The following is a 70684-nucleotide window of genomic DNA, read 5'->3' on the forward strand; positions in this document are numbered from 1 at the left end:
AGAGGGTGGGTACAGAGGAGAAACCAGTGTGGGTAATGGGAAGGGAAGTTCCATTGCCAACAATGATCTGTGTGGAAGAAGAGTTGGGAGAGAGAGAGGAGATGTTACCGAAGCCTTGAGACATGTGAGAGGAGGCGCCGGTGTCAAAGAACCACTCGCCGGACTAAGGCTGATTCAATGACATGCTGTTCAGGGTGGCGAGGAGCTAGGGATCCATCGAAGATGAGGCGCTGGCGACGTGGGCTTGGGGCACTGGAGCAGAAGGACGCGCACCGAGCACGCCAGACGTGGTCGCAGGCGCGCGTGGTGCCTGGAACGGCCACGCGTGAACCATCCCCGTCCATGGATTGGTCGAGGGCCAGAAGCCCGGCGGTGGAGCCGGTGCGGAGGGAGCGCCTTTCTTCTTTTTCTTCTTCGCGCCGTGGGCGTTCGTGGAGTATCGGCCGCCGGTGTTGCATGTCGACGGTGCAGACGGTGGAGCCGGCGGGCGTCCAGGTGCACCTAGTTGAGCGGGCGTGCCCGGAGCGGCGTGGGTGACGAACGCGGCCGCGGCCTGGAGAATGGCGGGCGCGGTCGCCGTGGGAGTTACAGCAGATGTGCCGGCGTGTGTCGACTGGGCAACCAATGCCGCCACGGCTTGCATCTTCTCGGACTCGGCGATGCGCTGTTCTTCAAGATGCAGCATGGATCGGGTCTTGAGGAACGACGGCAGACGGCGGCGGAGGGTGATGTGCGGGATGGCGTGATGAAGACGAGGGTTGAGGCCGCGGACGATGTTGTAGATGAGATCCTTGTCGTTGACCGGAGCGCCGAGGCCGGCAAGCCGATCCGCCATGACCTTCATGCGAGAGCAGTAGTCAAGAACGGACAGGTCACCTTGGTAGAAGTTGCGGAATTCGGCGCCGAGGTAGACGGCTCGCGTGTCCTTGTTGTCGCGGAAGAGATTGTGGACGGCGCGCCAGAGGGAGGACGCGGTGTCGGTGTCCTCCGACACCATGGAGAGGAGCTCGGGCGAGATCCGGTTGTAGAACCAGGAAACGATAGCGCAATCGTTCGGGACCCAGTCGTTGTCGCCCTTCGCTCGGGAACCGTCGATGTGATCGCGGAGGCCATCCTGGCCAAAGATGGCGGAGAAGGATCGAGCCCAGGCGACGTAGTTCGACTCGTTGAAGTCGAGGACGATCGGCACGCGATTGAGGATGTTGATCCCGTGGACAACTGACGGAGCAGCCGGTTCGGTCTGGACGCGGAGAGTGTGAGGAGCTGAGACTCGGCGTCGGAGTTGCCGTCGGAGGCCAGAGAGGAGGAGGACGAGGAGCTCATGGCGGCGCCGGGGGATGAAGGAGGAGCAGCGGAAGTTTAGGATCGTAGATCGTCTGATACCATGTAAGCGATAGGCAGAGAGAAATTGGATAACTCAAGTTGTATTGCTCAGAGGCTTACGCCTATATACATGTACATCGCGGTAGTGTGACTGCCTAGCTAGCTACAATCAAGGAGAGCCATGGAACGTGGTGATCATGGTCGCTAACAGTGGGGTGGGCCTGGCTGCGGCGGTTGCCGTGGCCGCGGCCGCGGCCGCCTCGCCACCGGCACTCGCCGCGCTGTCCGAGCCGGCGAACGCGCTCTCGCTGCCCACCTGGGCCGTCCACGTCTCCAGCGTCGCCGAGTGGTACCGCTTCTATCTGCTACGGGCTAGCGATTGCTTCCGCGCCTGTAAGCTCTGAGAGCCTGAGACGGTGGTAGGAGGAGAAACAGTTACAAGGTTGATTGGCTTTACCTTCTGAAATATGATTGAAAACCAAGTTGAAGAAATACAGAGTTGCATCTCTCCTGTAAATGCCTGTGAAAATCACCCTAAATTCGGTTACAGCCTTAGATAAGCAGAATCCATTCACTCGATACAAAGAGATGCCACTCAGTACGCTACAGTTTCGAGCACTGAAGTTAGTACCATGATACCATCTCCACCACTGCAAACACTGTCCCCGCAAGCTCATCCGTTCATGGCATCAAACCAATCCTGCCAAAAAGGCATCAAAGTACCTGCTCTCCATCTCGAAGTGCCACTGGCATGTGGCCTCATGATGCTAAACTCTGAACCCAACATGAACGTCGCTGTTGCCGGACGAGGAACGCACGTGTATGTATGTATGCATATGCATGTATGTGTTCACGGATCATGGCGCATCTACCTAATGTGATCCATGATTCACATGCGCATTGGTGACCCAGGTTCACGCGGGGGCCAGTGTCAATGGCGAAAGCTGCAGCAACGATGGATGGTGCTTCTGTGTTCAGTGTTCTGTCAATGTGTGCAGGGAGGTCAAGCGTCGGAATGAAACCTCCACTCGGCCAAGATATGGATCAACTGAGTGGACGCAGGACGGGGACCGGGGGTGGGGGCACACGCGTCGAGCATCGGTGAGCGTCTGGGACGGCATCGGACGGTGCAGATCCAGAGCACAGGTGCTGTTGATCTTGAGGTGTCAAACGCAAATTCTTGCGCACCTCTTCCTTGGCTACCTTGTGTGTAATGAGTGCAACTTTGGCCAAAGCTGGGGGCAGTGGCCCAAAGTGTCTTCCCTGCTCCAAATTTTTTCTCGAGAGATTCTCGCTTACATGATGGTCCGTGACGCAGTAAACGGGGGCTGAATTGCTGCTGCTTGGTGACTGGTTTCTGGGTGAGAATGGCGTGGAATGAAGGGCATCTCTCAGGGAAACTATGGCCTCCCAAGTTGCCAGAAACTGTGGTGACCGACAGATCATTTTCAGTCCTGCTATAGAAATCAAATGGGAATTCCTTCACAGTAGACTCTGTTGGAACAGAACAGTGCAGCGAGAGTTCTGAATGCAGACGGCAACTCGCATGTTTGCAGAGAGGGGAGGGGAGGAGGTAAAAAGGCCCTGAGGCATCATTCTGGCGAAGAAACCGCACGAGCAAAAAGGATGAGATGCTCGAAAGCGAATTTGACCTCCACGTGCCTTGCTCGTTCTTGCACCGTCGAGTACTACCAAGAAAACTCTTACGGCCTGTTCCTTGGCTGGTTTCTATTGATAAGTCTGACTGATGCTGGTTTGTTATAAGAGAAAAACACTGTTGACTGGCTGATAAGCGTTGGCTAAAACCAATAAACGAACAGGATGTAAAGCTTCATCATGCAATGCAAGCACCCGGGCCAAGAAATCAATAATGCAAGCATAGCCATTTTGCTTGCTTTGACGTGCATATTTACCAAAAAAAAAAAAAGAAGTTACAGAGAGAGCACAATTATTCAGCCAATTCATTTTCAAATCTGGGAGCTTCCTGCAGAATCCAAATGATTCCCTTTATTTGTAGTCTTCTCCTCCCCAACCTACTACTGTCAAAAGATCGTGCTGTCTCGTCGACGTCGATCCATACTTTCTCATCGATCTCTCCACGCTCCTCTCCTCCTTTTTCCAATGGGTCATGCCATGCCATAGTCCATGCTCCATGATGGAGGAGGAGCTAGCTGCCTGCCTCCGGCTCTCTCGGCTCACATGCGTCGTCGCTCTGTTTTTATAAGCCCTACTTTTTCGCTCAATAAACAGTATTTTTCTCCCATAGCAAATCAATCAACAGTACTTATCAGCCAAGCGAACAGGGCGATACACCACCAAACAAAAACCTAAAGCTACCACCAAAGCCCCGAGAAGAGGCGAGGTGAGATGAGATGAGATCTATCTTTATATATAGCCTTAAAGCCCTTAAAACACACTTCATCTCGAAGTCACTGAGCTCCAAAGAATCTAGCTAGCAGCAGGCCTACGCCATCCACAGCAACATGTGCTCCGGCTCCTGGTCCTGGAGCAGCAGCAGCAAGAAGCACCCGTCTCTTGTTGTCGTCAACCTCAAGCGACAGCTGCAGAAGACGCCGCCGCCTCATGTCTTGGTTGCCATCAGGAGAAAGAGGTAACTAATTAACGTGCTATGTTCAAGTTTCTCAAGCTTCCTCTGCTCAAGCAGCAGCAGCAGCAGCAGCGACAGTTTCCTGCAATCACACCACACGTACGCAGGTTGAGGCTGAGGAGGTTGAGAGCCGGAGCAGAGGCCATGGAGATACTGAACCTGAAGCTCTACCTGGAGAACCGGTGCATCATCGCCGAGAATGAGAGGCTCCGGGAGAGGGCCAGCGCACTCCGCCGCGAGAACCTCGCGCTGCTCCAGAACCTGTCCAAGACGGCGGCCGTGCCAGAGGCAGGAGCGGGAGCTGCGTAAGATTGCTTCCTCTGCCTGCCTGCTGAAGATGAAGTAGCTAGCTTGCGTCCCCTTGTTGGTGCATGTGCTAGTTGTGTGGACAGGACAGTGGACTAGTTACCATCCATCTGCTTGGCTGCTCCGCCATGTCTGTGCTCATAAATCGCCAGGTTCCTGGAGCTCTCTTGGGTGCTCTGTGCCTTGGTGTTTGTACATTATAAGTGCGCGGATTAACTAGATTTTGTTGGCAACTACTAACTCTTTTGGTGAAATGGGCAAGGAAATGAAAGCAGCTTTGATCATAACTCCCTTTTGCTACAAAACAGAAAGAGGCAATGCAAAGATGATTTACTAAGCTTGATCAACTCTTTCAAATCAAAGAGTTAGATCAGGAATGAATCTTTCTTGCCTTTTCTCTCTGCTGAAAAGCTATATAGACTTCAGCATATCTAGGCATGATGAGGACCACAACCCCTGGATGCTTTCACCTATCTGCCCTTTTTCTTTGACAAAAGGCTAAGCAATGCAAGATCCATTGATACGTGCTTTTGTTTTGAAGTATTTGTGACAATATATATGCACAAGCACACAAGTGTATCCAAAGCCTGCACCAAACTTTCCCAGAGCCAGAGCCTACAAACCAACAGCAGATACCAGCCTCATTGGGTAGATTCTCTGCAACGCTGCGCTGGACAACAAGATCAATAGCAGGTTATGCTAAAACATAAACATCAACTACGACGAATCCATCTGAACTTCTAATAGAATGATTAATGAATAAGAATATAAGCTGCAGGATTTCACGCATCCGCATCTACAGAATATGTTGTACCCCACAAATTGGCCCCTTTAATTCTCAACACAAATGTGCCTAAAAATGATTTCAATAATTCTAGCAGAAAATTACAGAGACTAAAAGTTTGTACAACACAGAATCCACCCAGGCATTACCAACATCCAACCAATGAAACCAAATAACTTTGCAAGAAACCACAAAAGACGGATATCCAACTGCGGTTGTTCTAAAATCTAAGAAAAACGAATATCCGAGAACACAAGGTATCCCTTCATGAATCTGCAGTATGAATGACCTTCAAGCATGTGCATGCCCTCTGTGAAATCTCCTTAATGGTTCCACTGCTTCTGCTGAGCTTTGAACTGCTCTGATTCCTGTTGCTGCTGCTGAGCCTGCTGGGCCTCTGATGGCTGCTTCTGCTGTAGCTGCAGCAGCTGCTGTTCGAGAATCTGGCGGTTCATATGATGATGTGAACCGTTCGGCACATGAGGATCACTGGCCTCACCAGCAATTTGTTTCAGGCGCTGGACTTCAGCAGTCAGTGCTTCATTCAGAGCTGGATACAGAACAATGTACCAATGATAAAATCAGTAGTTGAATAGGCCAAAGAAACAAGATTGCAATGTAAATACCATAGAAAAAAATAAGGTCCATTGTTTTTTCGAATACACAGGAGATCTACATATCATTGCATTAGTAGAAGAATATAGTCATACAGCACCCACACACCCCAGTGTTATGAAACTACATATGCGCCTGTTAGTTGAAAAACAAAAACAACCCAACCTGTGGCAAAATAAGGTCCCTGTAGACTCACAAAAAATAAATAATAATGGCCATGAAGCCTGATAAAAAGCAGCGAGATTCTAACACATGGATTATGAAAACAGGTAAAACTAAAGTTTGCAGCACAAAACAGTAATATTGTAATTAGCCCTTGTTTAGTTGCTACCCAATTTCCAAAAAGTTGCTACAGTACCTGTCACATCGAATGTTTGCGGCCTATGCATGGAGCATTAAATGTAGACGAAAAGAAAAACTAATTGCACAGTTTGGTGGGAAATTACGAGACGAACGTTTTAAGCCTAATTAGTCAATGTTTGGACACTATTTGCCAAATAAAAACGAAGGTGCTACAGTAGACCCAAAATCCAAATTTCGCGAACTAAACAAGGCCTTATTTTGTTAGAACATGGTACTATTCATTCAATTATTTAAATTAATAAAGCATACATAAAAACTTATAATAGATCAATGGAAATTCCCTTGCCATGTCAAAGCAACTCCAAGCAACTCTTTATATCCTTCCTAATTATTAGGAATAGATATTTTTGATGAAAAAATACCCTCCAACTAATTCTTTAATTGGTTGTTCTTCCAAACGCTGAGACAAGTTTGTAAATGTTTCTTTCCAACTCTACAATGAAAAGGCAGAGCACCTGCTGTTCCCCGCTCAATTCTTTAATTGGATATCCAACAACTCTCTAAATGTTGATTTAAAGAGGGAGTTTAAGAAAGACTCTCGGGAATGCTCTCATTGAACTATACAGTCAATTAGAGAACGATGAGGTCAAGCAATAGCATGGAATGCCAGGTCTAAGTTGAAGACACTGGGAAATAAGGGCACTAAATAAGCTGAACATATGCCAAGTTGGCAATGCTGTTTCGGCATTGAAAAATTAAAAGAAATGCATTCAGAGTTATTCCAGTCTGCTCATAACACTAGGTTTAGGTTTACTCTATAACAATTTTCTTTTTGTTCGTATTCTCTACATTCCTCTTCTATGGACTCGCTACTCGCTATTATACATCTCACCCTCACCCCCTTCTCTGTGCACTTCAGAATGTAGAAATTGTCATAGATTTGGATGGATGCGAACAAACTTCATAGCCCAAGCCATGAATAAAAATAGAAAATACTTCCTCAATACTGATGCAAATGGTACATCTTTTTGAAAAAAAAAGAAGAAGCTTACTGTAACCCAGTGATGAACATATTTACCATCTTCTGAAGGATATAAAATATGTTTCAGGGAAACTGTAGAAGATTAGAAATCATATGAGTTGGGGAACTTATCATTTACAAATCATCATTTTTTTAGAAAAATGTATGCATCTAATGATCAACCAATAATCACTGTAATTTACATTTGACACGTAGAGAGAACGCACATATAAGCCCTTGTTTAGTTCCCACCCTAAAACCTTACAGCCTGTCACATCGAATGTTTGGACACATGCATGGAGTATTAAATATAGACTAAAAAAATAACTAATTGCACAGTTTGTGACTAATTTGCCGGACGAATCTTTTAAGCCTAATTAGCCCATAATTTGACAATAAAGTGCTACAGTAACACATGTGCTAATGGCGGATTAATTAGGCTTAATAAATTCATCTAACGGATTCTGTAATTTGTTTTTTATTAGTATTCGAACACCTCATGCGACACCCCATGTAACATCCGATGTGACATCTCAAAACTTTACACGCTGAATCTAAACAAGGCCTAAATCTAGGAAAACGTAAACTCCTGTTTCTTGAGTTTTTTAATAAGCAAAGTTACACATGCAAGTCCAAATATAAAAGAACATACTGCTCAGTGGAAAGCGAGATACTTGAGAGCTGTGTAGGTATTGCGTTAAGAGAAAACACAAGCCAACATATACTTACAACCCAAAGAAAAAAACAAGCTTTACAAGAAGACAGTATAGATCAGTCATCGATGGAACAGAAAAATGCTGATTGCAGAAAGGAGGTACAACAGTAAATGATTTTTTTTTTGGTGTTGGTGGGGGGGGGCATAAACATACCATCTTTCAGCTGTGCTTGCTGCTCCATTGCTTGCAGCCTGATCTTCATCTCATTGTTCATAGTTTTAAGTGCCTCACATTCCCTCTGCAAATAGATATTAAGCCAGTAAAGCAGTGCCAAAACTTGGGCCAAGAACAAAATGATCACCACATTCAGAGTCTCAGAGAACAAACCTGCGACGATGCTGCTTTCGAAGATAATGTACTAGTTTCCATCTGCAGCACACGAACCTTACGCTCAAGCTCACCCATGTACTTCACCTTGCGTTCCTTAGACTTTGCTGCCGAGATCCGATTAGCTAGAATCCTGCGAATTTTACCAGAAAAAATACTGGATTTCAGCAAACCAAACCACTATATGGAGGCTGGATCCTCTCATATGAACTCCAGAAATAAAATTTGAACCTCTTGACCCTCTTAGGATCAGCAAGTGCGATCTCAGCGAGGCGATCATTGGCCATGATCTTCTTCATCTCAGACTCGGTGAACTCTCCGTTGATAAGTTCAGAAGAAGCAGTCGCAACCGCACAGCCCGATGCTCCGGTTCCAGTGCGCGAGAGGCTGCCACCGGCGACTGCCACTGGAGACGGAGGCGGCAGTCTCAGAGAAACCTGGCCCGGGCCTCCAAAGTTGAGATTGCTCATGATGCTGTCCACCGACAGGCTGCGGCAATGGCGAGGATGGCTAGCGTTGCTGCTGTCTGCGTTGCCATTGCCACTAGCCGCCCAGCTCTCAGCCTCAGTCTCGCTGCTATCAGCGGGGCTCCAAACGCGTTGGCTGCTGCTTCGGTGGTCGTTCCTTTCGTTTTTGCTATCCCCGGACCCGGAGGAGCCGAGGTTCGGATCCCTGTACGAGCGGAATAGCTCCTCGAGTACGGAGGCATCCCTCGACCTGTACTCCCCAGCCACAGGAGTCATCGGAACCGGCAGCTGGTTCGGGCGCGAGAACCCGACGAGGAAATCGCTACGGGACCTCCGGTGCCCCGCCCCACGCGGCGGCAGGCCGGACGCGGACGGCACCTGCTGCTCGGAGCCGCCGGGCGACGGCGGGGAACGCGGGACCGCCGCCCCCGCCGCTGGACCAGTGGAGTACGGGAGCGGAGCTAGAGAGTCCACGGAGAAGAGCGGCGGCTTCGGGAGAGACCGAGCGAGATGCGATCCGGCGCCCGCCGCGGGCGCGAGCGTCGTCGGCAGGCTCTGGTAGTTGCTGAAGGCTGAGAAGCCGGAGCTGGACGCCAGGCGGGGCGCCATCGGTGGGAGGAAAACCGACGGCGCAAAGCGGCGTTGGTACTGGGAGGCGAGGTCCATGGGGATCTGGGGCTGTGTCTGTGGCGGGGTTTGGGGCTGACCGCTCGTCGGCGAGAGGAGGCGGCCGCGGCGAGCGGGATCGGCGCTCCGGTCCTCGTCCATGGTGGCGGAGAGATGGATGAAGGATGGGATTGAGCCGGAGCTAGGGTTTAGGAGGAGCGCGTCACGAGGGGGAAGGTGGGACTCGGGAATATACCGGCGGCGAGGTTTTGTGACGGCGAGAGCGAATGCGAACGCGAAGGCAGGTAGCGAGCAAAACGTGAGGGCGGGGGACGGTGCGGTGCGCGCAAAAGGAAAGGCGCGTCGACGAGAACGGAAAGTTTGCTGTTTGCCTTTGGCTTTTCGCACACTTGGGCTTTGGTGGGCTTTCCTTTCGAGCGCTTTCCGTGGCTGGGCGGCCGAATGAGAGACATGGGCTTCGCGATCACATGAACTCCATGGTAACTGAATGGCGTGGGCTTGAGCCTATAGGTGAAGCCCAAAAATGAGGCAGGCCTGCAGCAGCCTATTCAGCTCGTTGGCACTATACGCACGTTTACATACTCGTTCATCTTCGTCATATACTAATGGCCACTTTTTTTTTCTCGAAAATTTGCACATCATTATATTAAGATAGAATAGTTTAAGTAAACAAACGACACGCCTCATACGAGCGCCCTAGGAGGTCGACTAATGGCCACTTGATGTATAATATAATCCCATTTCCATATGGACTTCTGGAGTATACTGATAAATCATAGAAAATACAGAAATGGGTCAATTGGATGAAGATGCAGTTGCACGCTTAGAAGTTGTTCTTTGTTAGATTTTGTTCCTGTTGGTTCCTTCCAGTAGCTTGTGCTAGTGGAAGCTTAAAACTGGGTGTGTCTAGTTTCGTAGTTTCGTTACTGGTTGGTCGTGGTGTAAGCTGATAACCCCAGCGTTATCTGTTCTTTTCTTTTCAGATTGTGTCTGTTACTTGTACTTTGTGGCTTTATAAAAGCAGGGTTTTTCTCCGTAAAAACAAAAAAAAGATCAAGGCTCGGTGCAAGTTAGGAGTGCGGTAAAAAAAAGACTCGGTGTATGAGAATTTTTTTAGAAAGGACCGCAAAAGCTTTGCCGCGATTTCTATTAGACGAAGAAAGAAAAAAAAAGGCAAATGCCCGCCCAGTTTTTTGAGCGGAAACTGGGTCAAAAAACCATACAAATCAGGAGAGTGCACCACTCATCCTAGCAACTTTGGTACAACAACTGAACAACTATCACAACTTACCCCACTACTTCATCCCACTTGATCAAAACGACCCAACTAAACAACTCAACTATCAACTAACAAGGACCCAAGAAGACAACGTCCTGCTGAGCGACACCAAACAGCAAGGAACAATCGCGAAACTGGAATGCCCAGCCATGCCCCCAAGGAGGAACCGACGCTAAAAGCGCCGACATGGTAGCCCGCTAAGGAAGGTTTTCACCTGCAACATCCAGTACGGTAGGAGAAGAGGTAGGAAAGGACGCCTTCAAGAAGGGAACGACGTCCGCAAACGTCGTCGTCCACGCTTTCGCCCCCACCTCAAACCACCACCACACCGTCGCCGCCAGAGGCCCAACCCTACCAGAAAGCAGGGTGCGGCGCCTAGACGCCGCCCCAAGGGATGCCGACCAGGAGAAGCGTTGGGGAACCCGCCGGAGAGTCCCCCCACCGCAACCGGCAACGCCGGCCAGCAGCAGGCAGAACCGGCCAGCTCCACCATGAAAACCAGCCTGGGGAAGGGGAAAGGCAGATGGCTCAGAGAAGAGGGCCAGGATCAGAAGAAGCCCCAGTCGCCCGTCACACCAACGTCCCCACCCTCTACCGAGCCGGCCCCGCAACAACCACGCCGTGCAACACCTCCAGCAGCCTCCGCGCCGAACTACCGCCGTCACGCCCGACCCCCAGCCCTCTGTGGATCTCGGCCAAACCACATCACTGGCACCGGGCGAGGAAGACACAGGATGCCGCAATGGGAGCGCCAAGCACCAAGCGCCTGCAGCCCCAGGCACCGGCGTCGTTCCCAGCACCTAGGCTGGAGCCGCCGCGGCGGACGCATGGGCTCCCCGCCGGATCCAGCAAAGAACCACCGGATCCCGCCAGCAGGCCACTGGATCCGGCCCCGAGCCGCCGGATCGAGAGGCACCGGCCCCATGGCACCACCACCGTCGACAAGCTGCACAAGAGCAGCTCCGGCCCAAGGACCGCCAGGTCCAGCAACGGAGGCGGTGGATCTGCGGCCTCACCCTGGCTTGGCACCGCCAGCCGTGCCACCACGGCACTGCGGGCACGCCAACACCAGGCCGCCGCCAGCCAGCGCCACCATGGCGCCGCTGGAGCAAACCTAGCCAAGCCACGGCCGGCCACACCACCACGGCGTCGCTGACGAAGCCACACCACCACCGCCTCCGCACCCACGGCGCCGATGGCCAACCACCGCCTCCGCGCGCACTGTACCAATGGCTAGGGCCACATCGCAGCGTTGTACATCTGGACGGACACCAGCCCGACCGCCGCACCACCGCGCCTTCCCTTGCCACCTCCGGCGCCCTGCCCAAGCGCAGCCTGAGCAAGGGAGGGGACAGGAGGAGAGCACCCAGGCAGCCCCGACCGCCGACCACACGACCACAGTGTCCCCAGCCGCCGGAAGATGTGGGCAGGCGAGCTCGGCAGCCACCAGATCTGGCCACCGGCGACCGGATCCGGCCGACTAGCACGCGGATCCGCCCTCTCTGCCGCAAGAACGGCCACGCCAACCACCGTCGGATGGGGCCTCGACATTCGCAACAGCACCACTGGAGAGGGAAAAAGCGTAGGGGAAGAAGGGGGGAAGGGGAAGAAGGCCCCGCCGCCGCCGTCCTTGCGGCCGCGCGGACACCCGGTGGCGCGCTCAAGCGGCGGCGAGGCTGGCGGAGCGGTGAGGGAGGGGCTACGGCGGGGGCGATGGGGTTCCGCCCGAGCCGCCCCAGGGAGCGACATGAAGGGTTAGTCCTCGGTGTATGAGAATGAACCAATGAATGCACCTTTTTTGAGGACCTAAGTGACTAGATGACATATGAGGATCCTGAACCCAACAAGGCCTCAAATGCATAATTTATCACTTGAAAGATGTAGATCGTTTTGAGATGATTGGTTTCGACTAAAAAATCACCACCCCATTTGGATTATGAATGGAGGAGATATATAAGGCTTCTGCAAGATTTAACGTGTGGTCGGCTTCCACCTCCCTAATGTATGCATTATTATTATGGATCCATAAACATAGGTAGCATTGTCAGAAGAGGGAAAAAAATCAAGTGGAGACCAAAGGGTTGACCTTAATGCCTTGTTTGGTTAATCCCCTTCCAATCAGGCCTTGTTTGGTTAATCCTCTTCTCAAGTGGATTGAAGGGAAACGATAGGGATTTTAACTTGTAGGGGATTTAATCCTCTTCAAGCCCTTCCAATCTCCTCCAATCCCTACTACACCCAACAAGGCCCAAGTTAGAGAGCATTGTCCCACATGCAGTGGTTTAGTGAAGATGAAGGATAATAATGGGGAAAATGGTTGGATCCACCTCCCCGAGCCAATTGGTTCATGATGTTTGTTTCTTTGCCCTAGGTGCGTGTGCGTCATCTTCCACCAGCAGGTTATAGAGGTATAAACCATATGTAGGGGATGTTTAGATTTCGACTGCACGCTGCCACACCGCGGTTGTGGCGGTGCCAAAGAGTGGCATGGAAAATCACTGCCACAACTGTGACGAGAAAACACGCTGAAATGAACTGAAACATTTGTGGTGTGCCTAACATTAAATACCAACCAAACAGCTCCCTCCTTTTTCTGCGGTCACTAAAGCTGAGGCGTGGCGAGTTAAGGCTGGAAACCAAAGAGCCTCATAGCCCATATTATATTCATGCTCAAAGATGGCCTAAACCTCTGAATTTCCCTTGGGCCATCGGGCACCTTCCACCAGCAGGTTATAGTAGAGGTATAAACACAAACAGAACCAGCTTGAGCTTTCGTTAGCAAGATTAGTAGAGTTAGAACTTCTTTGCCGTGGAGCATATACGGAAACAAAGAAAGTCCCATTTGGAATATAAGAACAATCTCCATGCGGGACACTATAACGACCTATACGACTACACATCAAAATGCATGATATTTCTCATTTCGCTATCCAACAAGCTAATAACATCCCATACAGAACCTGAATGATCAAGATCTTGTGCACCTGATACAAAAACCTTAACAGCACCTTGGACCTCTATCCAGCTACAGCCAGGTGATTTCTTGATGCCATACTCAGCCATTGCTATTCGCACCCGCTCAGCCTGGTTCCACTGCCCAGTGGCGCAGAATAAGTTGGACAGCATGACATAACCCACGTCTCCCGCAGACTTGGTCGCCACCATGTCTTTCACTGCCTTCCTTGCAACACTGAAATTCAGGTGTTCCAAAGAGCATGTGCTAAGCAGAGCTTCACGTATGTCGCTGTTATGTGTCTGAATCATTTCTGAATAACGATCCAGCATCTCCATAGCCTTTGTAATGTTCCCTGATCTCGCATACATGTCAAGAATGCAAGACATATGCTCTGGCTTTGGCTGAATTCCATGAACAGACACCATCGACTCGAAGAAGGTTTCCCCATGCTCCAGAAGACCAGAGTGGCTACAGGCTGTGAGTAAGCCTGTAAATGTCACCTCATCGGGGCAGACCTCATGGGATTTCAAGCTGTCGTACACCACCAGTGCTTCGTTGGCCCATCCATTTATAGCAAATCCGAACAACATTGTGTTCCATGAGACCAGGTCCTTGTTGACAATGGCACTGAACACATTAGTACTACCCTCCAAATCCCCGCACTTGGCATACATGTCCATCAAGCTGTTGGACACGTACAAGTAGGATGCAAACCCACTTTGGAACACCCTACAGTGGACCATCCTTCCACTTGCTAGAGATGCCACAGTAGCACAAGCATGCAGCACAGCCCCAAATGTGAAGTCATCCGGATGGATGTGTTGGTGTGCCAACATCTCAACAAATAGCATGAGTGCTTCATCAGCACAGCCATTCCTTGCAAGTCCTCCGATCATTGCAGTCCATGAGATGACATTGGTCTCAGGTACACTTCTGAAGAGAGAAGTGGCTTTTTCTACACAGCCAAGCTTCATGTAAGCATCAATCAGTGAATTCCACGATACAATGGTCTGCACCTCCATGGACTCAAAAATCCGCACGGCATCATCAAGCAAACTGAATTTAGTATACAGGGAAATCAGGGAGTTACTGACCTCGGCCATTGCATTCCATCCACTCTGCACTACAATCTTGTGAATTGCAGAGCCAGCAGATGGGTTGGGCAGCTCGGTGCAAGCATCAACAAGAATGCAGACTGTTGCATCATCACAAGTCAGTCCAGCCATACGCATCTTGTTGAAGATAAGCAAGCACTGGTTAGCATTGCCGCTGCGTGAATATCCCATAAGCAATGTGTTCCAGGCGACATTATTTCTGTTGGGCATTTCATCAAACAGTTCCTGTGCGAGCCTCAAGTGGTCTGAGGCGACACAGGCATGCAGGAGCGAGCACCAGGACAGCGCATTGCGCTCGCGCATCTCCCGGAAGGCGCGCGCGGCGTCTTCGGCGCTGGCGCACTTGGCGTACATGGCGATGAGCGCGTTGCCCACTGGGAGCAGCGCCCGCAGGCCGACTCGGAGGAGGCGGGCGTGCAGCTGCGCTCCGGCGGTGGGGCTTCGGAGTGCCGCGGCCGCGGAGAGCGCAGCGGTGAGCGAGAATGCGTCGGGCGCGGGCGCGCGGGAGAAGAGCGCGAGCGCGTCGCGCGGCTGCCCGGCGCGCGCGTAGGCGGTGAGCATGGCGTTCCAGGCCACGGCGTCGCGCCGCGGCATGGCGTCGAACACGGCGAACGCGGAGGCCGCGTCGCCCGCGCGGCCGAGGGAAGCAATCCGGGAGGTGGCGGCGACGAGGCCGGCGAAGGGCCCGCCCCCCGCCGCCATGCTCTGCTACCCGTGCAGCCGCGCGACCAGCAGCATGTGGGCTTAGTAGGCTCATCAAAGTTTGAGTAGGCGAGAGAGAGAGAGTCTGGGGAGAAAGGTTAGCTGGTTTGCGTTGTGTGAGCTGCCGTTCAAAGTTTACGAAGTACTTCGCACAACAATTTCTTGAAACTTTATAGAAAACCATTTGACAGGAATATAGAATTTTAAAAGACCAACTTTTTAAACAGGATCAAACTGACCCTCACCAAGTGATGTTACCTCGCAAGTATCAAACTGTCTGAAGGAATGGAGAGGTGCTTTCTGCGTTACTAGCAAGCACACTGAATCACTGCAAGAAAATGGTTCTTGCGTATTCAATTCGAAAATCAAATAAAGAATCATACATACATTACATAATGTTAATACATCATGTTTCTTACAGTCATCACAGAATATATACACGGCATAATCCGTATACAAACAAATTGGTGGAAGAAGGCACAACTATTTCCAAATTGGTTATATCTTTGCTCCATATAAGCTATTGTTGGGCACGACAAGATTGTTGAACATGCCACTTCACGCAGATATTAGGCCATCAGGAAATGTGAAGCCCTCCTCCCCATTTGGAGGTAAAAGATTACGGCACCCGTAGAAGACAGCCGAGTGGAACCCTGAAGGGTTGTCTATAAACACAAAATGTCCACCCTGCAGCACGTGACCACTGAAGTTTAGTCCTTGAACCAGTATTGTAAAATTGTAATTCGTGACTACGCAACATTGCCAGCATGAAAAGTTTACCTGTGGCACCCTGATTATTTCACAAGGAACTTTCATGTCCTTCCGTGCTTGCTGAGCCCCTTGGTAGTTCATCCAATCTTCCTGCCCATATATGAAAGTAGTCGGCACTTTCCAATCGGATGCGCTGTTGCAAGTTAAAGGACAATAAAACATCATGATACATCAAGAGACTCCATTTATTCCAAATGAGATGATGATTTAACATTCAGAATGTTTGTTTGGACAACTTGTTGCGTCTAGAATTAACTGCCCCTTGAAGTGATAATTTAGTTTCCACATGAAAAATATTTTACAGATATCATGCAGGCCTCCTGGATATTATTTCCAAAATGATGGAATTCCATGACTTCAAGAGACTAATTGTTGTATTGTGAACGATCATATCAGAGAACAGTTAACCAAGTAGATAAGTATAAGAAGCTAACCACTGCAGAAGAGGTTTCCTTGCAAATGCCCCGAAGGAAAATATATATTTCAAGCACAACTCTCCACTAGCTTTGGCAGCTAAGGTATGGTAAATATAATCTTCACACATGACAAAACAACAATAAGGTTCAGTTGCAAGTATAATAAGAAATAACACATTTACTGCGTTAGTTATTAACCAAAAAAAAAATACCTGTCAACAATGTCGATTCTTGATCTGTTAGTATATCACCAGTTGAACGTGTACCAAACCTGGCACTGGTATATCTTTGTACTAGACCTGGACCCCAAGGACCCAATCCTCTGTTCGAGAAAAACAGATAAATATAAGGACAAAAAGTAGGAGCACCTACCAAAAAAAATGAAAAGAACATTGTTCTTTGTTTTTGCAACAAACGGCCTGTTCGCTGGTTGGTTTCTGGACTGGTTTGGGCTGGCTGGTGCTGGTTTATTGTGAGAGGAAAACACTGTTGGCTGGCTGGTTTGGACTGGCTGAAACCAACCAGCGAACAGGCTGAAAGCCTCACATATTTTTCCCATTGGAGCAATCGGGTGTGCTATCAAAATATATTTCAAAAATAAATGGCTATCACATATCAAATAAATGGGCTACCAACTCTTTCAAAAATAAGCGTGCTATCAAAATACATTTCATAGTGTACCTAACGAATCTTATTTGATATTGTATATGTTTATGCATTTTTCTACTTGGCCAAAGCTATAAAACTATAAAAGTTTAACTTAGGACAAAGCTAAAACGACTTACAATTTGGAATGGCGGGAAAAACAACAAATAGAGTCACATGAAATTTTAGTTTGTAATACGTAATGCTTCAAAAAAAAAGTGCAATAAGCTTAGATTACCTAATAACTCTTTGGGGAGTAAAATTGGACTCCCAAAGATGATTCACTAGCATGCCTTTCCATGTTGCTCGAAACTTGGTTAACCACTCAGAGCTATGCTCTGTTTCTGACGAGAAGCCAGCAGGACCAACCAAAATTAAGTGCTGAATGTGTTCAGGGTGCTGAAATATGACTGAGTTGTTAGTGATGATTGGCATAAATGTAGACACTGGATGTGGTAAATGTTTTAGGAACATACCTTTAGGGCATACTTTGCCGCAACATATCCTCCAAAGGAGTGACCAAGCAATATAAAATTACTGAGGTTCTTGGCCTTGCGCCATTCCTCAAAAGAATCTATGAACCATGCCTCAGTTTCTGTTTACAAACACACCCATAAGAGAGGCAAAAGATTTTAACTTGTTACTACACCACTCATAAGCATATGAGAAGAACTGAATTGATATATGAATTTGGTGGAACAAAACTATTTAGGCTTCATAAAATGGTTAAAACCACTAAGATTTCATAGAAAATAACGTATCAAAATACCATCAGAAAATTAGAGAACATGGCATGATAAATGATGCAGAAAGTTAAAAGCTAACGACAGTTGTGGGTTATCATTAACATGATAAAAGAACTAACATCATATCTAAACTTGTGCAGGTAAAGAATGAAGTATCAACCTTCGGTACTTTTACATGTGAAGTCAGGTCTGCTTGAACCACCCCAGCTGCAAAAGGAATGAGAAACGTCAATGCTATAGTGCCATCAAATGCATCAGAGGAAGATAAAATGAGAATGGATGACGCTAAACCATATGCCATGACATTTTAAAATTTAAGGAACAGATCATTTATAATTGAAATAAAGTCATTTTTTTTCTTGATTGCGATAAATCCACTATTAATTGAAGACCTATAGCGATCAGCCGATCAACAACAAAAATTATTCTGTGCCATTTTTGTCAAAACTTACCCAAGCTGATCAATGGCAATCACCCTAAAACGGCTTGCAAGGGCATCAAAGTTTCGAAAGAAGAACCCCTGTGAAGCTCCATAGCCATGGATCATAACCAGGGTGGGAGCGTTCTCCTTGGCATCAAATGTTACAGTATTAATGAACCTTGGTTCATCACTTGCTGACCTAAACCATCTTACTTTTGACCCAGGTGGAGCAGAGCCAATGTTGACATGTTCCTGGACATAACCAGTTCTGTAAAGACAAAATCAAAGGTGTGTCATGTACAACAGAATACAAAAGAGAGACATAATATCTAGAATGAAATGATAAAGGCCCATTCATCAACAAAGATAGAAGCCACAAATAAATACAACATTAAACATCCATGCAATGCAACAATAATTAGCAGACAACAAAACATATCGACTAGCAGTGCCATAGGGGTAGTATGGTATTTTATAACTTCTTACACAAGTTGAAAATGAACCAATATATTATACTAAGACATGCTATGTGGTTCCTACCTCACTCTTTCAGGCAGCTTGCAACATTTCAGTATAATCAGAAGCAACCGTGTGCTTACAATCAAACACTAGGTTCAGATGAATGACAGTACTTAAGCAACAATGTTATGTTTTTTTAAGAAAACTTACAGGTATGATTTCGAGTCCCCAACATTTCAGTTAGTACAACTCATAAACTGTTTGCTCGATAACCTTTGCAGCTTTGCATTTAGCTAGCAGTTAATTGCAGCACTAATAGCAGATTGCAGTGAAACTGCAGCAATAGCCCAGCCAGACTTCATGACAGGGCAAAGGCACGCGATTTTCCTACAGTCCCAAAATCTTAGCTTCGTGATCAACATTCAAAGGGACCTTAATCTTAGCCGAGCTAGATCACAGATGAACCAACAACCAATCGCCAAATTAGCACCAGCGCAAATGCAGTGTATTTCCAAGCTAAGCGACCGTGCAGCTGTTCTGGTCAAGAGCCTGAAATTTGTACCAATTGACACGCAATTTGACAAAGAATACTCTTTGATAAATTGGAAGGCGAAAGTGACTAGCTGTTCCGGCAAATCGAACAAGAAAACTAGCTGTACGACACCAGTGAAATGAAAATCCTGAAGTATCAATCAATCCACATAGCATACTACTGATACTCGCTAAAAATGGAGAAGGGCGAGGTCGTACTTGACTATCGAGAGGAGTCGCTTCTCCGCGGCGATGATGCGGTCCGTGGAGGTGGGGATCCACCGGAGCGCGCTCGGCCACACCCGCGCCCACCTCGACCCCGCTTGCGCCGGCGCCGCCGGCGCCTCCGCCGAGGCCCGTCTCATCTCCTCGGCTGCCATCCTGGTCGTCCTGGCGACGGCAGCGAGGCGCGTACGCGGCCAGACGTCACGCGCGTTTCCCCCACACTTCCTCCTCGACTGATGCTCTGCAGTCTGGAGACGTCGGGTCTGCTCGTGCTGGGTGCGACCCCGCCCGTGTCGTGCCGAGCGCCCGAGCCGTTCGGTAGCGTAATCGGGTAGTTTTTGCCGTGTTTTTAAAGGGAAGAAAGGAAACAGAAACACGGGCGCTGGTTCGGCGTTCGCCTCCGCGAGCCGCCGACCGCGCCGCGCATCTGCAGCGGCAAGCCTAATAGTCTACTGCTCCCTCCGTCAACGTAATTCTCGCTTTTCGAGAACTCAAGCTATTCAAACATTAATTGAATTTATATAAAAATACTAATATTTATAAAATAAATATAGCTAGATGAGTTATAGAATATATTTTTATAATATATTTATTTAGAGCCATAATTATTAATATTATTTACTATAAGCTAAAGTTTGACCTATATGCTTACCCGGAGGGAGTACTACGTCAGGGCGTGCGTGGTACGCCACATGCCGCGTGGGGTCCGGGATTGGAGTGCAAGCCAGGGGACGGGAGCAGCGACTCCGCGAGGCCGGTCGTCCCGTCGGGCCTTTGACCTGCTCCGGCTTCTGGAAAGTCAGGTGGGTTTTGAGGTCAGAATCGGCGCCGATGCCGATATCGGTAGAAACGTGCGAGTCACCTATGGTGGTGCCTCGGGTACGGGATGGCTTGCGCGAGAGATCACGGCAGGTATGCCCGAGCGGCCGGTCGCGCTTTCAGATCCACTAGAATATTATTTAGCGTGCATCATATCTTCTATAATCATGCTTAAAACTATAGCCCTCACCTCTGCTATCTCTGATTTCCAGCTATATTAAACCATGCAATGTAATTGTATTATAAAGCTTCAGCCAAGAGACGACAAAGGTCATTTTGAGATGTTTACCAGACAACATTCGTTGGCTTGATTCATGTAGAGGTGCAGTGTAAAAAAATGTAAAACTGTATCAGCACTCGTGTTGATTCAGCAGCACTTAGATTCAAGGATGCAAATAGTAGTATGTTGAAATGTCAACTGACCCATTTAACTTGTAACTTGCAGATAGCATGTTGAAATATGAAATGATATTTTTCATGGTTGGTTAAATAAAGTGATTGTGTGAGCTATTAATTTGTTCCTTTAGTTCTTGTGTAAGTTGTCTGTGTTATTTGTACGAGTTCGAAGGACCGAACTATGAATCCACCATGTACTGTGGTTTGTGAGCTATCGGCTTGTTCGGGAGGCCGTAAACGATCGTGGATGCTGGCTGGTTTGGTGTGAGAGAAAAACACTGTTCCCGGCTGGAAATTTACGATCGTTTACGAGCAAGCAAACGATCGTGGATTATTGTCCTAGTGCACTGTATGTAAGTGAGAGCGACAGATTTGATATTTAAGTGTAAATTTATTATTTCAAATTACTATGATTTATTATTTGATCTCTTAAATATACGTTATGGGCATCTGAATCTATTAGTATCTCCAAGAGACTTTCTAAATCTCATTATCTAAATCATTATTTAGAGAGTCATTTACATAAAAATCATTTTTATATTTTTTCACTCTCCAACAGTTTTTCTATATCTCATGTGCACTCTAAAGAGCTATTCTCGTCTTCTATTTTTGCTAGCGAAAAATCCGAAAGAGAAGATGGCTATATTTGGATAACCATTAAGAGCATCTCCAAAAGTATCCTAAATTTTTTTCCTAAAAACTCCATGTTTTCCAACTCCAAAAATATATTAGGAGAAAAAAAAGGTCGTCTTCAATCGTACCTAATATTTCACTTCTAAAAAATTAAAATTTCATCATCTTCTTTCCTGAGAATAAGCCCTTTGTCGATCGTCACCTTGCTACTACTTAATCGGGTGATGGATCAACATCGCCATGACCACTGAGCATCTCTTCGAACTTGGATCATCCATTGATGGCCATCGTCATTGATCAGTTGGTGACAGGAGCTGCCTTGACGAGGACAGAGGCAGAAGAAGACAAGGACGGGTGGTGATGGTGCTTCAGCACCCTCTCGACGAGCATGTTGAGGAAGTTCATGTGCTGCACACAGTGGCCAAGCGCTGTGAGCAAGTTCCGTGTGCCCATCCTGTTGGCCTTCTCCTCCTATGCCCCGTCCGCCATGAGGTTCACCGCCCAGTCTAGCAGTGCCGCCTTGGGCGTCGTCAGCCGCCGTAGAGCCGTGCGCAGTCATCCTCCGTCTCGCACCGTGTCACCTCCTTCGCCAGCAGCGCGTCCAGCAGCCCGCCCGGGAGCTCCTTGACAAGGACATCACTGTTTTGGATGTATCCGCTGATCCTTCAACCATCATGCAAGGTCCAATGATCCGGGCTTGAATGCGTCAACTCAATTTAGAGGTGAGCTCGTTCTTAAGCGATCCTTTTCATACTTTTGAGAATAGACTATTACCTAATGATGTTATCTTGCTTAGGAACATTAGATAGGGTTATGAGGAACTTAGAGAAAGAGGTGGAGGCATTGATGACCAGCAAGGACGTTCAACAGAAACTGGAGGCCCGGTCCAACATGATTTCGAGTCTGTCTCGGCCTCCAAGACCAGTTTGCCTTAAACTGGTCACCCAGGACGCATCCGAACTCCGTTTTCGACGATCCACATATGGTTAGAAAGCTAATTTGATAAGGAAGCCAATCCAAGTGGTCTCACATCAAAATACCTTTAGAATCAATGGGAATCATCGAAATAAGTTAGCATCCAGAATCTGCTGGGGTGTTGCGACACCGTCTTTTGGTCCGTTGGACCGTGTATCGTGTTTGGGCCACTAGGGGGTGCATCCAGAGTAGACGACGACCCTAAGACCTTTATAATCATATGCCACCGCCGTTATTAGGTTTTGGGTTTTGCTTAAATTAATCTATCAAGAACAGTTTCGCCGTTCATCGGTTTGTGAGACCCCAACTTTATGAGATTAATCAATCATTTGTAATTTGGTTGCTTTCTTTCTTGTTCTTGCTTGTGTTCTTCGTTGCGTAGGCAGGGATTAGCCTTCTTGGCGAGGTCAACCGGATCAGTGTCTCAGTTGATAACCAGAGGAGTTGTGGTGCTAAGATTGCAGGGTTCGATCTAAAGCCGGATCGGTGTGTTATTCTCCGCCACAACGATAGTTATCACTACCTGACGGAAGATCGGGATCCCCGTTTCCATTAAGTGATAATTAGAGCTAAGGTATACCGTCAGGTTCATATTTATCCCCTAGTTTTGAGTGTTTCACATTCGTCCCATAGTCCAGTGCTATATATTTTTTCTGTTCTAGAATCTTCCGCGCCATAGCCTTTGTATATTTCAGTTTCAGAGTTCGTCGTGTTGAGTTTGTATTCTGGTCAAGGTCTTGTTGCTGTTTAGGTCGTGTTAGAGTCCAGTTCATGTGTTTTCCCCCATTGTTTCCATCAAATTCTTGCTGCCGTGACCAATTTTGTGCGCGTTGTTCTCGTTTTGTTCTCTAATTCGGAGTCCGTTCTTAAAACTGATTTAGTTTTTGCATACGAACTCGGATTTCAACGTTCCATATATCAAAATCGATCAGAAAAAAATTTCGGATCCGTCCATCCCCCAACTAGTCGAGGTCAGAAAATTTTAATTTGGTCAAAAACTGGTCATAAGATCCTCTTTTCGTGGTCACAAGCTTTTTGTCAATTTCGAGCATGTTTTCTAAAATTTCCACGGGCCACGTCTTTCACTTGTTTAAGCTCATATTTTCTGTGATTACTTCTTTTGTGCTCCTAAGTGAAGAAAAAATATCAAAAAAATAAAAAGAAAAAGTCAAAATTTCTCAAAAAACAACGACAACAAAAAAATAGAAAAAAAGAGGGACAAAAGAGGAGCAATATCTAGAGGAGCACATAGAGAAGGCCAAGGTGAGATGTGTTAGCGTGTGCTGTCTGGTTTTTTGTTTGTGTTGCTCTTGCTATCTGCCATACTTGTTTTTCACACCCCTATCACCTTGCTATCCATCATATTTATTTGTCACACACCTGGCACTTAGAACATTTTAGACCAACAACAAAAATAAGTACTTTGGACTATAATTCAGCATTACTTTTTATTACTGACTTGTGTGCCAAATATATATATTATTCTTTGTGTGCCTTCCAAGCTTCACAAACTCTTCAGATCAGTATAGAAAAAGGGCCTTGCAATCTCGGTACCACTGCCTCACAGGTATCACGATCCAGCCGCCGGTTGTGTCGCCCACTGCTTGTGTTAATAAGAACTTTGTAAGAGCTTGGTAAGACACTTCCACTTGCTGTGAAAAGTGACACCACTGCAACCACGTAGTCATTTGGTAGGGATAACTTTCACTGTTTGTTTCTGTTTTTGTGTTTACAATGGCAGGAGACAATCAGACTTGAGATAACAGTTTCAAGGATTTTAACGAGTGTATCAGCCAAGAGCAACTGCAAGCTGCTATAGATAATTCCCAAAAAAGGATGAATGAGGCCATTAGTAAGGCCATCACTGACGCACTCATTGAACTCAACATTGGCAACAACATGAAGAGATTAGACAAACGAATTTCCACGTTATCTGACAAGGTTACTGAGTTGAAAACCTTGGTGGCGATCAACAATGATGTCTTCAGTAGCAACATCGATGGTCTCTTGCTAGAAGACACGGTGCATGATGCCACTGGAAACATAAATCGAGCAGCCTTCCGACAAGCAAGATTACGACGATGTCTTCACCGTAACACGACAGGTATGGGTGGTGTCGACCACCATCAAGGTAATAATCACCTTATGCCCGATGATCCTTATGCTAAGATTAAGTTCACAATACCATCTTTTTCGGGTCATTATGATGCTGAGGGATATCTTGATTGGGAGATGATGGTAGAACAAAAGTTTAGTGCCCACCTTGTGCCTGAGCATCATAGAGTTCGACAAGCTACTAGTGAGTTTAAGGACTTTGCCATTATTTGGTGAAATGGGATAGCTGCACATGATGCTTTACTTGGTACGTGGGAAGAACTCAACATAGCTATGCATGATCGTTTTGTTCCTCCTTATCATAGAGACTTGTGTAAGAAATTGATGCGTTTAGAAAAAGGAGAGAAATATGTACAGGATTACTATGGTGAGCTCCAAAAGGGATTGATGCATTGTAGTGTTGTGGAGGAGAACGAAGATTCCATTTGTCATTTTTATTTGGGTTTGAGGCGCGAGATTCAGGACATTGTTGATTATAAAGAATTTAACATTGTCAACCAGTTGTTTCAGTTTGCTATGCTTGTAGAAAAGGAATTGCAGGGGTGTGAACAATAGAGCAAGGGCAAGGTCAGCACCACATACACGCCACGCTCGACACCATCTTCGGGGCTAACCAAGCCAACCACTTTTCGGGCACCTCCACCAGCGAGCAAGCGACCAGCAGCCTCTGGAGTTACCGCTACACCAAAGGCACCTCCCGCACGACCTTTAGATTCAGGTAAAAATTCTTTGTAGATGCCTACCAAGAGTGCCTCATCCGTTGCATCGACGGGACGCACTTCGGACATTTAGTGCCACCGCTGCCATGGCATTGGCCACGTGTAGAAGGACTGCCCAAGTTAGCGGGCATACATTGCTATAGAAGATGGTTACATCAGCACCTCTGACATTGAGGATGGAGAAGACCAAGATATAGATCAGGAGGATGGCAAAGTCCTTGGTGACGAGGCCACGACATCCTATAGGAGCATCATTGTACAGCGGGTGCTTAGCTCACAAGTACAGAACCTGAGAAGCTACAACGCCATAACTTATTCCAGATTTTTTTCGTCATTAGCAACCGTCGAGGACGTGTCATTATTGATAGAGGTAGCTACAATAATTTGGTGAGTTCTGATTTGATCAAGAAGCTTGGCTTGACCACACGCCCGCACCCACGTCCATACCATATTCAGTGGCTAAATGATTCTGGACAAGCAAAGGTAACACAAACTTGTAGAGTTTTATTTTTCATTGGTTCTTATGCTGATTCTGTTGATTATGATGTGGTACCTATGCAAGTATGTTCACTCTTATTGGGTCATCCTTGGGAACATGATAATGATGCTACACACCGTGGTAGAAGTAATAAATACACATTTGTGCATAAAGGAAAGAAAATTATTTTGGTACCTTTGACCCCTGCTCAAATTGTACAAGCTGATAGAGAACGCGCTACTAGTTTGAATGATGTTCAATCTAAAAATCATCAAGTTACTAATTCTATTCTCCCACCTAAAAAGGATAAGTCTATATCTATTTCTAAGGCTGAGAGGATTAAATTGAAGGGTGGTGTTATGCTTACAATAAAATATGACTTTGCTGAAATTTCTGATGATGATATTTGATATGTTTTGGTATGCAAACAAGCTATGTTTTTGCTTGATGATATTGTTAGCTCGGCGCCTCCTGCTGTCACTAACCTTTTGTAGAAGTATGAAGATATTTTTCCAGCTGAGATATCCTCGGGGCTGCCACCTATGAGAGGGATAGAGCATCAAATCGATTTGATTCTGGGAGCAACCTTGCTCAACTGTGCTGCCTATCGAACCAATCTCGAGGAGACTAAGGAAATTCAGCGGCAAATCCAAGACCTTTTGGACAACGGGTATATACATGAAAGCCTTAGTCCTTGTACCATTCCTATACTTTTGGTTCCTAAGAAAGATGGAACTTGGTGTATGTGTGTTGATTGTAGAGCCATCAATAATATTACTATTCGGTATCGTCATCCTATTTCTAGGCTAGACGACATGCTTGATGAGTTGTGTTGTTCTATAATTTTCACCAAGATTGACTTGCGAAGTGGCTACCATCAAATTAGAATGAAACTTAGAGATGAATGGAAAACTATGTTTAAAACCAAATTTAGGTTGTATGAGTGGTTAGTAATACCTTTTGGTTTGACTAATGTTTTGAGAGCTTTTATTGATCATTTTGTGGTAGTTTACTTTGATGATATATTGATTTACAACAAGTCTTTTGATGAACATATGGATCACTTACGTGCTATTTTTAATGCTTTACGTGATGCACATTTATTTGGTAACCTTGAGAAGTGCATCTTTTGCACGGATCGAGTTTCTTTTTCTTGGCTATGTTGTAACTCCATAGAGAATTGAGGTGGATGAGATGAAAATTGAAGCCATAAAAAGCTGACCGGTTTCCCAAACCGTCACACAGGTGAGGAGTTTTTTTTGGTCTTGTAGGATTCTATCACCGCTTCGTTAAAGATTTCAGCACTATTGCTATTCCATTGCATAAGTTGACGAAGAAAGGGGTGGTGTTTCATTGGGGAAAGGCACATGAGGAGTCCTTTGACACTTTGAAGAACAAGCTCACACATGCACCATTGCTGCAACCTCCAAATTTTGGTAAGACTTTTGGGCTAGAATATGATGCTAGTGGAGTTGGTATTGGGGGTGTTTTGATGTAAGATGGTAAACCCATTGCTTACTTTAGTGAAAAATTGCATGGTCCTATTCTGAATTACTCCACGTATGATAAGGAATTGTATGTACTTGTCCGTTCTTTAGAGATGTGCCATCATTATTTGTGGCCTAAAGAATTTGTTATTCGTTCTGATCATAAATCACTTAAGTATCTTCGCTATCAATATAATCTAAATCATAGGCATGCTAAATGGGTTGAATTTATTGAATCTTTTCCTTACGTTATCAAACAGAAGAAAGGGAATGATAATGTGATTGCTGATGCTTTGTCTAGACGATATACATTACTGTCCCAACTTGATTGTCGGATTTTTGGGTTTGAATCAGTAAAACAACAATATGCGTTTAATTCTGATTTTAAGGACGTGTTTCTAAATTATAGAGAAGGACGTACGTAGAATAAGTTTATGATCAATGATGAGTTTTTGTTTAGAGCTAACCGCCTATGCATTCCAGTTAGCTCTGTTCGTCTTTTGTTGTTGCAGGAGGCATATGGAGGCGGATTGATAGAATATTTTAGAGCCAAGAAGACAGAGGAGGTGCTGTCCACACATTTCTTTTGGCCTAGGATGAGGCGAGATGTAGAACGGTACGTGGCTTGGTGCACCACATGTCAAAAAGCTAAGTCACGGTTGAACCCACATAGTTTGTATGTGCCTCTTCCTATTCCTTCTGCTCCTTGAGCTGATATATCTATGATTTTTGTGTTGGGTTTGCCAAGGACTAAAAGAGGGAGGGATAGTATTTTTATGGTGGTTGATCGTTTTTCTAAGATGGCACATTTTATTCCTTGTCATAAGAGAGACGATGTTATTCATATTGCTGACCTTTTCTTTCTAGAAATCATTCGCTTGCATGGTATGCCTTCTACTATTATTTTAGATCGTGACGCAAAATTCTCGAGTCATTTTTAGTGCACTTTGTGGAATAAATTAGGGACCAAGCTGCTGTTTTCTACAATATGACATCCCCAAACTGATGGGCAAACTGAGGTTGTGAATCGAACATTGTCCACCATATTGAGAGCAATTTTGAAGCACAATTTGAAGATGTGAGAAGAATGTTTACCGCATGTGGAGTTTACATATAACAAGGCGGAATATTTCACCACCAAGGTAAGTCCTTTTTAGATAGTGTATGGTTTTAACCCTCGTGCTCCTATTGACCTTTTGCCTTTACCTACCACTGAAAGAACACATAGTGATGCTAGAGAGCGTGTTGATTTCATTCGTAAGTTGTATAAGACAATTAAAGCAAATATTGAAAGAATAAATGAGAAGTACAGAATTGCTGGTAGTAAAGATAGAAAAGAAATTAAACTTGAACTGGGTGATTTGGTTTGGTTACATTTGAGAAAAGATAGATTTCCTGAGCTGTGTAAGTCTAAATTAATGCCAAAAATAGCTGGTCCTTATAAGATAATTAAGAAAATAAATGATAATGCCTATAAACTTGAGTTGCCACATGAGTTCGGGGTTAGTCCCATCTTTAAGATTGTAGATTTGAAGCCTTATTTGGGAGAGGAAGATGAGCTTGAGTCGAGGACGACTCAGTTTCAAGAGGGGGAGGATGATGAGGACATCACTCCTTCAGATGTACCCGCTGATCTTTCAACCGTCATGCAAGGTCTAATGTCCCAGGCTCGAATGCGTCAACTCAATTTAGAGGTAAGCTCATTCTTAAGCGATCATTTTCATACTTTTGAGAATAGACTTCCTAATGATGTTATCTTGCTTAGGAACATTGGAGAGGGTCATGAGGAACTTAGAGGAAGAGGTGGAGGCATTGATGACCAGCAAGGACGTTCAATAGAAACTAGAGGCCCGGTCCAACATGATTTCGAGTCTGCCTCGGCCTCTAGAACCAGTTTGCCTTAAACTGATCATCCAGGACGCATCCAGACTCCATTTTCGACGATCCACATATGGTTTGAAAGCTAATTTGATAAGGAAGCCAATCCAAGTGATCTTACATCAAAATACCTTTAGAATCAACAGGAATCGTCAAAACAAGTCAGCGTCTAGAATCTGCCAGGGTGCTACGACACCGTCTTTTGGTCTGTTGGACCGTGTATCGTGTTTGGGCCCATTAGAGGCCATGTCCAGGGTAGGCGATGACCCTAAGACCTTTATAATCATATGTCACCACCATCATTAGGTTTTAGGTTTTGCTTAGATTAATCTGTCAAGAACAGTTTCGCCGTTAATCGGTTTGTGAGACCATAACTTCGTGAGATTAATCAATCATCTGCAATTTGGTTGCTTTCTTTCTTGTTCTTGCTTGTGTTCTTCGTTGCGTAGGCAGGGATTAGCCTTCTTGGTGAGGTCAACTAGATCCGTGTCTCGGTTGATAACTAGAGGAGTTGTGGTGCTAAGATTGCAGGGTTCGATCTTTCGATCTGAAGTCGGATCGGTGCGTCATTCTCCGCCACAACGATAGTTATCACTACCTGACGGAAGATCAGGATCCCTGTTTCCATTACTCCTAGAACCACGCCTGCTCCCAGAACTATGGTATGGTACCACAAACCTTGATTAGGCATGCGATGCAGTGCACATCAATGCCGTGAGGCACAACATCGGAATTGTCGCGGGGACTAGCATGAGGAGGATACCGCGTAACTTTACACGTCGGCGGCTTATTTTCCCCAAGTCCTAAAAGATTAGGAGGTGGTATTAGGAGTTGTTGGAGATGATGTTTTTTCCAATCTTACTAAAAATCCTAGATTAGGAATATGTTTTGGGAACTCTTGGAGATACTCTAAGAGAAGTTGTTGGAGGACAGTTTTCACCAAAATCTCTATTCGTAGTATTTAGGAAGGACTTGGAGAGTCTCTTGGAGATGCTCTAACCTGTCAGGCAGGTGCTTGGTGAAAGGATCAAGATGTCCAAGAGAGGAGGTAAATTGAGCTAATTCTAAATTTCTTTCAATAATTAAGCTCTACACTTAGCCTATTTCACCTCCTTGTGCCTAGAAGTGTTTCTATTATTCTATCGCACAAAAGTTTTATACCCTAAGTTCTAATCCTACTCTAGCATGACAATTCTAAGAATATAAAGACATAAATTAAATTGCTCAAATATAAATGCTCAAAATAAATAGAAGGAGAGGAACACGACAATATTTTTTGAGGTATCAGAGAGTCGCCACTCCCCACTAGTCCTTGTTAGAGCACCCGCGCAAGGGTGTAGCTTCTCCTTGATCCACGTAAGGATCAAGTGCTCTCTATGGGCTAATTCTTTGACACTCTGTCACGGTGAATCACCTACAACCGCTCGCACCATGACTTGGGTCATCCACAAGCTCCGTCAGATGATCACTAAGTTTCTAATCGCCATCGAGCCATCTAGGTGATGGCGATCACCAAGAGTAACAAGCACAAACTCTCACTTGCCCAAGACAAGCTTAATGAGAAAGGTGGATGCACACTTGCTACTCCTTATGCACTAATGAGGTCCTTAATCTTAGATTATCAAATCTCAATCACCCCACTAGCCTCTTGCTCTCCCTTGCACTCCAAAGACGTTTCTCAACTGAACAAATAGGAAAGAGAGCTAAGTTGGACAAGTAGGAGAAGTATATATACTCCCTACTTTAAAATATAATCATTATTGTCCAACTCAGCAGTTTTCGGGGTGACCGGATGCACCGGTCGAAGTGACCGGACGTGTCCGGTCAGTAGCCAACGGTTACGTGGCGTCAGCCTATTAGGGAAGGCCATTGGAGTGACCTGACGCTGGCCAGCGTCCGATCAACATCCACCCTGACAGCGAGGCCCTACTGCTATAGATACGACTAGAGGCGCGTCCGGTTCAAATCACTATGCATCGTTTGGTCACTCCTCAACTTTTGTTGTGTGCGCTGATCGCTGACCAAGCGCAGCACCTGTGAGTCTGGTCATCACTAAAACAACGTCCGGTCAATATTTAACCCTCTATTCTGTTAACACTAGATTTTGGTCGATTCTGGAAGATGACAGGTAGACCCACATGCGGGAAGAAGGGTGTTCGGCAAACAACGCAAGCGGTCGGCTAAATGCTTGTGTGGTCGGTTATTCTGGAAGGCGGTAACTCCATTCGGGAAAACAGAAGATGGTAGGCAAGACCGATCGGAAAGATGAGAGTTGTATTAATAAAGGAATCTATAAGTTTAGAGTAAGGAATCGTAAGTTTCCAAGTTTGTTTAGAAGTTCCTTTGTAAATCGTAGTCCTTTAGGACTCACATTTTGTCTAGGGTATAAATATTGACCCTCGACCATTGTAATAAGGGTACACAACCAAATCAATACAACCGGCCCCGTGCCAACTTTCGAGTCCTCTTGTCGTGTCGTCGAGTTCTTCGAGAGGAATCATCGATCCGTCGACCTCCGTAAGTTCCGACAACCTTGTTATCATGTTTAGTATCATGCGGTGGATTTAGACATGGTGCAAGTAGTCTTGTTTGTTTTCAATGGTCGTGCGGCGGATCTTTGTTTGACAATCAAGAAGTCTTTGCTTATGCTTCGTTTATGAGTAGATACCATGCGGCAGGCGTTTACTCATATGCTTAGTGAAAGCGAGATAGTTATCGGCTCTATATTAGATATGGCAAATCTAAATAGATTCATTAAGTTATCCAGTGTTGCATGTTTTAAACCTCTTATATATTTGTAATACACTTCTGCCCAATCTAGATTGATATTGTTCGGCCTTCTTTCTCTTGTGGTTTTATTCATGCTTCAACGATCATTGTTTATTTTTATATTACCCTTGCAAAATAGATAACATGCTCATAGTGGCTGAATTGTCTTAATCTAGATTGTCACATGTTGCGGGTTCATGCATGTTAATCACGTTTAAACTTTAACAAAACTAGGTGTCGTGCGGCAGATGCAGGTTTTAGTTTAGTTTAATCGCTTTTATTTGTACGTTCCTTCTTCATGGATCCCAATTCGGCTGGATTGCCGAGCTTGGTTATGCATTAACTCATAATTAATTTCACTTGTTCAAACATGTCTTCCCATGCACATGCATTCGGCAATTAGGTCTTTATGTGCATTTACCCTACGATTAGCTGAATGGTTTATGAACTTGTTGGCAGACAGCTCTCTATAGCCGTATGTCGTTGTAAGTGGCTTCAGGGCCGTATATGTGGAACTGTCCGGTATTACCCGGCATGTTCCGGTTTGACATTTAATTGTTTTATCCCTTGTTAGTTTTTTCAGGTCAAACTGACTGGCACGCTTCCGGATCACGAAACACCCGGGAACCCGATTGAAGCCACGCTTTTCGGCTTGCTGTGTGTGAGGCACAGTACGTCACATTTTGTGTCAACACACTTTTTGGCACGCCCGGTGGGACAATCTGTTAGTTCAAGATGGCATCTGAGATCAACAATGATCATGTTCTAGATGTAAGCATGGCAGAATTGCCAGATAATTACAAGGATTTAGTGCTTCAAGCATGTGAGCAATACCAACGGAAGTGTTTGATGTCTTTTTCCAAAAACAAGAGCAATAAAGTGTTTCAAAAGTAGTCAATGCCAAGGGTTCTTCTTCCGCATCAAACTGATTACACTGAAGAGGAAGATGCTCAGAAGATGGCAGCCCTGGTCTATAAAGCCATGGGAGAAACCATGACAAACCATCACACAGCTTTTCTGAATACCTTTCGGGCGATCATGATCAGTACTTTTGGTCCAATGGTTGATAAATACTTCGAAGAAAATGTTGGACCACTCAGTGGGCCGACGCTTTTCAATGTTCCAAAGCATCAAGAGAAGCCTGTTGGGAAAGAAGTAGCGTCACCTTCAAATATAGGTGGATTGACTCATACTGAAAAGCAATCACATCCCACCTATGGCCAGATGACATTTGGTACCATAGGGGAAGTGCCACCTTCAGCTTATAGAGTTTCTCTAATATCAAACAGATTGCAAAAGAATATGTATGGTGATGGGTATCAAGAATTTACTGATTACAGTGCTATCAATGCTGTGCCAAATCCAGGGTATAGAAGTGTTTCAGGATTGCCTTCTGGAGTGCAAGTACAAGGAAATCAGGATCCAAGCATTGATGTTTTGATGCACAGGATGACTGATATGATGCAAAATCAGTTCGGCTTGAAGCCAAAGAATCAATCCTATTCATACAAGTCTCCTTATCCAGAATGGTACAACAGAGTGGCGTTACCTCTAAGGGTGAAGCCTCCAACAGATTTAACTAAGTTTTCTGGTCAAGATGATACTAGTACCATAGAGCACGTCAGTCGATACTTAATGCAGCTTGGAGAAGCTGCTTCAGATGAAGCTTGGAGGATTCGATATTTTCCTTTGTCTCTTACAGGACCAGCTTTCACATGGTTCACGTCTCTACCAGCTCATTCCATTGGTACGTGGGCAGAACTAGAGCAGAAGTTTTATTCATATTTCTATACGGGTACTAATGAGAAGAAGTTGGTAGATCTCATGAGTCTGAGGATGAGAACAAATGAGACACCATTGGAGTATCTTCGCAGGTTTAGGGAGACCAAGAATATGTGTTATTCTCTAAATTTACCAGATGATCAACTACCTGGAATAGCTATAGCAGGAATGTTGCCGAATATCAGGGAGAAGTTGTTCGGTTTAGAGTTTGATGATCTTGGTCAACTTGCACAGCGTTTAGCAGCTATGAGTAATCAAGCCCAAGGATTCAGGAGAGATAATCGCTTTCAGAAGAACAGTGCCACTAATGAGGTGTATCAAGGCTTTCTGGATGAAGCGACTGAATATATTGATGAAGATGAGATAGCTGCAGCTGAGTTGAATTGGGCAAAGGAACCCACTCAAGTTAGTCAACGCTGGTTGAAACAACAAAAGGGAACCTATGATTTTGATGTTACTAAGGCAGACAGACTTTTTGCATTGTTGATAAAGGAAGGACGCATCAAGCTACCAGAAGGACATCCTATGCTACGTCCTGAAGGAGTGAAGGACAAAAAGTATTGTGGTTTTCATAACACTAATTCTCATTCTATTAATGATTGCCGAGTGTTCAGAATACGAATCCAGAAAGCTATCCAAGAGGGACATTTGAGGTTTGATGGTAAGATGAAAATTGATGATCAACCTTTTCCACAAAATATGATTTCTTTCTCTGTGAATATGGTCTCTGCCAATGATCTCAAGGGTAAGGGCAAGGTGAAGGTGTTGACTTCTAATAGAGCAAAGGAGAGTGGTGCTGTTGACCCGGATCGGCAAGTCACCAGTAGAGAGCTGCAACAACGAGTTCGGTTTCAGAATAGCCGAACCGAGAAAGGTCAAACTTCCAAACCCAGAGTTACATCATGTATTTTGCTAAACAAGTGGCAGAGGGAACAAGAGAAGGAATACTGTAAGAAGCAATGGTTTATGCAAGAATGCCGGAGGTATGAGGAAGAAGTATACCGAAGGGAGCAAGAAGAATACATGACAGAACAGGAGCAGTCTCATTGGGGTTGTTCATTCTTTAGGCATTGTTGGAATGAAGGTTTGAGGTTGCCTGCAAGAAATAATTGTCCGGAGTGTAGTGTTCAGTACTCCGAGTATAGGCAATCTCGAGTCAACCGCCGTCCCGTCTATGAAAGACTTGGAACGAAGGTTCCTGAAGATGATCGGCGCTTAAAGATAAGTGGCTTTGAGAATCAGCAAAGGAAAAGAGTTGCAGGTTCGGGTTGGATTCATAATAGAGTGCATGATGAGGAAGCTGACTTCTATAAATACGTATGGCAAAAAGGACAGTGGTGTCCTCCAGGCCTGAGGAAAAGTCAGAAAAGAAGAGTGCAACGGTTGAGGAATAGGGAGCTGGAATTGGAAGTTGCCGAAACAAAGCAAATATGGCGTCCTAAAAAGAAGCCTGATGGATGTGGTCCTTCGGCTAGTGCTTGCATGGCTTTCTTCCTCCCATCAGAGTTTATAGCTCCCGAAAGCCAAGATGTCCAAGAAGAGGTGTACTCTGATTTTGATGAAAGTGAATGTCAGGATTTGATGGCTCAGCTTGTATTAACACAGCAGGCTGTTTTTGATAAACCAATCAAGAATTGTCACTTGAGACCACTCTATTTAAAGGGATATGTCAATGGCAAGCCTTTAACTAAGATGTTTGTCGATGGAGGGGCTGCTATCAATATCATGCCTTATACTACCTTCAGGAAACTTGGGATGACTAATGAAGAATTGTTGAAAACTGACATGGTGCTCAGAGACTTTGCTGGCAATCCTTCCGATACCCAAGGTGCTATTCATGTCGAGTTGACCATTGGATCGAAAACTCTGATTACTACCTTTTTTGTCATTGATGGCAAGGGGGCATATAGTCTACTCTTGGGCAGAGATTGGATCCATGCTAATTGCTGCATTCCTTCAACCATGCATCAAATTCTCATTCAATGGATTGGAGATGATGTTGAAATTGTACATGCTGATGATTCAGTAAGTGTTGCTGCCACAGAGTCTACCTATTGGGAATATGAAGGCGTTGATTGTTTCTCTGGAAAAGTGTGGAAAGAAGGTCCTGTGAATGTTTTCAGCGAGGACCAACAGCCGATCCAAGCAGTCGGCTCTCATAGTAATTTTTAATGGGAAATCCTATCGATGGCAACAAAGGAAAGTTGGGACGTGGTTTTATGTCGGCTGATAAATTGGAAGAAATTGATGTTGGTGATGATTCTAAGCCAAGGCCGATGTATATTAGTGCGAAGTTAGACCCAGAATATAAATCAAAGTTGATAAACCTGTTGAAAGAGTTTAAAGATTGTTTTGCTTGGGATTATACGGAAATGCCTGGATTGGATCGTTCCATTGTTGAGCATCGATTACCCATTAAACCTGGATTTCGTCCATACAAACAACCTCCACGGAAGATATACAAAGAGGAGGTATTGGCCGATGTAAAGAAGGAAGTTGAAAGATTAATAGAAGCAAACTTCATTCGGCCATGCAAGTATGCAGAGTGGATTTCGAATATAGTACCGGTGTACAAGAAAAATGGAAAATGAGAGTTTGTATAGATTTCAGAAATCTTAATAAGGCAACTCCCATGGATGGTTACCCAATGCCAGTTGCCGATTTGCTGGTAGATGCAGCAGCAGGTTATGAGGTCATTAGTTTTATGGATGGTAATGCTGGCTATAACCAAATTTTTATGGCAATAGAAGATATTTCGAAAACAGCTTTCAGATGTCCTGGTCATATTGGTTTGTTCGAGTGGATAGTCATGACGTTTGGGTTAAAGAATGCCGGTGCAACTTATCAAAGAGCTATGAATTATATTTTTCACGAGCTGATCGGCAAGATTGTAGAAATCTACATCGATGATGTAGTAGTCAAGTCTAGAAATCATGAAAGACATTTAGCCGATTTAAGAAAGACTCTGGAGTACACAAGAAAGCATGGCTTGAAGATGAATCCAAACAAATGTGCCTTTGGAGTTTTGGCTGGTGAGTTTTTAGGATTTTTAGTTCATAAAGGAGGAATTGAAGTTGGTAATAAGAGCATGGAAGCAATAGACAAAGTTGTGCCGCCAACTAATCTCACAGAATTGCAATCATTGTTAGGCAAAATCAACTTTGTAAGAAGATTCATATCCAATCTATCAGAAAGAGTTTTACCCTTTTCCCCTTTATTGAAGCTCAAGAAAGATCAAAAATTTGTATGGGGTGACATACAACAAAAGGCTTTTGATGAGATCAAACAATATATGAAAGCACCACCTGTGCTGGTACCTCCACAACTTGACAAGCCTTTTAAGTTGTATGTGGCGGCCGATAGCCTAACGATAGGATCGGCCCTTATGCAAGAGTTTGAAGGAAAAGAAAGAGTCATAGCTTATCTTAGCCGAAAGTTGTTAGACCCGGAAACAAGGTATTCGGCTGCAGAAAAACTTTGCTTATGTGTATATTACTCATGTACCAAATCTCGGCACTATTTGTTGAATTCCGAATGCGTGGTGGTTTCTAGTTTTGATGTAATCAAACATATGTTATCAATGCCGATTTTGAATGGAAGAATTGGCAAATGGATTTTAGCGTTGTCGGAATTTAATTTAAGATATGAATCGGCAAAGGCGGTGAAGGGTCAAATTATTGCCGATTTTATTACCCAACATCGGGATCTTTCTGTTGAGGTGGTAAGCATTGTGCCTTGGGCTTTGTTCTTCGATGGATCATCTTGTAACAAAGGTGGTGGTGCTGGTATTCTCTTGATTTCCCCACAAGGAAAAACTTTTGAATACGCGGTTCCTATTGAATTTCATGTTACTAATAATCAGGCAGAGTATGAAGCATTGATTAGAGGGCTTCGGCTTCTTATAGAAGTAAAGGCCGCTGCTGTCGAAATCTTTGGGGATTCTGAGTTGGTGATTAATCAATTGAATGGTCAGTATGAATGCAAGAACAATGTGTTAAGAGAATATTATGAGGAGTGTAGAGAACTTTTGAAGAATTTTCTGGTAGTAACCTTGCATCATGTCCCTAGAGAGTGCAATGAAGAAGCAAATAAGTTAGCTCAAGCTGCTTCTGGATATCGAGAGAGTCGGGAAGTTTTTGCTATAGAAGAAGGTGTTTTAAATACTGATCAAGTAAATGGTGATTGGAGATACGAAGTTACCAATTATTTGAAAGATCCATCTCAAAAGGTTTCCTGAAAACTCAGGTATAAAGCTATCAGATTTGTATTTCTTGATGATCAGTTATATTACAAGTCCATCGATGGAGTATTGCTCAAATGTTTAAGTCAAGAAGAGGCCAAGAAAGTGATGTATGAGGTTCACGAAGGATTGTGTGGTGCACATCAGTCAGCTTATCGGATGAAGTGGATAATTAGGAGAACTGGTTATTTTTGGCCAACTATGTTGGAAGATTGTTTTGAATATTATAAAGGGTGTCACAATTATAAGAAATTCGGCAATATTCAAAAAGTTCCAGCGTCTGCTATGAATCCTATAATCAAGCCTTGGCCGTTCAGAGGATGGGGTATAGATTTAATTGGTCAGATCAATCCTCCTTCTAGTAAGGGACACAAATTTGTACTCTTGGCCAAGGATTATTTCACCAAGTGGGTGGAAGCTATCCCTTTGAAAAAGGTAACGTCAGAGAATATGATCAGTTTTGTTAAGGAGCATATAGTTCACAGATTCGGGATTCCTCAGACTATAACAACTGATCAAGGAACTCAGTTTACTTCTTCAGAATTCTGTGACTTTGCCAAAAGTATGGGGATTAAGTTGTATAATTCTTCTCCTTATTATGCACAAGCTAATGGTCAGGCAGAAGCATCAAATAAGATTATGATTAAAATCATTCAGAAGAAGATTGATGAAAAACCAAGGAGATGGCACTTGGTTCTTACTGAAGCAGTGTGGGCTTACCGAATGGCTTGTCATGGATCCACTCAGACGTCTCCCTATGAACTGGTTTATGGGCATCATGCCGTACTACCATGGGAATTACGGTCAGATTCAAGGCGAGTTGTGTTACAGAAAGAATTGGCAGAAGAGGACTATAAGAATCTGATGATGGATGAATTGGAAGATTTACATTTGATTCGTCTCAAGGCATTAGAAAATATTGAGAAAAATAAAATGCACGTTGCCAAATATTATAACAAAAGGGTTAGGCTGAAGCAATTCGCAGAAGGAGATTTGGTTTGGAAAACTATATTGCCAGTTGGGACAAAGGATAGAGCGTTCGGCAAATGGTCTCCAAATTAGGAAGGTCCTTTCCGAATAGTAGAATGTGTACCTGGCAATGCATACATATTGAAGACTTTATTTGGGGAGGAGTTTACCAGAGCTATCAATGGAAGATTTCTTAAGAAATACTACCCCAGTGTTGAGGTTGGTTCATGAATGTAAATCAGAAAAACCGACAAAGAGAAAATCACCTTGAGCCTAAAGATCGGATACAAGACTGAGAATAGCCGATATCATTCATATCGCCTTTAGCCTAAAAATCAGATACAAGACTGAGAATAGCCGATATCATTCATATCGCCTTTAGCACAAAATAGCCGATGCAGTTTGCATCGCCTCTAGCACAAAAATGTTTATCTGAAACTGGGTTGTTTTCAGCATTTTTTCTGACAGTCGCAAGTGGAATTTTACCGAAAAGAATCAAAGAAGTAAATATTATTCCAAAGGACGAGATTATTTGTAAAGTTTATCCTAATACAAACTACTCCTCAAATAACTTGTTGAGGACGGATTGGGGATTTGTGATTTCGGCAAGGGCAGCAGCATGATCGTCGTAGGCCTCCAGACGCTCATCGATGTCGTCGACTTCGTCCGGGCGTCCTCCAATGAAGCCAACTGGCTGGGAGGAGTAGTCCTCGTTGGTTTGGGAGGTCATTGCCGCCAGCCCGAGAGAAGCACCGAGGTGCACACCTTGGATGACGGCCTGATCAATGCGGCCGTCCACAGCATCAAGGCGTGCCTCGGATGTCTCCCCCTGAGCATTCACCTTGTCGGCAATCTTGTTCGCCGCCGTCTTCAAGCGGTCATTCTCCGCGGAAAGAGCTGGGCATGAAAGAAGAAGTGGGTCGGCAAGCAAAGGAAGTCAGGATGATAAAACTAAATGAAGATATCAATCCGGTGATGGCGTCATAGAATTGTTTCCGCTGATCCTCCCATTCGGCTTGATCAATGCCGAACTTCTTGGAGACGTCGCCTAGCTCCTCCCGGGCTTCATCCCTCTCCTGGCGAAACTTGAGCGCCTCCTCGTGGGAGTATGGATGGTGTGCATCTGCTGGCTCTGCCGAACCCCAAGGGTTGGAATGGTAAGAGCTTGAGGAGCTGGAAGACCTGGAGGAGCCGGATGATGGAGTTCCCGGTTGAGCTGCCAACACTGGAGGAAGGAGATGGTATTGGCTGGAGCTGATGACTCTTATCCTGATGAATGAGGAAGGAGAAATCGGAATTAATAGATGAACGAGGAAATTGCAAAGGGGGCAAAGAACCGAATCATACCCACAACGCCGGCAGCGCGATGCTCTGCTTCCTTCAGCCTCTCCGTCGGCAGGACGCTTGCCACGGTTGCCACTGTTCGTCATTTGCTTTGATGGAGGTTAGGGTTTCCTTCTGGAATGAATCGAACGAAGGAAGTGGAAGAGACGGATGTGAGAACGCTGAGGCAAAGATAGTGATGAAGGCCAATGGAAAGGTCTATTTATAAGCCGAAGCAAAAGATTGTGGCGAATTCCACGGGGTTGTGGGACGAGAATCCCGAACGGCGGAGTAGGTTTGTTCCCTTTCGGCTGGGCCGTTACTGGACTGGGCCAGGCCTGAGTTAAGTCGAACGTCGCTTGAATATCTCCATGATTTATTGGAGCCAACATTATTCGGCTATACCCTCACAGTATTTGGATTGGATTCGTTCGGCTATCGAAAGAATGGAGACAATCGGCTACATTCTAATCGAGTAATTTAAGGGAAAATGGCCGATTGCTTTTTTCTGAACGAATGAAAATAAGTGAACATAAAGTTGTTTAATCAAGGAAAAAAGGGTATCACACTTAAAGTTTATTACAAGCCTAATGTCTACTGGTTCAGAAGATGATTGATTGCTTCTATGGCCTCAGTCCTGATTCGGCTAACATTATCTAGCACTTTTTGATCTTCATCTTCAGAACTCTGGATGCTGGATAACTTATTCTTGGTCTGCTGGTCTTCTTTGATGGTCGAAGCTATCTTTAGTGAAGTTGCTTCTATGTTCTTCGGCAGATTGGCTATATGGGCCCTGTGAGACTGAATTTTGGCATTCAGTTCGGCTAGTTGAGCTTCTAGTCTGATTTTTTCATCCTCCATGGATTTCAGTTCAGGCTCCAAGGTTGCCAAGGAATTTCTCGTAGTCTGGATATGAGAGTGAAGATCTTTAATCTCCAGCTTTTTCAAAGATCTATCCTTCTGCAGAGCAGCCCTCGAAGATATGTTCTTGGTTGCCCTTCTCACCATAGCAAAGTGATCATCAAGATGGGCTGCAGATTCTAGGGGAGCCTTGAGAGCAGAAGGGATATCTTGATCAATGAGTTCAAGGAGGTCTTTTATCTGGTCTGCATCCTGAACCAGACTAATGGTATTCTTATTCAGCAGAATAATCACTTCTTTTAGCCGAGCCTGATTCTCCAGTGATAAAGTTTGATGAGAAGTGATCTCTTCACCTTTCTCAATAATGTAGTCCTCAATAGAGAAGGAGTAACTGGTGGTCGGTTTAGTGATGTTCTTCTAGACAAAGAGGAAGAAAGAAGGTGTTAGCCGATTGGGTAATTTTGCTAAAATATAGTATGAGACAAGGCATTACCTGTTGGGCTGATTGGTCATCAGGATGGGTTATACCCTGGCTTGCTGGAGGACTTGATTGAAGGTTCAGAAGAGACGGGTCTGGAGATTGATCAGGAGAAGTTTCCCTTGCCAGTTCATCTAAGATCTCATCTATTCTCAGTAAAGTAAATGATAATGAGCATAAGGGATAGATGTTGTTAAAGAGAAAGGAGAGGAGAATTGGTTGAACAATGTTACCTATAGTCTCATCAGGTTTATGAGCCTTTGAACCTTCAGCTTCATGGGTCTCTGAAATTTCGCTATCATGGATTTCTTCATCTTCAGTAGAAACTTCAGGGGTTGGTTCTGCAGGCGCTGAGGTATTACCCAGTATGGGAATTTCGACTTGTGGCTGCAATGGAAGAAATGAATGTAGAGGTAGTCAGGCTTACTGCTAAATGAGATGGTTGACCTGATAAGAAAACAAAAGGTTCATGCCTTAAGGGATAATCTGGCTTTCTTGGTCCTTGGTTTCTTGGGTAAGAGAAAACTTTCAGGTGTTTTCCTTTTGCTTTTTCCTCAGGAAGATGCAGCAGCTGAAGTAGCAGGAGTTCTCATGAGTGCCTTTAGAGGTGCTGAATCCAAAGTTGCAAAAGTTTTCATGAATTCCTTTAAGTTTGGAGCATCAAACCCCAGAGCAGGTTTGGGACCAGCCGGATAATACTGAATTGCTTTGGCAGGGGGAGTAAACTCAAGATCCTGTGCATGACCAGATGTTAAAATAAGAAGTGGATTCAAGAACAAGAAATGATGGGCATAATGAAATTACCTCACTGTCAGAAGCAAAATCGGGTTGCAAGTTTTTGCATAAAGAATGAACTGATATATTGAAGATATGAGCATGCCATTCTTGCCACCAAGAGACAAAGAGGGGATGAGCAGCATCTATTAGCCCAAATGGAGATGGTTCGTATATTGGTAATTCCCATCCTAATTCAAAGACCTTCTTGGCTTCCATTCCTTCTGTTATTACTTCCCTTGATTTTATGATTGTTGAGAAGAAGAATTTTGGAGGCAGTTGGCCGCATCCTAATTGTCTGGCCACCATGTTTGGATAATAGAATTCATAGGTGGATTGTACTAATCTCCCATGATGAAATTCAGCTGGCAAAGTGCAAGGTTTGATAAAGGAGTTGAAAATCTCTGTGGATTCTTGGCCTGAACAACCAATTTCATAGCTAAACTTGCAGGGCAAAGTCAGATCTTCATTTTCTCTGTAAGGAAACCAGAGCACATTGCCGAATCCTTTGAAAAATAGCTTGAAGAGATGACCAATGTCTATATCAATGCTTATAGATGCTGCTGCTTCCCCATAAGTCTGACAAGCCTTAACCTTTGCTGTGCTGCCTTTAGCATAGTTAACTGAGGGGAAACTTAGGTTGAAGAGGCTCACAGGGGTTATCTGATGCATATATAGTTGGAGCCACATTTGAATTAGCCACCAGGGACCATTCACACAAGAAATTTCTCCACCTTGGCGCATCTGAAGGGTGATCTGATGCATCATATGATAAGCAGACCCTAAAAGATATTTGCCTAATGGGATCTGGGTGCCTACAGCTAAGTCTTCAGCCATAACCATGTGATTCAGGGTTGGTTCATTGGATTTTCCACAGAAGATGAATCTGCATAGCCACATATTCATGAAGGCTTTCAACTCTTTGTCAGAAACGGTGCCAGATGCATTCATATAGTTCTAGATATGTTTGACCCATCCACATCCAGAACTAACGGCTCGTTGATTACTCTTGCTCTTGTACTTATAAGGATATACTGGCAATGACACATTCAAACCAGTCATCATGAATACGTCGGCTAGAGTGATGGTCATAATACCATGACCAAAGATAAAGGCATTGGTAGCGTCAGACCAAAAATGAGAAGCTGCTATCAGAAGGGAATCATTCCTGGGTGTCTCTGCTAAAGATAACTCTAGACAATGACTGATGTCCTGACTTTCCCAGTGGCTGCTGCTCTTCTCCAACATTCTCCTGTACCAGTTGCGCCATCCGGTGATTGGGGGAAATGGCCAATTCTTGAACGTGTTTGGCCATCGGTTTGGTGAGGTAATCCCAGACTTGAAAGGAATTCTTTGGGTTTCCTTCTCAATGATTTCAGAAGGGTCAGGATTTCCCATTGGGCTGAGGAAATAGGAGTCGGGGTTGGCAGCATAAGGGGTCAAAATCTGACTCTTGTACTCCTTTAGAAGATGATTGAAATCAGAAGGGAGTAAATCAAAAGAGGAGCGGAAAGATGAGATGAAAGTTGCCGAATATAAATAAAGTTTACCTCTGGAATTTCATCCTGGGTCGCCATTGAAGATTTGAAGGAGGTCCGAGGTTGCGCTGAAAGCTTGAATTTTTGGGCAGCGGCTGCGGTTTTGAACGGTGATGACTTAGGAGGATGAAAGAGCTTGTGGTCAATTTCAGAATAAAACAACTTTTATCCCGAAATTGAGGGGGCATGTGTTAACACTGGATTTTGGTCGATTCTGGAAGATGACAGGTAGACCCACATGCGGGAAGAAGGGTGTTCGGCAAACAACGCAAGCGGTCGGCTAAATGCTTGTGCGGTCGGTTATTCTGGAAGGCGGTAACTCCATTCGGGAAAACAGAAGATGGCAGGCAAGACCGATCGGAAAGATGAGAGTTGTATTAATAAAGGAATCTATAAGTTTAGAGTAAGGAATCGTAAGTTTCCAAGTTTGTTTAGAAGTTCCTTTGTAAATCGTAGTCCTTTAGGACTCACATTTTGTCTAGGGTATAAATATTGACCCTCGACCATTGTAATAAGGGTACACAACCAAATCAATACAACCGGCCCCGTGCCAACTTTCGAGTCCTCTTGTCGTGTCGTCGAGTTCTTTGAGAGGAATCATCGATCCGTCGACCTCCGTAAGTTCCGACAACCTTGTTATCATGTTTAGTATCATGCGGTGGATTTAGACATGGTGCAAGTAGTCTTGTTTGTTTTCAATGGTCGTGCGGCGGATCTTTGTTTGACAATCAAGAAGTCTTTGCTTATGCTTCGTTTATGAGTAGATACCGTGCGGCAGGCGTTTACTCATATGCTTAGTGAAAGCGAGATAGTTATCGGCTCTATATTAGATATGACAAATCTAAATAGATTCATTAAGTTATCCAGTGTTGCATGTTTTAAACCTCTTATATATTTGTAACACACTTCTGCCCAATCTAGATTGATATTGTTCGGCCTTCTTTCTCTTGTGGTTTTATTCGTGCTTCAACGATCATTGTTTATTTTTATATTACCCTTGCAAAATAGATAACATGCTCATAGTGGCTGAATTATCTTAATCTAGATTGTCACATGTTGCGGGTTCATGCATGTTAATCACGTTTAAACTTTAACGAAACTAGGTGTCGTGCGGCAGATGCAGGTTTTAGTTTAGTTTAATCGCTTTTATTTGTACGTTCCTTCTTCATGGATCCCAATTCAGCTGGATTGCCGAGCTTGGTTATGCATTAACTCATAATTAATTTCACTTGTTCAAACATGTCTTCCCATGCACATGCATTCGGCAATTAGGTCTTTATGTGCATTTACCCTACGATTAGCTGAATGGTTTATGAACTTGTTGGCAGACAGCTCTCTATAGCCGTATGTCGTTGTAAGTGGCTTCAGGGCCGTATATGTGGAACTGTCCGGTATTACCCGGCATGTTCCGGTTTGACATTTAATTATTTTATCCCTTGTTAGTTTTTTCAGGTCAAACTGACTGGCACGCTTCCGGATCACAAAACACCCGGGAACCCGATTGAAGCCACGCTTTTCGGCTTGCTGTGTGTGAGGCACAGTACGTCACATTTTGTGTCAACATATTCACTTCCAATTCAAAATCCTTTGTGAATGAGGTTGACTCCAATTGATCTTTGAGCTATTCCTGAGCTACCTAGTACTAAGTTTGACAAGTGTGCATCACACCTAACCCATTAGACTCATTTAGGTCAAGCTACTAGTTCATACCCTCCTAATAGTACAGTCAAATGAAAAACAAAGTCCTAAACTACTCTAAGTGTCTCTCCAACGTCAAATGATACTTAGAACTAGTCCGTCCTTAACCTTGTTGTCCATCCTTTGAAAACTAAAACGATTTCCATCGATAGAGGTATGAAAATTATAATTGTCAAAACAATCACCATTACCTTGACCTAACTCAAGTTGCCTCTGCAAAACACACGTTAGTCATAGTAATCTCATATCGTCGTTAATCACCGAAACCCAACTAGGGGGCTAGATGCTTTCACTCGGTACGAAATCTTACTTGTATGCTCGTGGGTAAGTAAAACCTAAGATCATAGATATACTCACAGTCAAGTAAATATTTTATCCGTCCAATCCGCGATCATCTCTAGCAATCACAAATGAAATATATCTTTTAGCAAATTTACCTTCTCGATGAAAAATACTTCGGCTTATCATGACAAGTACCACCTCTATCCTAAAAAGGATGCAACTATAGGTTGCGTGCCGATTAAAGTGTTTCACGTTTGACTAAGTTTTTAGTAAATAATATTCATATTTACAACTCTAAATGAATTTATTATGAAAATACATTTTGTAATTAATCTAATAATATTCATTTGATGTTATAAATATTTTTATTTTTATTTATAATTGATCCAGTTTGATATACTAAAACATGGTATGGTTTTAGAATTGCATTCTTTTGGAACAGAGGAGTATTTCTTTTAACAAATGGGTAAAGTACATTTTTCAACTTCCAACTTGCATTAAAGTTTAATTTTCAACCAACAACTATGAAACTGGGTAACCGACACCATCCAACTATCAAAACCGAACAAATTTGGTCCTCAGACGGTTTCAAATGCGGTTTTCTATTTTTCTAATAATAATAAAAATCCAGTTCAATCTCTAAAAATTCATAATTAATTTATTTCAAATTATAAAAATATAAAACTAGTTCACGTTTTCTTCTAAAAATGCTATATATGTAGACACTATATTTAAAATTCTTCAGATCTTACTTGTTTTAAATAAATAACAAACATGACGACCAGCAATAAAGCAATAGGAACATAAATAAACCAATTCCAAATACTTATATATAGACTATAAACAAGTAGAGAATATTTTTTTAAAAAAGTACTAGTTTTGTCTAAAATAAATGCCGCCTCTCGAGTTGTTTTCTAACAAAAGCAAGGCTTGGCACCTAGTTTCATATTTTTATAATTTAAAATAAATTAATTATGCAACTTTTAGAGATTAAACTAGATTTTATTATCTTCTATAACTAAAAAGAACAAAGTGTGGATATTTTTTGGTGCGATATTTATTTTGGTTCGTCTGTCAGCCCACATCTGCGATCCCATGACATCTCCCGTATGCTGCTTGATTGAATATTGCCTGCCATGTGATAGAGAAATCATGGTAAAGTAGAAAGTAGAAAATTATTATGCTATTCATATACACATTGCATGTTTGCATGCATCAGCATATATGGCAACGAGTAAAAGGAAAGAGAATTAACACAGAAGGAAAGAGAATTAAGACAAAAGGAACCTCTTTATATTTCTGAGATCCTTGCCAAATCTACCTATATTTAATTACTTCATCCCTTTGCATTTGCAAAAGGGACAACTTTTTCCTCCTTTCATTTGGTTTCACGCTCACGTGTTCCATCATCCTCGCTTGCTGTTTCTCGCTAAAATTGACCTTGGGTCTATTCATTTTAATCATTTCCCATATCCCCGTTCCCCAATCCATGGTTCATCGCGATAGTAGACACCAGACACTATTTCTTGCGTGAACCATAGTTGATGTCATTTGTCTTTTATGGCTCAGCCTACCAATCCCAAGAGAATGTCCCTACCTCTTTCTGACTGGAGATCCGGCCTGCTAGAGGATCTCATCGAGCCCATCGGGCAGCGTCTCACGTTAGGCCACGACGTGGTGTCCTTCCGATCCGCTTGCTCCCCATAACACGCCGTCGTCCTATTCGCGACCTTCGGATCGCTCCTGCTACGCTCCCGTTTGACCCTGACTCGGACCGCGTCGGCTTCTACTGCGTCCCAGAGAAGAAGGTTTTGTCCAAGACGCTGCTCGACGTGCGCGGCAAGGTGGCGTGCGGCTCCTCGTGTGGGTGGCTGGCGCTCATGGACGAGGCGGCGTCCGTGACGCTGCTGAATCCATTCGTCGGTGCCCGTGCCCCCCACGTTGAGCTCCCGCCAGTAGGCGAATACGTCGCGGTGACGTCTTCATCGGAACACGTGTCTAGGGTCCACGGTCGGTGGGTCCTCCATCCCACCAACGGCTATGAGGACGCGGATGCCGCAGGTAGAGCCATCAAGCTAGAAGACATGAGAGACGTGTTCTTCCATAAGATCGTGTTCTCGGCGCCGCCTGACGTCGCCGGCCGCGAGTGCGTGGCCATAGCCATGCTTGGGTGCTCCACGGAGGTCGTGTTCTGCCGGGTTGGAGTCGACAACGCATGGACGCTGCTCGACACCAAACTAGAGTTCTCCGTGGAATCCATCGTCCACTGCCAAGATAAGTTCTTGGCGATCGACTGCACTGGAGAAATCTCCGTCTGCAGCAGTAACGTCGTCGGCGCTACTCCAACCGTGACGCTGCTGCCATCACTGTCGCCACCTACGGGGCTCTGCCACCGCAGCTACCTAGAATCAAACGGTAAGCTGCACATTGTGGGTGTCATGGTGAGCACGTTTCACGAGACACAAAGCTTCACCTATAGCAGCGCGATCTACAAGTGCAACCTCCACGACTGTACGCCGGAGTGTTCTAGGGTGAGGGACATCGGTGATCAGACAATGTTCGTGTCTAAACATTTCAATAAAAGCTTCAGTGGAACAAGTGTATCCAAGTATAAGGACAACAAAATCTACATGTTTGAGCCATTGTATGGGGATCCATACGACTTGATCCATCGAGTGGAGATCGTTGATATTGCTATCGGCGCATCTGAAGTGAAGCCCGTTCAGGAAAAGATGCAGGGTTTCGTGGCTCTAGGTTGGATTCGACCCAATCTCTGGAAGGATCATTGCAAGACATCAATCATCTCATAGCTTCGGACAATATCGCAAAACTACTAAAAACTGTAACCGTGCCCTCACCTCAAACATTGTCCAGATAAATGGATTACAATGAAAGAAATGGATATCCGAGATTTATTCCTGCCAATATAAAATATTATCTTGGCCGCATCACGAAAATGTCTATAAAGTAGAGTTTGTGAGCCTGCAACGCCGCGCACTCCGTGACTGTGTTAAATTCATAAACTTTGCTTTTTGGATTAAATGTTACTTTAACGTTGGTATTTAATTTTTACAGTATTGTTATCTTATCGTGCTATCCATGTGTTTTTAGTATAAATTATTAGTTATTTCGTAGCGACGCACGAGCACGTTATTAAAAAAAATAGAAAACCGTTAGCGTAGGACTAAATTTATTTGGTTTTGACGGTCAGGAACATATCTGTTATTTGGTTTTGACGGTCGGAACATATCTGTTACCCGGTTTCATGAAGGTCTGCGAGTCGGAGGTCGAAGGGTGTGCTCTACCCTTAACAAATTCACCCTGCCGGACCACGATGCAGTCGGCCAGTCCCCAGTCCCCACTTCTAGCGCTCTGTCCCTCTTTTGCGGCAACTGGGCGGCCGCCGACGCCAACGCCCTACGCCAGGTGCCCAGGTCTTCGTCGGTCCGTTCCGAGGCCTTCGTCGCGTCCTTCGCTGGCGACGAGCACCCACGGCCACGAGGTATGTGTACCTTTTCTCTTGCGTTCCTGTAGGGAACCGGACACCCTAACCCTAACTTAAGCTCTTTACCTATTTGTAATCGGATCTGATCTCATTTCAATTGTATACTAACTTCGATTTTTTTTTGCAAAAAATATTGGGTATACATGTGTAAATCCATGTCCTTTACTGGGTCCGCCCCTGCTGCCGTTCCAATTGATCCATCCATTGTTCGATTAGGTTCGTCATCTTCGTCTTTTAGCGCGCTAGGTGGAGAATAATATTTAGTTGGCACCACTGGGCTTCTTGGAATATTGGTTCCCAGTTAAGGTACGGTTGCGACTTCATTTGAAAAGACATGGGGATTCAACTGAACACCCATTCCACGCCCTGGAAGCGCAATGGATTGGCGACCGAGGAACATTTCTAATGTTGTGTTCAGGACATGAGCATGATGATTAACATTCTGCAAGATCGTTCTTTCTTGTTTTTTGCTCTGTATTCCGGAGCCTCAATTCTACTGCCTTCTATTGACTTATTGAGGTACACACATGTGCCTGCGGCGAGCTCAGAAAGAGTGTTTAGGCATGCCTTTTTCAGTTTGGTTTGTAGATTATGTCACTAATGAAGATCTTAGCTTGCTCGGTCTCGGTATATTCGACTCATGCCTATGCATATCCAAGTGACCATGCATATATAAAACTGCTACATTAGATCTCACTGTATGCATTTGGCTCTACTACAATGATGCTAACAGCTTTGTGAACAGTGACTGGACCAATGTTTCACTACCTAAGGGCTGACTATTATATGCATATTGGTTATACGGTTATACCACAATGATGCTAGCAGCTTCGTAAACAATGACTGGGCCAGTGTTCCATTACCTACAGGCTGCCCATATTCAGTTCTTTATTTACACAATACCATGCTTAGTGCTCCAGGACTAGAGCTCTGAATGTAAGGGTTTCTGGTGGCTCTCTGGATGCACACTTGTAGTGTAGGAGTATATATATCTTTCAACCAAAGACAAAAAAAATCTAGAGTAGGTCTGATTTCAAATTTCTGCTGGAAGGAATTGATAAAGAAACACTTGCAGAACTGAAGAATAGAGAAACATGTCGTCTGGTGGTGTGAAAGATTTTTACCGGCAGAAAAAGAAAGGAGGTGTGACCAAGGCAGCATCATCTTCGAAGAAGAAGACACAGCAGTACACTGGTGGGGCCTCTGTTGGCGCCCCAGATACTGCTCAGACATCAGCTCTAGTTTCTCATGGCTCCTGGGATCTCAAAGGTACTCTTGCTACTTGCCGAGGGTCATAGGATGATATGAGTAATCCTCTTTAATTTCTGTGCTCCTCACTTTGTGGGGAAGTGTAGAAGTTCTTTTTTTTTTATATAATTATACTCATATATTAGTGCTATCTCAAGTTTTTTTTTTTCCATTTTGATACCCTAAGCCTGTTGCTTGTGGCAATGTTGCTGCAGATGATTTTGGTGATCAAGAAGAGCAGCTGCGACAGTTTGACATGGACATGAAGTTTGGCCCATGCATTGGTGTTACTCGGCTTCAGCGCTGGGAGCGAGCCTCTGCCATGGGCCTCCAGCCACCAGCTCATCTCCGGGACCTCTTACTGCATGCGCCATCAACAAAGAATCGCAGTGACGGTAGTCCCTCTGTTGAGTGCCTTTGGGAGGGTAAAGTCTAGAAGAAATATCTTCCATGATAAGAAGCACTCGCCTTCCTCATTGCAACTAGTGCAGCTGGTTCCATCTTACCCCATCAGCCCAAATCCTCCGCTACACTACACATCGACCCCCCAGATCACTTCTCTCTACTTCAAGCAGTTAACTGGAGACACTTCTAAGTTGTACCGTGCAACCTCTTGTTGCTGTATGTTGGCACTTGTTTGTTTCTCTTGCTCATGTTTGGTAATAACAGTATATATAGATGGCTACATGTGCGTATGTTGGCACTTGTTGCTGAATTCTCTTATATCGCAAGATGCTGTTGCGTTATGCGTATCTGAGCGCGTCATGCACGTGCATGAAACATTTCCTGTGAGGTGTCATGCACGTTATGCCCCCCATGTATCTGTTCAAGAGACTAAATAGAAGGGTCAGAAGGCGAAGGAGGTGGATAATACAGGTTTCAACCTTTGATACACAAGGATAGTCGTGAATAGAAATGGAGTAGGAGTCTTGATTGATAAGAGCCTTAAGAATGGTATGGTGGGAGTGAGAAGGCAAGGAGATAGGATTATCTTAATTAAGCTTGTCGTTGGTGATATGGTCTTGAACGTAATTAGTGCATATGCCTCTCAAGTAGGTCTCGACGAGAGTGTTAAGAGACAGTTCTAGAAACACTTAGATGGTCTGATTAGAGCTGTACCTAGTAGTGAGAAGCTTTTTATAGGAGATCTTAATGGGCATGTAGGTACTACAAGCGTAGGTTTCGAGGCAGTTCATGGAGGTTTTAGGTATGGTAGTAGGAATCAGGAGGGGGTGGAAGTTCTGAACTTCGCGGTAGCTTTTGATCTGATGATAGCCAACATTTTCTTTAGAAGGAGAGAATCTCATCTAGTGACCTTTAATAGCAGACAACATTCTAGCCAGATTGACTTCGTCCTCGCAAGAAGAAATGACAAACGAGCATGCTTGGGTTGCAAGGTGATACCAGGGGAGTGTGTTGTTTCTCAACATAAGCTTTTGGTAGTAGACTTTCGTTTTCAGGTGCATGCCCGTAGGGATAAACAAGCTAAATTGAAAGAACAAAGTGGTGGAAATTAAAAGGGGAGACGCCAGAGGTATTTAGGAAAAGAGTTATCAAAGAGGGCTCTTGGAAGGAAGAAGATGACATAAACAACATGTGGGAGAAGATGGCAACCAACATTCGAAAGATAGCCTCAGAGGTGTGTGGAGTAAACAAAGAAAATGGAGGTGAGGCTAAAGATATTTGATGGTGGAACGAGGAAGTCCAAAGGGCTATTATGGAGAAGAAAGAATGCTATAGACGCTTGTACCATACAGGAGTGTGGACAACATAGATAAGTATAAGATGGCAAAGAAGACTGCAAAGCGAGCTATAAGTGTGACAAAGGGTAGAGCGTACGAGGACCTTTACCAACATTTGAGTACGAAGGAAGGAGAGAATGACATTTATAGGATGGCTAGGGTTCGTGAGAGAAAGACAAGGGACTTCAACCAAGTTAAGTGCATTAAGGATGAAAGGGAGCATCTCTTGGTGAAGGATGATGAGATCCAACATCGATGGCAAGAGTATTTTGACAAATTGTTCAATGGCGAGAATACGAACACAATCTTTTAGTTGGATGACTTTTTTGATGACACCAATAGGCGTTTTATGCGGAGAATCCAAGAATCTGAGGTCAGAGAGGCATTGAAAAGGATGAAAGGAGGTAAGGTGATGGGACCGGATGGTATCCCAATCGAGGTGTGGAGATGACTCAGGGACATAGCTATAGTATGGCTAACCAAGCTGTTCAACCTTATTTTTCGATCGAACAAGATGCTTGACGAGTGGAGGAGAAATATATTGGTACCGATCTACAAGAATAAAGGGGATATTCAAAGTTGTACTAATTACCAGGGAATTAAGTTGATGAGCCATACTATGAAGCTATGGAAGAGAGTTATTAAGCATCGCTTGAGAGCAATAACGCGGGTCTCTATGAACCAATTTGATTTCATGCCCGAAAGGTCAACCATGGAAACCATTTTCTTAATAAGACACGTTATGGAGCAGTATAGGGAGAAGAAGAAGGACCCACATATGATTTTTATTGACTTGGAGAAGGATTATGATAAAATACCAAGGAATGTTATATAGTGGGCTTTGGACAAACATAAAGTCCCAACGAAGTACGTCGGGCTCATTAAGGACATATACAGCAATGTTGTGACTAGTGTTCGAACAAGTGACGAAGACACGAATGACTTCTCTATTAGGATAGGACTCATCAAAGGTCAGCTTTGAGCCCTTATCTATCTGCCTTAGTGATGGATGAGGTCACAAGGGACATACAAGGGAACATCCCTTGGTGTATGTTTTTCGCGGACGATGTAGTGCTAGTTGATGAAAGCCGACATGAATGAATCAGAAACTGGAGTTATGGCGGGAGACTTTGGAGTCTAAAGGTTTTAGACTCAGTAAAACTAAAACTGAGTATATGAGATGTGACTTCGGCATTACTACTCGGGAGGAGAAATATATTAGTTTGGAAGGTCAAGTAGTGCCTAGGAAGGATATATTTCGATATTTAGGATCAATGCTACATAGAGACGGGGATATTGATGAAGATGTTAGCCATAGAATCAAAGCAGGGTGGATGAAGTGGCGCCAAGCATCTGGTGTCCTATGTGACAAAAGGGTACCACAGAAGTTAAAAGGTAAGTTTTAAAGGACGAAGATTAAAGCTACTATGTTGTATGGTGCAGAATGTTGGCCTACGAAAAGACGACATGTTCAACAGATAAGTTTCGTGGAAATACGTATGTTGCGTTGGATTTACGGTCATACAAGAAGGGATTGAGTTTGGAACGATGATATACGTGATAGATTAGGGGTAGCACCAATTGAAGAAAAGCTTGTCCAACACCGGTTGAGATGGTTTGGACATGTCCAACGGAGACCTCCAGAGACACCGGTGCGTAGTGGAATCCTAAGTCAGGATAGTAACATGAAGAGAGGCAGAGGAAGACCGAAGTTGACTTAGGTAGAGGCAATAAAATGAGATTTGAAAGGATGAAATATACCTAAAGACTTAGCCTTAGATAGGAGTGCTTGGAAAACAACTATTCACGTGCCTAAACCTTGATGGCTTCTGCTAGGTTTCAACTCTAGTCTACCCTAACTTATTTGGGACTTTAAGGCTTTGTTGTCGTCGTCATCGTTGCATTGTGATCGACTGTTTGGGGTGCTGCAATTTCACACTCACAATCGAAGAACTGCCTATGATGGAGGCATGGAAAAATGGCCCAAGAGACATGGATATGGGCGATCCATCACAAACGAAGAACAGCATTATTATTGTCGTGAGATCTTGATAATACCATGGTGAGCGATCTCTGATTACTACCAGATCACTGTACCACCAAACTTCCAGGCGTTCTTCTCTATGTTCAAGAACTGGGCTTTTACTGTGCGTGAAGTGCTTTCCTCCCTCTCCTTCCGTGCTTCCGTCCATCTATCCCACGAGTGTTTTTGTCCTGGGCCGCATGTAGCAACATGGCTACGTTCTTTATGGTTCATGGAAACGAAGCGGAACGGCCTGGTGGGCCTCTATCTGCCTTCTCTCGTAGGGCTCCTGACTTGATTAGTTATTACTGCGTCCGGTTGACAGTACTGTGCCGTCGTCGTTCGTGTTCCCCGGTCTGATTCATGTGGCGGGTGCTGCTGCACTCGTATTCGGCGCGCGCGACTGTGTGTGTGTGTGTGTACATGCGCGCCTACCGTGTCATCCCGACCGACCCACCGGCCTGTATGTGGTAGCAGTACTGAACCGAACGATCGTATATATACAGAAGACCAAACCGCCGTGTGGTGTGTGTCCGTGAGTGGTTTTGCCTGGCCGGCGCGTCAAGACGTGGGACGAGGAGTAGTGGTGCAGAGTGCTGCTGGCACGTTTTCTCACTGTGTCTGTGTGTCCGCATCCGCGCGACGACGACGGATGGGTGCGGCGGCTGTGCCAATGGCAGAGCTGAGATCTGGGACGGACGCGTACGGGCAACCACCGTCTCTGTCGTCCGTGTCAAGATCAAGCCGTTGTTACGTCGCAGCCCGGCCGGCCTTGGTCCTAGGATCCGTGCCAATGGGCGACGAGAACCCCACAAAAAAAGCATTCCTCTTTTGCCTTTCCGATCCGATCCCTTGAACTACTAGTCTGCACAGCCACCCACCAGCGGCCACTGGCCACTGCAACGGAGACGGCCGGCGACGCGCGCTCCGCAAAGTTGGAGTGCGTGCATGGTGGATTGGTGGTCCGCGACGCGAGGCCGCTCGCCGGCAGGAGGCCCAGGGCACAAACTCGCATGCCGCGAGCCGGGCGGAGCCAGAATTTGAGAGCTACAAAAGCGTATATAACAGCAAATAAACGTTTACTTTGTGCTACAAAAGAAAGCTAAAAACTAAAAAACACTATATATTACAAAGAAAAAAGAGAATAAAATTTGATTAACCTTAGATCTCTAATATTCACATGATCAATCTAACTCGTATGCTGAAACAGAATCACGGTAATAGTGTTTTTTAATGCAATGGCAGAAGCTCTGCCTTTATTATATTAATTAAGCGGCCTGTTCGCTGGTTGGTTTCTGGGCTGGTTTGGGCTGGCTGGTGCTGGTTTGTTATGAGAGAAAAATACTGTTGGCTGGCTGGTTTGGGCTGGCTGAAACCAACAAGCGAACAGGCTAAAGAACGAAAGAGAGTTTATGTACAAGCCAAAGAGAGGCACACTCCATGGTGGAGCATTACAGGGCACTCTCCACTAGGGGAGGCAGCGGCTATGCATAGGCAAAAGCTCTCTTTCTCTTCTCTATATCTTCCTTAATTCTTACAGCCACCAGTAGTACTGTTTCACTTGCGTCACGGTAATAATATGAACAAATGATTTGAGGTGACAAGATAAAAGGAAGACTAATCCTAAATAAAATTTGATGTCGTTGGAGATAAATGTGTAAGGAGAATAAATAAGCAAACCACTAACTATATTTATTAGTAACTAGCTAATTAGGGGTGTACAGCATGGAACAATCGATAGGTAATAAAAATAACAACAATAACAAGACCAAACGAGATATGAAAAAGATAATAAAAAGTATTCTTAGGTTATATACTACTAGAGAATAATACCTAGAAAGAATAATCAGTAAGGACACTAACTAGTATAGTTAACTAGTAAATTATTGTGAAAGGGCTCGGAGACTAGTGGTTACATGATCCTCCGTATCATCTCAGGTCCTCGGTTTGATTCTCCGTGGGAACGGATATTTTAGGATTTATTAGCATTGTGCTTTTAGTGGTAGGCGACGTTCTTGTAGACAACGAGGCGCCTATGGTGACTTCGTCAATAATCTTAAGGATTTGCCGGCTCACTCTTCGACGATGCTCGTAGGGACCTTGAATTCTTCTCACACCACCTGTGAACAGGGACTGATTCGGATTGCAAAAGATCTGATGCATTCATTTCAATGTCAATGTTGATATCCATATTCTTTTTAATTTAATATAGATAATTAGGGCATCCCCAACAGCTAGCTATTTGGCTAGCTATTCTAATATGGACAGCAAAAAAGTAGAAGAGAGTAGTCACTAGTGACGAACAAATAGCTGATCTATTTCACGTAGTCCAAGAACCTGAGACAGACGCCCTGTTCGGTTGGCTGGTTCGTATCGTTGCTGGTTCGTTTATGTAAGAGAGAAGTACTGCTGGCTGGTTCTGATAAACAGTGTTTTTGTGAGGGGCTGGCCAGCCCAGCCCCAGCCAGCCAGCCCAGAGATCACGCTGAGAAACATGTGGATCTAATTATACATAGAAAAATAAGAATATATAAAATAGTCTTTGTCTTTTGTCTCTCACCTCCACGTAAGCTAGCTATGTAGCTAGCACCATTGCGGACGTCCTTAGTGGATATACAGAGTATATCGGTACTTATTTTTATGATTCTTCAATACCTGATTCCACCTCCGTATTCAAAAAATGTGAAATACCTGACATTTGTCCGTATCGCCAATAACAAAATACCTGACATTTGTCCATATCGCCAATAACAAAATACCTAAAACTTATATCTATGACTAATCAATAATGTAAATGATATCACCTATAAAAAATGTAAATGATACCAACTTTAATATAACAAATGATATGCATCATTTAAACTATTTAAATACTTATCTCTATGGCTAATATATTTTAATTTTATTATTAACGATATATAAAGTATTAATTTTAATATGGCTAATCATTAATTTTAAGTATTTTAGATATGCATATATTAATGCAATCATTTGTTATATTTTTAAACTATTTATTGATAAATACTTATAAAATATATTAATATTTATAATGCTTAACTAGTATCATTAGATAAATCGTGGAATATATTTTCATAATAAATTTATTTAGTGATACAAATATTGTTAATATTTTCTATAAAGCTAGTAAAACTTGAGAAAGTTTGACTAGCAAGCATCTCATAACATCATTCTTTTTGGGATATAGCTATATTGATTTTTGAAATATATAATTATTTCAATATTTATTATATATGTTATTTTATGAGTTGTCGTTATCTACAGGTTATACTCCCTATCTATGTTAAGTAATCTGCTACTCCCCTGTGTGAACGCGCGGTAGGGGCAGGCGTCGAAAGGCTCCTTGCTGCTGCACTGTAGCCGCTGTAGGGGCAGGCGCCGAAAGGCTCCCCTACCGCACTGTAGCCACAGCAGGGGCAGGCGTCAAAGTCAGCCTTGCTGTCACATCTAGTCACTATAGCAACATGGCAGCCTGACATGTCTGTGTACTAGGATTAAATGGGTAGAGTTGTATATATAGTTTTTCACTACAACTCAGTAAAGAGAGCGAGTTTAGTTTTGTCATCTCCTCTATAGAGCTCCAGCCAACGTTGGTGCTTGTGCTGTGTGTGTGTGCTCTGTTCTCCATCTCTTCTTCTACCTCTAGCCATAGTGTGTGGTCGACAACATCGGTGAGCGGTCGGCTCACCCGTGCCAGAGATCCCGAGGCCAACAAGTGGTATTAGAGCCGTATAAGCGCCGTTGCTGGACTAACCGCTGGCGATGACGGACGGTTTGGAGATAAGCGACAGCAGCGGCGCTGCTATGGCTGCCTAGCCACGACAGGAGATCGTCGTGCGTATGGTGCGGGAGCTCAGCGATACCAGTTGGCCGATGCTGACTCGCACCAACTATGGCGAGTGGGTGGTGACCATAAAGGTTAAGCTCAGAGCCCGACGGCTCTGGAATGCTATTGACAAGGGCACCGACAACAAAGAAGACGACATGTCAGCGTTGGAGGTTATCCTCGCTGCTATGCCAGCAGAGTACAGGAAGCCGTTGGGGGCAAAGAATTCTGCTAAGGAGGCGTGGAAGGCCATTGCAGCGATATGCGTCGGCTTCGACCGTGCAAAGAAGGCGACTGCCTAGCTGTTGAAGTAGGAGTACGCCAACCTCAAGTTTAAGGATGGTGAATCGGTGGAGGACTTCTCCCTCCGTCTACAGTCGCTCATGAGCAAGCTAAGGAGCCACGACATCACCATCGACGAAGAAGAGACGGTCTCCAAGTACCTCCACTTTATGTCGGTGAAATACATCCAGATCACTCTCCATAGAGACGATGCTAGACTTGTCCACCCTCACCACTGAGGATGTGATAGGCCGTCTATGGGCGATGGACGAGCACATGGCGCAGGCCACAACAACGATGGACAGTGGCAAGCTACTGTTGATAGAGGAGGAGTGAGCTGCCCGAAGGAACTCCGGGGAAGCCTCCTCTAGCCACGGTGGTAATGGCATGCGCCACGACAAGGCTTCTTTGGAGAAGAAGAATAAGAAGGTCGACCCCAACGTCTACCGGCGCTACGGGAAGATATGCCATTGGGCAAAGGAGTGCCCAAATCGCAAGAAGGAAAAGAAGGCTGAGGCTTATTTAGCGCAGGCTGATGAGGCCACTCTCCTGATAGCGACATCGCACGTAGGTGAGCTGTGTAACAGCTACCTGGCTAGAAAGTAGAGGAGTCTGTCGTTCCCAAAGGCGGCCAAGTATCACGCGGCGGACGCTCTCGAGCTCATCCACGATGATCTCTATGGCCCAATCATGCCAGCCACAAACGGTGGTTGGCGGTAGCTCCTCTTGCTCATGGATGATTACAGTCGCTATATGTGGCTACAACTCCTAACAAGCAAGGATGAGGAGGCGGAGGTGATCAAGAAGATCAAGGCATGCGCGGAGGCAGAGAGCGGCAAGAAGCCACGCGTGCTGGCATGATTGATCACGGCGGTGGATTCACTTCGGTGGAGTTCGATGCGTACTGTGCAGATTAGGTTGTGGTGCGACACCACACCATGGCATACTCGCCACAATAGAATGACGTGGTGGAGCGGTGGAACCAGATGATGGTCGGCATGGCTTGATCCATGATGAAGGCCAAGAGCATGCCGGCAAGGTTTTGGGTGAGGCGGTGACCACAACGATGTTCATTCTCAACCGCGCGCCCACCAAGGCCCTAAAGGGAAGATGTTGTTCGAAGCTTGGTATGGGCGAAAGCCGAGCGTGTCCTTTCTTCGAACATTTGGCTACATCAGCCACATCAGGAAGATGAAGCCAGTCCTCACCAAGCTAGAGGATAGGAGCACACCGATGGTGCTCCTAGGCTACGTGGAAGGTACCATGGCATACCGGCTCTATGACCCATGCGGAGGCAAGATGGTTGTCTCGCGTGACGTCATGTTCGACGAGAAGGTGGCCTAGGACTAGAATAGTCTAGGCACAGGGGAAGCTGGCTGCTTCACTAGCACCTTCGTTGTCGAGCACTTGGTCATCCATGGTGGTGGAGACGCTAGAGAGAAGGTGCCGACCACTCCAGCAATAGAGCCGAGCACTCTTGGGGTGGTGCCAAGCACTCTAGGAGGGATGCTGAGTACTCCGGGAGGGGTGTCAAGCACTCTAGGAGTGGTGCCGAGCGGTCCTACAGTGGTGTTGACTACTCCAGGACGGGTGCCGAATGGTACCGTAGCGGAGCCGACAGGTCTGGCAATGGTGCCGACCACTCCAAGACTGGTGCCGAGCACTCTTGCAGTGGTGCCGACCACTCTAGGAGTGGTGACGAGCGGTCCAGGAGTAGTGTCAAGCACTATAGCCAGGGTGCCGAGCACTCCAGGTGCTGTGCCAACCACTCCGGCAGAACAGGGGACTCCATTGACGCCGATCGAGTTCGCCTCACCTCCAAGTGACATCACTAAGTTCGTGGATACATTCCACGATGGTAAGGAGGTGCAGTTCCGCAGGTTGAACAACATCGTCGGCAGCAAAGGGCCCTCAGGCCTGGCGGGTCGGCTACTCAATGACCCAGAGCTGCTTCTCATCAGTACAGAGGAACCACCCATGTTCACGCTGGCCAAGCATGATGCAAATTGGCGACGGACGATGCTGGAGGAGATAAAGGCGATCGAGGAAAATAAGACTTGGGAGCTCATCGATCCACCTCTAGGATGCCGTCCGATCGGCCTAAAGTGGGTGTACAAGGTCAAGCGGGATGAGCACGGCGCCATTGTCAAGCACAAGGCACGTCTCGTCACCCGAGGCTTTGTCCTACGTGAGGGCATCAACTTCGATGAAGTCTTTGTGCCAGTAGCGCGCATGGAGTCTACCCAACTGCTGCTGGCTTTAGCAGCAGCAAAGGACTAGCGCGTCCAACACCTGGACGTAAAATCAGCCTTCCTCAACGGCGAGCTGACGGAGACGATCTTCGTTAGGCAACCTCCAGGTTTTGCCGTCAAGGGAGCGGAGCACAGGGTGCTCCGACTTCGCAAGGTGCTCTACGGGCTGCGGCAGGCCCCACGAGTGTGGAACGGCAAGCTTGATGCCACACTGGGCAAACTTGGGTTCACACGGTGCGCAACCGAGCACGTGCTCTACACGCGGTGATGGGAGAAGGAGGAGCTCGTCGTCGGCATGCATGTGGACGACTTGATCATCACCGGTGCGTGTGCGAACGACATCGATAGCTTCAAGGGTGAGATGGTGGCTCGTTTTTGAATGAGCAATCTCAGCGCGCTCTCCTGCTACCTCAACATCGAGGTGAGATAGGGGAAGGAGGCGCTCACGCTCGGTCAGAGCACGTACGCCTCGAAGCTGTTGGAGCTGAGTGGCATGGCTGAGTGCAAGCCATGCGTTACTCCGATGGAGGAGCGGCTGAAGTTGACGAAGGCCAGTACCACGGCGAAGGTAGATGCAACAATCTACCAGAGCATCGTCGGTGGTCTGCGCTATCTAGTCCACACGAGGCTAGATATTGCGTTCGTCGTGGGCTACGTCAGCCGCTTCATGGAGGATCCCCGAGAGGATCACTGGGTTGTGGTGAAACGGCTGCTGTGCTACATCAAGGGGACGGTGGATCAGGGGATTATCTTCCCCAAGATCGGTGAAAGTGGGCTGCAGCTCACTGTGTTTAGCGATGCAGACATGGCGGGGGACATCGACGGACGACGGAGCACCTCTGGCGTGCTTGTTTTCCTCGGGTCAGCTCCAATCTCATGGCTGTCGCTTAAACCGAAGGTGGTGGCGCTGTCCACGTGCGAGGCAGAGTACGTGGCGGCGACCATAGCGGCATGCCAAGCTATGTGGTGGTGCCGGTTGCTGGGCGAGCTGACCAGTGTGGAAGCTTACCCACCAACACTGATGGTGGACAACCAGCCCGCCATCGCCCTCGCGAAGAATCCGGTTCTCCACGACCAGAGCAAGCACATCGATGTCAAGTTCCACTTTCTCAGGGACTGTGTCGATGGTGGGCAAATCGTCATCGAGTTCGTCGAAACTGGCCGGCAACTCGCGGACGTCCTCACCAAGCCGATCGGCTATCTTTGGTTCACGGAGCTGAAGAAGATGATCGGCAAGGAGGGGTTTCTAGGGCTAGCAGCAGGATTAGGAAAAGAATTGTTAAGTAATCTGCTGCCCCCCTGTGTGAATGCGCGGCAGGGGCAGACGCCGAAAGGCTCCCTGCTGCTGCCCTGTAGTCACTGCAGGGGCAGGCGTCGAAAGGTTCCCCTATCGCACTGTGGCCACAGCAGGGACAGGCGCCAAAGTTAGCCTTGCTGTCATATCTAGCACTATAGCAGCATGATAGCCTGACATGTCTGTGTACTAGGATTAGATGGGTAGAGTTATATATATAGTTTTCCACTGCAACTCAGTAAAGAGAGCGAGTTCAGTTTTACCATCTCCTCTGCAGAGCTCCGGCCAACGTTGATGCTTGTGCTGTGTGTGTGCGCTCTATTTTTCCTCCCTTCTTCTACCTCTAGCCATAGTGTGTGGTCGGCAACGTCGATGAGCGGTCGGCTCACCCGTACCGAAGGTCCAGAGGCTAACAATCTACACAATGATTTTGTTCTACTAAAATTTTCGACAAGTAAACAGATATACATTAACGTCAAGATTTAGTAGATATGTCCTTGCATTCAAATGAACTAAACACCTTGTATACTTGCAAACACATTAGTCCATTTGATGACATTGCCGATCAACCATCAAAATCATATATGCCCATGCTAGGTTCTACTTTCGTTACTGGGCGAGCTAGGTTCATGCATAGGCTAAAGATAATTCCTGTTTAATAATAAGGAAAATAGAGTTTACGTGAACTAGATTTTGGGGTGGGAAAAAAAGAAACTTGGATTTTTTTTACAAGTACTCAAATATATTATCATTAGAACCAGAGTACAAAGTTTTGGGAGTTCATATCCCAAAGACAAACTTGTAGCTCTAAAGCTACGACAAGAGAACCTTCACAGACACTCATAGAAAAGAGCTCGCCTATAACATACACTGCCTACCAGTTAACTGTAGTATACTTCAGATTAGTCGGGTTTTATTATTCTCCCTCTCGCATACTCGCTTTCACCATCTAACATATAAGCTGCGTTTGTTTCCTATATATTATTGTTTGGTCTACCTTGTGCTGCCTGTAGCCTCCATGCTGGCCAATAAGCCTTATGAAACAACCAATAACACCTATATATTGGCCATATCGTTTTTTTGTTTATTTATTATCTGTCACTCACCTTAGGTCTTGTTTGGATCAGAGGTGGATGCATATGTATTCACCTCAATCTACGTATGTAGGAGTGGATTGGAATAAAACTTAGTTTAATTCCACTACAATCTACTTCAACACATATGAATTGAGATAAATACATACGCATCCAGGCCTTTCAATGTTTTTCTGGCAGCCTCGATGCCTCACTTCAGGGTGCAACATCATTTTCGAGAACTTCAATTCATCGATGAAAAATCAAGAATTAATTAATATACTGTACGACATATTGTTTTTGTTACTTGCCAACAACCCTTCAAATCTCGTAGTACAACTGTGCAAGCACAGAACAGAGAATTTTGCTGTCAGGGAATAGGGATCCAGCGCCTCAACGGTAAACCGTAATACAGCCACCGATCCACCATCAAGCAACACGACTAGCTAGTGTAGCTAGGGGGGCAAAAGGAACGCAACAATATATATAGACGATAGAGGCATAGAGCATGTGATTTGCATTATTGGACATCAAGCTAGCTAGATCGTCGTCGATAACTCGATACGACAGTCCTATACGTACACGATGATGTCCACATGTTTTCGTCGTGATCGATACCACGAGTCATTTTGATCGAGTCTTTATGTTACTAGCTCGTACTGACGGCAGTAGACGTACTTGACCATCGATGGCTCTGCTTGACGAGATCGCAGAATTCGACTGATGATGATCTCATGTACTCACGGTCGCCCTCTAAAAGTGAAACTAAAGAGAGTGACCTGTGACCAGCTTGTGCTCCAAGACAATCCTCGTAGACTTTGGAAGACCAGGAGATGAGGAAGCCAAGACCAGGAAGACGTAATCGCACTGAAAATAAAACACCTAGGTGTCACTACTACAAATATTATTTATAGGGGCGGCTCATAGGCATTTATAGGAGCGGTTTGGCTAGCCGCCCCTACCAAAGCGTAGCTATAAATCACGATGTATAGGGGCGGCTGTAGTACCAGCCGCCTCTATAATACTTGTTTGTAGAGGCGGTTCAGTCTAGAACCGTCCCTACAGTATATTTTTTCATCAAAAAAAATTCAAATTTACAATTCAAATTCGACCAGAACACACACATATATATATATGCATATATGCATATATAATTCAAATATGACCAGAACATATATAATTCAAATCTAACTACAAGCACAATAGTATTATATAAACTACAATTACAAGTCCAATTCACAAGAATATATACAATCCATCATTAAATAGACATAATTCACAAGTCTAATTCGTTCCATTTCTCCCTCCCCTCTCTCTGGCACACGGTGCACTGTGTGAACGGGGCTATGACGCTCGGCGTAGGTGTCCCACAAGGTAAGACCAATGTCAAATTCCATACACATTGTTATCAACGGCCTAGAGCTAGCCTTTCAGTCTCACGAAGGTGTTGGTACTGAGGATTTCTACCAAAGTCAGAATCTCGGTCATGATAGGTGCCTTTGACGTGTATAGTAGCCACCGGGGCCTAGATGATGGTGGTGTTTGTTCCTCTTCGTTAGCTCGATGTTACGGGCACTGAGCTCCAATGCCTCCGGTAAAGTCTTCTGAGCCACGAGCTCCTCCCATTGACTAAGAGTTATGTTGCCGAACTCGTTGAAGGGAGTTAACCCCTTTTGGATATACTTTTTGTTGAGCTCCAACCTCCAACGTCGGAATGACTCTCCCATGATCTTGAAAGCATTTTTTACCAGTTCTTGCTTACCCTCCGAAAATCTAAAATTGAGCTTCAACTGCTTATCCCATAGTTCATCCTTTTTCTTCTCTGGTACCTCTTTCCAGTTAGGGATTGCTGGGTTCTATTTATCTCTTACTAGGGCCCCAATAACATTACGAAATCATCCTCTGAATTCCTTCGGCTCAAGGATCTCTCCTACTGGCCCGACCTCTGTTATCACATAGCATGCCTTATCTGGATATTGATTTGATTTTCTATCCCCTCATTTCCTCTTTGGCTTGGTAGTCGTGTTCATGGTTGTGTCTTGAGGTTGTGGAGCAGAGGCCTCAATGTCCATCTCTGTGGCTGTTGCCTCTACTCTCCTTTCCTCTACTCCATCTTGTTCGACGAGATCCTCTCATTGAAGGTACTTTCTCTTCTGACACAACCATGCTGGGATGTTGTACATGGTCAAGATCACTGGCCAAGTGATGTGGTTGCTCATCCTCTCATTGAAGGGATTCATTCCATCGGTGCTCAAGCCAAACCGTATATTCCTTGGGTCATCGCTGAATTCTTTATGCTTCTCATCGATCCTTTGCCACTGACTACAATCAGCCGAGTGTGCAATCTTATCATCATCCACCTTGCGCTCATCATCCCACCATATCATGAGTGTGGCTTCTTTAGGGTTTAGGAAGATACGTCTCAAGCGGTCGGTCACTGGCAGGTACCACATTATCAAGGTAGGAATTCTTCTCTGCTTTGCATCGTTACCTAATGGAGTGTCCTCTAGGGGCTGAGATTCTTGTACCACCTTTTTTGGACCCTTCTTATTCCTCTTTTTCCCCGTGGAGGCTTTGTCCTCACCGTAAAGGTCATTGTTCTTGTATCGACTAGCCCCACACCGGGGACATTTATCTAGTGACTTGAACATTTTGCCATGAAAAAAGATACAGTGGTTGGGGCATGCATGGATTTTTTCAACCCCCATTCTCAATGGACTTATGACCTTCTTCGCTTGGTCTGTGTTGGTGGGAACTGAGTTTGGTTGTGGCAGCACCCATGACAGGAGACTCAATAGATCATTGAAACTATAGTCTGACCAGCCATACTTAGCCTTCAGGATGAGTAGCTCAAGCACAAAATGTAGCAATGTCCAATGTGTCGGACAACCCTTTTCAACACCATACACAATCTCCTTTGATGCTTTTGTCACCCTTTCCAAATTTTCTAGTCCTTTCGGGCTCTTTAGTAAAATCTCTGGTCCAAGGGCTCGAATCATGTCCTCCAAATCATCTTCATCCCTGACATGTGCTCTGCCATCATTATTGGCACCACCTTCATCGTTAACATCCCAACCACCAGCATCACCACTATCGGTGTAGAAAGTGACCAACACGTAAATATTTGTAGTTTTACCGTACGTTGTGATCGGATGTGGCCTAGTACTCAATGACACAGGGTTTATACTAGTTCAGGCAACGTGCCCTATGTCCATTTGAGTCAGTTGGTGACTTTATTCCTAAGCCCAGGTGCTCTAAGTTTGCTGTGGGGTTACAAACTAGAGGGAGAAAAATGGGGGGGGGGTGCAAGAGGTCCGGTCGGACTATGGACTGAAGGGTCGAGAGTGAGGGAGCTCCTACATGTACTAAGTATTTGAGCGTGTGCTCTGTGTAACTTTAGAGTGTCTAAAGTTAGCAGAGGGTGAATCGATCATTTGTTGTTCGAATCATCTAAGAGTCCTTTGAGTTCTCTTGGTCTATCCTCCTCGTTGGGAGAGAGCGCATCCCCTTTTATAGATGAAGGGGACAACCTTACAAACAAGAGAGGGAGTACATATGCTACTAAGTCTTGTTGCCCATGCCATCGGGTACAAGATGATGGTAGGCGCCCACAATACAGTTTATGTCAGATGCATATGGGAGGTTTTACCGCATTCACCATGTATGGCAAATGATGGCGGCCACAACACTGTTGATGCCCAGAGGCATATGGGTGATTTTACTGTGTTCGCCTAGTACGGGAAATGATGGCGCCCATAATACTATAGGGCAAAACATTGGTCCCCACAACACTGCTTGGGTTCTGACATGCCTGGAAGGTTGTAGGGCACCCTTCTGACATGTCATATCGGTACTGTCCTATAGGTGTATAGGATACGGTCCTTGGTTTTATAGTTGACTTGAGTGCCCTGCTTTACTTGCGCCATCTGTTTCCTTGGTCCTCACCGAGCGGGCGTCCCCGGTCGGTTGGTCCCTTTTGGCTCCAACTGCGCCAGTTGGAGAACAACTGTAAGTAGAGATTCGGTGCATCCCCGGTCGAAGACGTGGGTCGGAGTCAGAAGCGGCGTTGGCCAGGCCTTCTGGTCGAAGAGGCAGGCCAGAGTCAGAAGCGAGCGCTGTTCCTTCTCGGCTAGGCCTTTCGGTCGGAGAGGCGGGCCAAAGTCGAAAGCGAGCACTGTTCCTTCTCGGCTAGACCTTCTGGTCGGAGACTGGATCACCCTTCTGGCCTATCGTTAGGTATTTTAGGCTGGCCTAGGAGTTGTGTGTCGTTCGCAACATTGTCTGCTGGGCTGAGCTTTTGCTGGGAAGCAGGTCCATGAGGGACTCTAGGTTTATGAACCCGATAGGAGCCCCTGAGCCCCTGAGCCCCCGGGCGATTCGGGTAGAATCGTCTGGTTTTTTTGTCTTGACAGCGGGTGCGCGCAAGCGCACCCATGGGTGTAGCCTCTGAGCCCCTAGGCAATTCATGTAGAATCATCTAGGGGGTTTTTGTGAGCGGGCGTGTGTGCACCTTGGTGGGCATAGCCTCCTCTTTTGAGTTTTTGACCCATCATTTCCAGGAGTGAGGTCCAGGTGTTTTGGTCACATCCGAGGGACTAGGTGAGTCAGAGTTGTAAACTAGGGCATCGGTGCGCAGCCAAGTGATAGCTGAGGGATCGGGCAAGACGGACTCATGAACTTAGGCGTCGGGCGCAGCCAAGAGATTGGGCGAGATGGAGTCATGGATCCAGACGTTGGGCGTAGCGAGGGATCAGACGAACCAGAGTCATGGATCCAGGGGTTGGGCGCAATGAGGGATCGAGTGAACCGGACTCACAGATGCAGGCGCTGGGCGCAACGAGGGATTAGGTGAGTCGAAGTTGTGGATCTAGGCACTGGGCACAACAAGGGATCGGGCGAGCCGGATTCATGGATCTAGGCGCCGGGCGCAACGAGGGATCGAGCGAGTCAGAGTCATAGATCTAGGCGCTAGGCGCAAAGGGATTGGGCGAGCTAGAGTTGTGGATTCAAGCGCTAGGCGCAATGAGGGATCGAGCGAGCTAGAGTCATGGATCTAGGCGCTGGGCGTAATGAGGGATCGGGCAAGCTAAAGTCATGGATCCAGGCGTTGGGCGCAATGAGGGATCAGGTGAGTCGGAGTCGTGGATCTAGGCACTGGGCGCAATGAGGGATCAGGCGAGTCAGAGTCATGGATCTAGGCACTGGGTGCAATGAGGGATTGGGCGAGCTAGAGTCACAGATCTAGGTGCTGGGCGCAACGAGGGATTGGGCGAGTCGGAGTCACAGATCCAGGCACTAGGCGCAATGAGGGATCAAGCAAGACGGAGTCGCAGATCTAGGGATCGGGAGAGTCAGAGTCGTGGATCCAAACATTGGGCGCGCCGAGGGATCGGGCGAGTCGAAGTCATGGATCTTGGTGTAGCCAAGGTCATGCTGAGGTGTTGGGCATCCCAAGCCCTCGAGCCCCATTGGGCTTGGAAGGGGTTGGTTGAGTTTTGTGCATTACCTTGTCTGTGGTTTTCACAATCGGAGGGGCTGAGCTAACGTCGCCTGCATCGATGGCTCGAGTGATGCGCTCGGTGAGCTCGTGAACGGGCACGTTCGAGTGAAATCTGGGTCCATCGTTCGTGTTAGGGTTGGCATAGCCCTCATATGGCATTCCACTACTCCTTAACCCATGTCCCGGCAGATGCCTAGGTCATTTTGGAGACCAACCCAGGTGGCCCACTGGCCTCCCCTTGATGGAGATTCTGTGGGCATGGCTCAAGGTTAGGATCGAATGAGAAGGTTGAGATAACTCTATCCGCTTTAGAGCAGACTGGGCGAGGGCTGCTAGGGCTCATCTATGTTTTCTCCCCTAGCTCTTTTTGACACGAGGTGACCTCGAGCCCTTCGTGGGCCAGCCTTCGAACCCCGGTCGGTCGTTGCTCATGTTGAATGTGGCAACTACCGCTTTGTGACGCAACAGAAGCGTTGTGATGCACTTAGCTGCATATGCGATGCTTCAGATGTATGGGATGAACGAATGATTTGTATGAATGAATGTGTGAATGTGTGTATGAATGTATGAATAACAACAGATGAATGAGTGATCATGTAAAGAAATAGTGGGGGTTGGTAATGTTACCTTGATGACTCGAGTGACGGGGTTTGAGGAGCTCCTATCAGATATGTCCGACCGGGATCCACGCTCATCATTTGTGATAGAGTTGACATGGCCTACATGGGGCATCCCTCTGCTCCTTACCTATCTCTCAGTGTTTGCCTGAGCCATCCGATGGACATAGGAAGCCCGTTGGTCTCTCCTAGGCGGAGATCCTATTGTTGGGCCCTTCCAAGTCTTGCCTAGGAAGGAGAAGGGCCGCCTGTGTGCAGTTGCACCTTGTTTCTCACGCCTAGCGTGCGGTAGTGGTGGGCCATACCCAGGCCATGTCCCATCTGACCAAGCGCCATCTCGTTGGGCAGGGTGCGTCCCATCGGTCAGGGCATGTCCCGTCGTATCCCATCTGCATTGAATGGGGGAAGGGAGAGGGTTTCTCGCCCCAATCCTTCACCTTTCCTCAACTGCTGCACCTCTTCTTTAAATAGGGGAAGGGAGAGTGCTTTCGTCCTGTTCCTTTGCCTATTCCCCAACTGCCATCTTTCCTCCTTCTTTCTTGCCGAGAGTGTTCGTGTGCCATGGCGGTTCCTAGGAGAGAAAGGGGAGAGCGAGGGAGATAAGAAAACTCATAGATCCATTCATGAATCCAAAGCGTAATGTTAAGCTGGAGGTCATCTGTTGTGTGCGAGTCGGTGCTGGCCGCCTTCACCAAGAAGGGGGTGCTACCACCGAAGGAGGTGGCGCACTGGAGGGCTCCCGCAGGGGAGGATTTTCCGTGTCCTTAGGCCAATGAGGTTGTCTCCTTCCTTGCCTTCCATGAGTGCAGGCTAGGATACCCCGTGCACTGGTTCCTACGTGGACTCCTCAATGAGTGGGTCCTAGAGCTGCTGCACCTCAATCCGACTGCGGCGCTGCATATTACCGGCTTCATCACCGTCTACGAGGCCTTCCTCAGGATGGAGTTGCATGTGGACTTCTTCCGATGGCTCTTCTCTAGGTGAGCTTTGTCGGAGGGGGACCCACCTAGGACTGCGCTGGTTGGGGGTTTCGCCTTGTAGAAGAAACCAAGTGCATCAGGCGCCTACCCTACATACACCCCCTATGACTCCAATCATGGGTGGCATGGAGAGTGGTTTTACATCAGGAACCTAGTGGAGGCACTGTTTCCTCTATTCACCGAAAGGAGGCCGGAGAGGTAGGATAGCTGGTTGTGGGGCCCATCCAGCCGACAGAACAAGCTAGAGGTCATCGGGGCGGAGCTCCAAAAGCTGGTGAAGCAGGGCCTCGATGGGGTGTAGGTGTTTCACACCTTCTTCCACTGAAGGGTCGCTCCACTGGCAGAAAGGACACGGCCAATGTGGATGTACACTGGCCCAATGGACCCTAACCACGCATCGTTAGAGGAGTTGGCGTTGGACGAAGTCTAGAGCCAACTCGATCGGGTGCTATGACTGGGGGCCAAAGAAACCCTCAAAGGAAAGCCTGGAGCTCTTCACGCTTCGAAGCTGTCCAACCTGGTACGTTCTCCTTTCTTTATTTCATGTCCCTTTTTGATCCTGCTCTCCTATAATCTTGACTTTGAGTCATTCGTTTCGTAGGGACTCGAGGGCTACAAGTCTCAGCCACATCTTCCAAAGGGGCCAGGGGTGTGGCTCAGCAAGCCGCCTTGAAGGAGGTGGTGGACGGCCAGAAGAAGAAGAGAGCTGAGAAGGCTCGAAGGAGGCACCAGAAGGAATAGGATATC

General features: G+C 45.6%; 5 protein-coding genes and 1 pseudogene across 5 annotated transcripts; 3 read left to right on the forward strand and 3 right to left on the reverse strand.

Moving 5' to 3' along the window:
• The first annotated feature begins 1529 nt into the window (after positions 1-1529).
• Positions 1530-2655, forward strand: LOC136531666 (uncharacterized; annotated as a pseudogene).
• Positions 2656-3680: 1025 nt separating this feature from the next.
• LOC136531664 (protein LITTLE ZIPPER 1-like) lies at positions 3681-4477 on the forward strand. The gene is made up of 2 exons (XM_066524314.1): positions 3681-3934; positions 4039-4477. The coding sequence occupies exons 1-2, from the start codon at positions 3807-3809 to the stop codon at positions 4238-4240; spliced, it is 330 nt and encodes a 109-aa protein (XP_066380411.1). The 5' UTR covers positions 3681-3806; the 3' UTR covers positions 4241-4477.
• Positions 4478-5035: 558 nt separating this feature from the next.
• LOC136531663 (bZIP transcription factor 29-like) lies at positions 5036-9368 on the reverse strand. Its single transcript, XM_066524313.1, has 4 exons — positions 8235-9368; positions 8004-8136; positions 7830-7914; positions 5036-5571 (listed from the first exon to the last, which is right to left on the reverse strand). The coding sequence occupies exons 1-4, from the start codon at positions 9236-9238 to the stop codon at positions 5345-5347; spliced, it is 1449 nt and encodes a 482-aa protein (XP_066380410.1). The 5' UTR covers positions 9239-9368; the 3' UTR covers positions 5036-5344.
• A 3774-nt stretch (positions 9369-13142) lies between these two features.
• On the reverse strand, positions 13143-15231 carry LOC136531667 (pentatricopeptide repeat-containing protein At2g36980, mitochondrial-like). Its single transcript, XM_066524316.1, has one exon. The coding sequence runs from the start codon at positions 15147-15149 to the stop codon at positions 13269-13271; it is 1881 nt and encodes a 626-aa protein (XP_066380413.1). The 5' UTR covers positions 15150-15231; the 3' UTR covers positions 13143-13268.
• Positions 15232-15519: 288 nt separating this feature from the next.
• On the reverse strand, positions 15520-19663 carry LOC136531661 (probable 1-acylglycerol-3-phosphate O-acyltransferase). Its single transcript, XM_066524310.1, has 9 exons — positions 19358-19663; positions 18180-18416; positions 17888-17934; positions 17458-17576; positions 17220-17380; positions 16549-16658; positions 16355-16454; positions 15930-16053; positions 15520-15836 (listed from the first exon to the last, which is right to left on the reverse strand). The coding sequence occupies exons 1-9, from the start codon at positions 19516-19518 to the stop codon at positions 15708-15710; spliced, it is 1188 nt and encodes a 395-aa protein (XP_066380407.1). The 5' UTR covers positions 19519-19663; the 3' UTR covers positions 15520-15707.
• Positions 19664-48909: 29246 nt separating this feature from the next.
• Positions 48910-51053, forward strand: LOC136531665 (uncharacterized). The gene is made up of 3 exons (XM_066524315.1): positions 48910-49079; positions 50158-50351; positions 50546-51053. The coding sequence occupies exons 2-3, from the start codon at positions 50177-50179 to the stop codon at positions 50764-50766; spliced, it is 396 nt and encodes a 131-aa protein (XP_066380412.1). The 5' UTR covers positions 48910-49079; positions 50158-50176; the 3' UTR covers positions 50767-51053.
• Positions 51054-70684: the final 19631 nt, after the last annotated feature.

Source organism: Miscanthus floridulus, unplaced genomic scaffold (assembly GCF_019320115.1).
Source record: "Miscanthus floridulus cultivar M001 unplaced genomic scaffold, ASM1932011v1 fs_40_2_3, whole genome shotgun sequence".
Taxonomy (NCBI): domain Eukaryota; kingdom Viridiplantae; phylum Streptophyta; class Magnoliopsida; order Poales; family Poaceae; genus Miscanthus; species Miscanthus floridulus.

Bases quoted from the DNA above. Each gene is read 5' to 3' on its own strand.
- LOC136531664 (XM_066524314.1), top strand. From the start codon at position 3,807: ATGTGCTCCGGCTCCTGGTCCTGGAGCAGCAGCAGCAAGAAGCACCCG. The intron at 3,935-4,038 runs GTAACTAATTAA...ACACGTACGCAG, and splicing joins GTTGCCATCAGGAGAAAGAG to GTTGAGGCTGAGGAGGTTGA.
- LOC136531663 (XM_066524313.1), bottom strand. From the start codon at position 9,238: ATGGACGAGGACCGGAGCGCCGATCCCGCTCGCCGCGGCCGCCTCCTC. The intron at 8,137-8,234 runs GTTCAAATTTTA...TAAAATTCGCAG, and splicing joins GATCCTAAGAGGGTCAAGAG to GATTCTAGCTAATCGGATCT. The intron at 7,915-8,003 runs GTTTGTTCTCTG...ATCTATTTGCAG, and splicing joins CGAAAGCAGCATCGTCGCAG to AGGGAATGTGAGGCACTTAA.
- LOC136531667 (XM_066524316.1), bottom strand. From the start codon at position 15,149: ATGGCGGCGGGGGGCGGGCCCTTCGCCGGCCTCGTCGCCGCCACCTCC.
- LOC136531661 (XM_066524310.1), bottom strand. From the start codon at position 19,518: ATGGCAGCCGAGGAGATGAGACGGGCCTCGGCGGAGGCGCCGGCGGCG. The intron at 18,417-19,357 runs GTACGACCTCGC...TTGTCTTTACAG, and splicing joins CGACTCCTCTCGATAGTCAA to AACTGGTTATGTCCAGGAAC. The intron at 17,381-17,457 runs GTATGTTCCTAA...GTCATATTTCAG, and splicing joins CGGCAAAGTATGCCCTAAAG to CACCCTGAACACATTCAGCA.
- LOC136531665 (XM_066524315.1), top strand. From the start codon at position 50,177: ATGTCGTCTGGTGGTGTGAAAGATTTTTACCGGCAGAAAAAGAAAGGA. The intron at 50,352-50,545 runs GTACTCTTGCTA...ATGTTGCTGCAG, and splicing joins TGGCTCCTGGGATCTCAAAG to ATGATTTTGGTGATCAAGAA.